A 71733-nucleotide genomic window follows, 5' to 3' on the forward strand; every position below is an offset into this window, starting at 1 on the left:
CCCAAATTGTAACTCTCCTTTGACATCTGCAAGGTTGCAACTTCTCCCTCCTTTTCTTCGGCATCATATGTCTCTTTCTCCACAATCTCAAGGCTCTCAAATTTCCCTAACTGTTCAGTTAGAACTTCTTGCTTCAAATCTTTATCAGCTTCCACAATGTTATTTAATGTCAAGGCCAAAGTGTTCACACTTGTAGTCAAAACATTGGTTTGGTCTTGTAACTTTCCCAAGAGAACAAGTATTCTGTTAAGTTCAGTATGAGTTTTACTTCCTTCAGCCATTCTTGTAATGTCTCTACCCCCCACCAGGGGGATTTTTAGTTCTTTAATGCCTTTCCATTTAAATCAAGTAAACAAATTAGTTTGTATCAAGAAATTGCAACCAATGTGTCCAACAGAAGCGGCAGAAACAAAGTTCCCCTTTCCTTTCTTTTTGACAGCTAATTTGACAGCTGTCAAGTTCTTCTATACTTCCTCCACAGGCTGTCTCACGGGACACCCCCGGGTTCGGGGGGGTAAAACTTTAGCTCCCAAAGTTACTTTTATCCTCCGGTAAGATTCTTTTAACGTCAAACCATGAAGGTTAAACACTTTTAGAAAAAAGAAGAGATTTTCTCGACATTAAATAGCAAGCTCTTTGCTTTAAAATATTTACAAAGGGGGGGGGACTTCCTTTTTGACCCTTCCCCGCTTGTGCCTAATTCAGCAAAATTTCTTTAAATTTCAAATTCCCTATTAACTCACGGGTTCTTACTTTAAGTCCGAATGTTCCAAGGAAAAAGTCAGCGCTTCTCCGACAATGGCTTGCGGCTTCGCTCCGCAGAAGGAGCAGTCTACTCACAGCACCACGCCGTACCCCGTCCCCTTTCCGGAGCCTTTAAAAAGGCTCTTTCGCAGTTTGGGGGGGCGCAAATGGTGCCCGCCAAGTCACCACGCTCACAGGCATCTGCGCCTGTGATTTTTAAAGGTCCCCGCGTTGCTGCCGCGGACAAGACCCCATCCTGCGGAGCCGATTCCCTCCGGAGCTCGGAGGGAATCCGCCATTAGTCGATGGCGCCAACCCGGAAGTCTAACCTGATCTCGTTTTTTGACAGAATTACAAGCCTGGTAGATGAAGGGAACGCAGTGGATGTAGCCTACCTTGATTTCAGCAAGGCATTTGACAAGGTGCCCCATGATATTCTTGTAAAGAAGCTGGTAAAATGCGGACTTGACTATGCTACCACTCAGTGGATTTGTAATGGATTTGTAACTGGCTGACTGACCCAAAGGGTGCTCATCAATGGTTCTTCTTCATCCTGGAGAAGAGTGACTAGTGGGGTGCCACAGGGTTCTGTCTTGGGCCCAGTCTTATTCAACATCTTTATCAACGACTTGGATGATGGACTCAAGGGCATCCTGATCAAATTTGCAGATGACACCAAACTGGGAGGGGTGGCTAACACCCCAGAGGACAGGATCACACTTCAAAATGACCTTGACAGATTAGAGAACTGGGCCCAAACAAACAAGATGAATTTTAACAGGGAGAAATGTAAAGTATTGCACTTTGGCAAAAAGAGAGAGAGAGAGAGAGAGAGAGAGAGAGAGAGAGAGAGAGAGGCACAAATACAAGATGGGTGACACCTGGCTTGAGAGCAGTACATGTGAAAAGGATCTAGGAGTCTTGGTTGACCACAAACTTGACATGAGCCAACAGTGTGACGCGGCAGCTAAAAAAGCCAATGCAATTCTGGGCTGCATCAATAGGAGTATAGCATCTAGATCAAGGGAAGTAATAGTGCCACTGCATTCTGCTCTGGTCAGACCTCACCTGGAGTACTGTGTCCAGTTCTGGGCACCACAGTTCAAGAAGGACACTGACAAACTGGAACGTGTCCAGAGGAGGGCAACCAAAATGGTCAAAGGCCTGGAAACAATGCCTTATGAGGAACGGCTAAGGGAGCTGGGCATGTTTAGCCTGCAGAAGAGGAGGTTAAGGGGTGATATGATAGCCATGTTCAAATATATAAAAGGATGTCACATAGAGGAGGGAGAAAGGTTGTTTTCTGCTGCTCCAGAGAAGCGGACACGGAGCAATGGATCCAAACTACAAGAAAGAAGATTCCACCTAAACATTAGGAAGAACTTCCTGACAGTAAGAGCTGTTCGACAGTGGAATTTCCTGCCAAGGAGTGTGGTGGAGTCTCCCTCTTTGGAGGTCTTTAAGCAGAGGCTTGACAACCATATGTCAGCTCTGATGGTGTTTCCTGCTTGGCAGGGGGTTGGACTCGATGGCCCTTGTGGTCTCTTCCAACTCTATGATTCTATGATTCTATGATTCTACTAGGTGGGTGTGAATAGCTGAAGCCCCAGGTGTCAAGCCCCCAAATCAAACTAGAGAACTTCCTTCCTAAGATAACAATTTACACATTTGGAGACTGTCGGTCTGCAGGGTTAAAGCAACAGACCTCTTTCCCATAACTCTTGTGGCTTTTTGATTACCCACCATACTCTGCTCCTTTCTTGACCAAAGTTTGAAATCCTTAACTTCATTACAAATGTGCAACAATAGACTATCCCAGGGAGTTGACTCAGAGACGGGGCTTTTCATGCCGGACTATTTTGAGTTGGGCGATGGTCTGCGCCTACAGATCTGTACACAGAATCTGGCGACCATTCAGGTCATCTTCTGCTCTTTGCCTAACAGCAAAAGGTCAAATTTTTGCTTTTGTGGGAGGTCGGTGAGCCTCACCAGTAGGGGATCCATGATCTTACTACGTGCCTCTTCATAAAAGGGACATCTAAAGAACAAGTGTTCTGGGCTTCCTATCTCTCCCAATGGACAGGTGCAAAGTCTCTGAGCATACGGGACCCTTCTAAAGGCTCCATCCAGGACCGGCGAGGGAAGAGCCACGCTTCTGGCGAGTGTAAAGGCCCTTCTTGCATCCCTAGATACAAGAAAGAAGAGATATGCTGCCGGTGCGGCTATCTCTCTCTCGATTTCTCCAATTCTATAGTTGGGGCACCTTGCACAGCCCTGCTGTCTCTCGGTGTCTAATATTCTTTGCCTGACCGTAGTGTTGTAAATAAAAATATGCCCTTTTCCCTTATGGGGTATCCGAGAGCCCATATAGAGTCCTTACATAGGTTCCCTATTGGTAGGAGAAAATAACAGAGGCCAACCAGAGAATATTGAGAAGCAAAGCAGCTAGTAAGCTTGATCTTTATTGATCTGTTGCAACAGGGTGCTCCCCTCACACACAGGAAAGGAGGAGGACCCCCCAAAATGTTGTGCAAGGGCTTATAAAGACTTTTGAAATTCCCATCCTCTAGATCAAGACCACCCCCAGAAACATTATGCATACATCACGGAAGGGGTGTAACCTAAGACCACCCCTCAGATACATCCCACCTACATCACAGAAATTTAAATGTTGTTTTTCTCTTGTCCTTGTTTATCTCCTGTCTGGCAGGTTACTTGATTGGATTTCCTGGGGAGCCTGGCCATTCTTTTGTAGTGGTAAAATACTTATTTCCTGGGCCAGGTCACAGGCTCACACCTTTATTCAAACACAGATTAAGACAGGATTTGTGAAGGAAGAGACAATGGGGAGGCTTTTCCATTTTGACCATGCAGAGAAACATTTGCTCAGTTTAGGAATCAAAATGGTTCCAGGTTGGCTTTCCTGTGCTGATCTATGTACGTGTGGTTATGAACGTTGCCATATATCTAAGACCATACAATTCCTATCACAGTAGCATTTGCCTGGCCCAAGCCCAGACTTAGAAGGGCTTGAGGGGCAAAACCCAGTTTCCGGAGGGTGTTCAGGACTGCAGTCTGTGAGCCCGACTGGAATTGGTCAGAGAGGATCAAAGGGGCTATCCCTCGGGGGAGCAGATTCAATGTCAGCCATTTGTAGATTGATGTTAGGCAGATGCTAGCCTCCACTCTCATCATCCCCGTTTCCAATCTAATCCATGCATTTGAGACAAAATCTGGGAACTTGGGGGAGAGCTCTAAGAAGAGGGAATCAAACTGATTCTAAGCCAAAGGTCAGGTGGAACAACTCTGTCTTTTTGGCCCTGCGGAAAGAAATCAGATCCTGCAGGGCCCTGGTCTCATGAGGCAGAGTGTTCCACCAGGCCGGAGCCAGTGTTGAAAAGGCCCTGGCTCTGGCTGAGGCTAATCTAACTTCCTTAGGGCCTGAGACCTCTAGGGTGTTGCTATATATGGACCTTAAGGTCCTCCGTGGGGCATACCGGGAGAGGCGGTCCCATAGGAACGAGGGTCCTAGGCCATGAAGGGCTTTAAAGGTCAAAACCAGCACCTTAAATCTGACCCTGTACTCCACCGGGAGCCAGTGCAGCTTGAAAAGCACTGGGTGAATATGCTCCCATGGCAGAGACCCCGTGAGGAGCCTCGCTGCAGCATTCTGCCCCCGCTGGAGTTTCTGGGACAGCTTCAAGGGCAGCCCCACGTAGAGCAAATTACAGTAGTCAAGCCTGGAGGTGATCATCGCATGGATCACTGTGGCCAGGTTGGGTCGGGAAAGGTAAGGGACCAACTGCTTGATGCGGCGAAGGTGGAAAAATGTCGCCTTGGCTGTTGTAACCTGCGCCTCCATGGAAAGGGAGGTGTCAAGGATTACACCCAAACTCTTAACCGAAGGCTTAAATGAATAGAAGGATGAATAAGGTCTCTAAGGAAATGGAGGCCAGAGATTTTTAGTTTGTTTCCCAACCTACCTCGTCTGTGCTTTCCTGCTCAATACAAAATCATGAATGGGTCTGATCCATTCTTCACATTCTGACGTTCCTGTTTCTCTTTTCTCATGGACAGGGAATTGATTTTGATGAAGATCAAATATCGGAAATCAGCCTGGAAGATGGGGAGGATCTTCCTCCAAGGTAATCCTGTGCTAATCCCCTCCCCCATAATCAATTCCTTTTAAAAAACAACCCGGTCCATTTCTATGGTGTGGTGCTTGGGGTCTTTGAAGGACGGGAGGCAATAAACCCTTTTGACAAAAGTGCTACTCCTCTCTCCCCTCAGCATCCCAACCACAGCTTCTCCGGATGCGGCTGATCTTCCTCCTGAAAGCGTCAGCAAGGACTGGCTGAAGAACAGATTTACGGATGTCGTCGCAACGATGAAGAATGGGAAGATCCGAAGGAAGGCGCTCCAAGATCTTTCCGCCCTCCTGAAGAAGATCCAGGAATATGTGAGTTGCGTGGCGAGTTCCCGCCTCCCCCACGGAAATAAAGACACAGGACACCAGTATTTTAGGTTAATGGGCAAAATTAGGCCACAACTTTATTGATTACAGGAACTGAGCGGTATTGGCTTAGGCATTGGTCCTATCGACTAACCGGCTTCAGCCCGATTGCTAGAAGACCGGCAAGGGTTAACCACCAGGAGGGGGAGTCCTGCTGATGTACATCAACTAGGAGCTCTCCCGGGGTCACCCCTCGAGGGCGTGCCTTAGGCCCTCACCTCCATAGGCTTCGGACAGGGCAATGCCCCACGGAATCCTTTACCGGACTACGCCCCCCACTCATTTGCATAACAATACCCTTACCAATGCCTAACCACCAATGCTGAGGAAGTTGTGATGATTTGCTACGAGGTAGGCAAAAAACCAAATGGCTGGTGCCAATTTGCCAAGCGGGAAAAATTCCTACCAGGCCCCTTGACGGCGACCAACCGAAGTCCATAGCAATGTCAAAGAGCCAAACCTAAAGGGTGGGAAAACCGGAGCTGCTGGGGCACTGGGAGAAAAAGGGAAATCCTCAGGCGCGCCGGCCCTAAATAGCGCTGGCCACACCTCCCAGGCCAGCCGATTGGCTGGCAAGGGAGGTGACGCGCCCGAGGATTCCCTGCTCTTGCGGGGGCTGCAAGCCAGCCCCCGAGTACGTAGGGGGAGGGCATGAAGCCCACAACCCCACCTCCTCTCCAGCTCAGAAGTGGCGTTACTGAAGGGAAGCATTGCAACCATGCAGGGCTGTCAAGGCCTTCAGGCTGCTGCTTCTGGGCCCACCCTGCAAGGTGCCCAAGGGACCATCAGGCATCCCAGCACATACTCAATTTGGAGAACAGAGCTGGGCCATAGTGAGTAAAATGGCTGAGAAAAGAAGAAAAAAGCAAACATTAGGAAAAGAGGGGTGGGAAGTCAAAAAGAACTGGATTTTTTTCTGTAGAGGATGCTAAATGTTTTGGAATGTTTGGAAGATTTAATAAAAATGTTATAGGAAAAACGGTGATGGGTTGCTTATCAGTCCCTTCTCTGGGTTTCTTCTCAGCCATCGGTAGCGGTTCATGCATCCTCCTGTGGCCAACTGGTGGCGATTTCCTGCCTTTGTGCATTGGATCCGGACCCGGAGAGCAGGCAGCGGGCAGCAGAGGCTCTCTGCCATCTTCTGCCCATCCTGCGGCACAACGAAGGTAAGTCTAGAAGAATGTATCCCAGCATGGGGTGGGGGTGAGCAAGACCCAAACTAACCCTTTGGCTTTCCTTTGCAGAGATGCTGCCACGAACATCATGGAACCGAACACTTATCACCAGAGCTGAGAAGGTCCTCAGATCCACCGGAGGACCGGTTCCTGAACTGTTCGTGAATAATTGTTACTCTCTTGCCAGGGTAAGTCGCTGTCTCTCAAGCCACGTGTTCTAGGTTCCGCAGAGGCAGCACCTGGGCTTTCTGCTCCCCAGCCCTGCCCTGTGGGCATCTCTGACCTCCCTCTCTTGCTTCAGGTCTTTGGCGCTTTTCTCCCCGCGGAGCAGCTCTTGGAGGCCATGTGCTTCCTGGCCAGAGACCTGGTTGTCGAGAGCAGCTTCAACCCACTGGATATCTCCCACTTACTGCAAGAATTCATCAAGCAGTTTGGCGGCACAAAAGTGGAGGTAAGGCATCTGCAAAGGTAGGAGAGAAGAAGATTCTCTGCTTTGGTGTAGGGGAGGCCACCTCATGCCATTGGGTGGCCAGGACACATGTTAGTTGAGAGGGGCCTGGCAATGTCAGGACAAGAACCGCAGCCAAGGGTCCTGAGAAACATGGATTCAGGGATGGGGAATCCTCCTCCTTCTGGGAGTAGACTGGCAAGCTTCTTCTCTTGGCCCACAATGGATAGGGGAACTGGTGCCCTGGAGCTGCCTGGGTTCAATACTTCCAAGGACCCTGAGTGGTACCTTGGAAGGAAGATGGCTGTGGTGGCACAGGTCAAGGGTCCCTCTTTCAATGAGCGATGGAGGGATCCACCTGCAGACAGCCCCACTTCCTTGTACTCTCCAAGCAACTCTCTCCTTTTCTCTGACAGGTGAAGGTGCTGCTGGAGGCCTTCTATAAGATCAGCCAGGGGCCTACAGTGCAAGGCAGAAGCATGGCCGTCTTCGCTTTGTCCATCTTGTCGCACCACCACCTGGCGACAGTGGTTGAATATCTCCTCCAGTTTCCTTTCGGGTATGGAGCCCTCCAGGTTCTACTGGGCTAAGGGGGAGGTTGGCAAGCTGCAGGGCTTGCTCAGAAAGCCCTTGCTGCCATTTCCTCTCTCTGGAGCATGGCAGCAAGCAGAAGACTTGAAGCTGACCATTGCTCTTGTTTTTGCATTCACAGAGACTGCGAGAGAGTGTGGAAGGAGGTGTTAGCATCGGCCGACCCAGAACAACTGATCCATCTTACGGCCAAGCAGCTTTACGAAAGCCCCTTGGCGGAATCTGCCACCCAAGTGGTAAGGACCACCTGCTTTCTGGCTTCCTTCCTCCCAGGGTAATATCTAGGGATTCCTGTATTCTGCAGGAAAGCAGATAAAGTGACTTGCACCCCTCTCTCTTCCAGCAACATCTCACCAGCCTGTTGCACGCCATCCTCAGGATGGAGGACTACAAGGCAGCTGTGCGCCAGAACTTCCCACAGCTGCTCATCGCTCTCCTGGGGATGGTTGTCAACTTCCATTACGACCTGGAATTCCTCGGGTGAGTAGTGTGTTGCAAAGGGACCAATGGAGTCCTTTCCCCTTCAGCCTCGGGGGGGGGGGGTTTTCCTGTCCAGCTTGGTTTTGCAAGGGAGGCTCTCCTTCAGGCGGCTGCTAGGGAGGAGGGATGGGGAAGGAATTTGAGCGTGTGGCAATGACCCTCCTGGTAAAACTGGCCTTGCTTTTGTTGCAGAGGGGCTAAGGAAGTTCTGCACCTCCTTCTTGGCACCACTGGAGAGCAAGTGGAGGCGGCCATCGTTGACCAACTTTTCTGCCGGGAGACTTTCAGCCAGGGGTTGTCTGCCATGGTGAGGTAAGAGGAAGAACGCGGTGACCTTCCCCAGTGGTCTGGCAAACGGAGCTGAAGGCACGGGATCGGACTGTGCCCGTTTGCTTCCTGCGGTGTCTTTGCCTTCCTTACCAAGATCTGTTTCTCCATTTCAGAGCTGTCGGAAAGCGACGCTGGTGGATCCCTCCCATGGTGGAAAGCATCATCGCTGCTCTCGAGGACCAGGATTTTGCCGGAATGCCACAAGTCGCGGCAGCTATCTACATCGAGGTGAGGGGGACGGACGCGGGAGGAAATGGGTGCAGCAAGGAGGCCCTGGCTTGGTTTCTGCTGAGTGTTGGGCTACTTTGAGCCTAAGGACTGTTTCCTGTTTTAGTGCTCCTCAGAGTAGACCCATTGGATTTGATGTACATGACAAACTTTGGTACATTCACTTCAGTGGGTTTGCTCTGTGCAGAATTGCAAATGGTGGGTAAAAGGAGAACCTGCCTCAGCCTCTCATCCCTGAAGAGTTTCTTTCTCTTTGGGCCTCTTTAGCTGCTCAGCTGCCGTCTGGAGGTCTATCCCTGTGAAGATACACTGGAGCAGCTCCTCAACTGGCTGGAACACGACCACCTGCAAGTCCGGAAGCTCAGCGTCAGAGGGATATCCCTGCTTCTGGACTCTGACATGGCAAGTGATGCTCAGAGGGAGGGAGGGGGGTACAGATCTCGATTCTAATCATGGTCCAGCACTCTTTTGCTGGCACAATACTGAAGGGCCTGTGCTAAAAGGCGTGAGGCCTTTCAGACCTTTGAAAAGATTCTCTCTTTTGTGTAGGACCCTTCGCTTCTGCGGCTGTTGCTGCTGGATTCCCTCCCTTCTGCAGAAGCCGATGTCCTCCCAGAGTTGATAGAGCTAGTAGACCAAGCCTACCATTCCAGGGAGCTGGGAGAGGAAGACCTGAAGATGCTGGCGGCAACTTACTGCGGTCTGGCTGCCCATGTGAGTGTTAGGGAAAACATGACATCACACCCGGTGGAGGAGGAATGCTTTGGAAGAGGAAGGGTGGGGTTTAGACTGGCATGCAGCGGAGATGTTCTGGCTTCAGGAGGGTGTTCCTCTGGAGCACCTTCTCTTGGAAGCCTGCCTGGAAAACGCAGGGGGAGAGCCACCCCTGCCCCCAGTCTCCCCCAGGAGGAGGATAGGGGGCTGAGCAGCCTCAAAACACCCAGTGGGCAGGAGAAAGGAAGGTGATCTGCTGAGAAACATAACCTCTGATATTTTCTGCCTACAGGAGGAAGCCTCCGTCCGGGCATCAGCCATCGAACATCTGGGGCTGCTTCGGGGCTGGGTGAGAGACCAAAGGCTTCCCATAACAACAACAGAAGAGGAAGCCATTCACGAACTGGTTGTGGTCCTCATTCACCTCGAAGACGAGGACGTGGTGGCCAAGGTGAGGGCCAAAGAGGTGGACTTACACAGTAGGAGGGAGGGATTGTTCTCAGGAGCTTACAAGACTATGTACCGCAATTTGTAACCCTCTTCTCTTCTTGTGTTGCAGGCCGCAAGGAGGGCTCTTTGCCATCTAGCCCCACAAGTGAAGTGGTGGGCTCGTTCCAACAAATTTAGCCTCCACTTTGCTCTCCACCAGGCTGCCAAGCATCTGGTAAGGTCCCTCTGCTTTGTTGGCAGCTTTGCCCAGGCATGTCTCTGGGACTGCAAGGCTCTTCTGCCACACTCTCAAGCCTCTCTGATGCCAATTCTCCTTTGTCTTTGCCCACAGAGCAAGACCTTCAGCAAGGACATCCTTCGGAGTGCTGCCTTGACATGTACGAAGCCGTCCGCCAACAGGCTGCCATCAGTCTCCAGGGTGGCAGCTCTGCTTCTGGGTAAGTCAAGCAATGTTCTTCCCTGGTAGGGATGGACAGAAACATCTTGGTAACGATGGCTGGGAGGATGGACATGTCCCCAGGCCACCTGCTAGGTAGGCCTCCATCTGCGCCCAGATCTTGCTCTGAGTGAGCGTGGAGACCTCTAGAGCATACCTGTCCTCCTGCCGAGCTGCCTCTGTCTCCACTTGCTTTGCACTGAGATGACGTCCCTTTTCTTGCCTCTTTCTCTCTCTAGGTCATCTGGCTTTCCGGGATGCCAGTTTCATCCACCATCACGACATGGCATCCTATGGAACATGTGAGTGAGACGTACGGAGGGCAGGGAGGGATGCTTCTGCTGAGAAAGGTCTTCAGGGGAAGGCAAATTCTCAGATGTATGTTCAGACAGAGGTTCCACAAGATGAACATGCAAAGAGAATTGGCATGTGACTTCACTGCTCTCTCTCACACCCAAACACACCTGACGGCTGTTTTCATATTGTTGATGGATGGCTCTTTTCCTGTGTATCTCCGCCTTGCTCAACCTTTCTCCCTTGCCCCTCAGGGCTGGAAGAGATGCAGCAGCACGAGGAAGAAGGGCTCAGGCAGACAGGGAGGAGCTGCCTGAACATCATGCAGCGGGCCTATAAACATCGGAAGAAAGGCAGGGTCCAGCGCTTTTTGAGGAGGCTGCTCCACTGCGTTCACAGGGAGCCTTACCCGCAGGACTTCCTGAGCTGCATGCCAGGTGAGTGAGGCATCTGGTGGGCTATTGGGACACCTGGTGGAATGTCTGGAGGGGACGTTTCTCAAGGAGCCTCTTTCTCCTCCTGACAGAACATCCGGAGTAGCGCCAGGCCAAGGCAACGTGACATCAGAGTTGTGCTGCAGTGATACCATCTTCTGCTCTCCGCGGGATCCAGTCTGGACCAGCGCCAGGAACATCAGCGCCATCAGGATGGCCCAAGAGGAGTGGTGCTGCCCTCACGACCTTCCGTACACAGCGGTAGGAAACCTTTTTGTTGTTGTTGTGTTTCTGGTTGATGTTGTTTTGGATTGTTGATTTTTTTGATTTTGAATCTCAGGGTGGTTCACAACACCAAGTATACGAAGCACAAAATACATAATAAGAATAATCACTGCACAAAATTCATAATAAAAATATCAGAACATAATATAAATTAAAATAATAAAAACATACTAAAAAGAGCCACAAGACTAATGTATGCACACTAATAAACAATACAAGAGTCCTGAAACAACACTCCAGCCCACCAATACAAAATCTAAATCAACATAACACATTTAACAACCAACCCCACCTTCTTGAAGAAGGCTGATATATTAGATTTAGAAGGTTGGAATACGAGGTTTACATGGCACGCCTACCTATCATACAACAAAGTGGCAGTGCATAAGGACTTTTAAAATCATATAGTCAGAATTTCATTATACAAGGTCTGGGATAAGTACCACAGACTATTAGAGCCCCAAATACCCTGGTGGGTATCCCCAGTGGAGATGATAACGGTAAAAAAGACAAACATGGACACAAATTGGGCAACTTACCAACAATTAATAAAGGTGGAACTGGGCCAATTAAAAATCGTATGAAGAAATTAAACAGTATTGTAACGGCTGGATTCAGTATCACCAAATAGTGCATATATTTAATCAGGATAAGAAAATTGGTTTTAGAGAAAAGAAGTCATTATTACAAAATGACTTGTATTATTAGTACAAACTAATAAAAAGACCCTATCTAGGATGTATGATCTACTTCTGGAATGGGAACTCAAGGATGAGATGCTAAAGGACGTTATGATAAAGTGGGCACAGGATTTTGGCCACAACATAATGTTAGCTGTGGAAATTTGACATCAAGTTCACAGCATGCTATACAATAAGGGAGAATCTAATGAAAATGATCTACCGATGATACCTAACCCCTGCCCCAAGGAATCGGCAAAAAACTATAAGCAAAAAAACAATGTGTGCTGGAGATGTAACACCGAGATAGGAACAATGTACTATATATGGTGGGCTGTAAGGAGATAAAAAGCTTTTGGAACAAAGTTCATGAAGAAATCATTAAGATTTTTTTAAAAACCATTCAATAAGAAACCAGAAGCGTATGTTGCAAACCTATAAGGAATACCTGTTACCCATTTAAAATATGCTCAAGAATCGACAGACGCAGCAATGGTTATCATTTATAAGGGCCTGTAATTTTGGCAACTCATCCTCAGTAGTGTTGTTGAGGTCATGAAACTTCACTCTGCATTTGCCTTCCGGGACTATTTTACAAAAACCTCTTGATTTGGCGAGGAGATAGTCAGGAGCAAGTCTATTAGCTGCTGCTATCTGGTTCAAATCCTCAATCTCAGACTGCAACTGTCGGAGGATATGTGTAGTGGCATTGATGGTTTTCTCCAACCTGCATGTTAGGGCAAATAGTGCTTCACGGTTTTGTTCAGCCACAACTCCCGGATGTATGCCGATGGTGAGGATGCTAACGAAGCCTCCACCAACAGCACCCACAGACCAGGCCAGGAAAATCTCATCACTGCACTGTTCCCCTTGGACCTCTCCTCTTTCTGTTTCTAAGAGAGGGTAGAGGAGGAAAAGCCTCCACAGTTACAGGGAAAGTAAAGGCACCTATTCCCACACACTGATAATTACCAGGGTGGTAATTAGTGGCTAGTCCACCATACAAGAACCAATGATTGGGGTCCTTGATCAGCCAGCCAGAACAGATGGATCCCTGTCCGGTGAAGTTGACTGCATATTGGGGAAAGTATGGATACAGATCTGAGGATGTGGTGTTGCTTTGGTAAAAGGCGTTGAAGGAACCCCACAACCAAAACTTAGCAGTGCACTGTGTGTAATTTCCCAGCCAACCTTTATGTTGGTGGTGCTGGACATGCGACCAATCTTTCCATTTGGCGTTCCATGATCCAGAGGCATAACAACAAAAGCACAAGCCCTGGGTGGTTCTGGAGAACCGGAAATATTGGTAGGAGGTATCATTCATTTCAGAAGGAGGTGTCACGAAAAGGCCACTTTGATTATACAGTAGGCCTGCCAAGACAATGTCAGGGTCCCTGATTAGTCCTGGGATATGTCAGCTACCTTTCTAGGGTGTTCATAATAAAGGGTGACATTTTCTCCATATATTTGAAGCATCTGCTTAGCATTCTTTACAAAAACATTTTCTTTTGTCATTGGTCTCCTCAAGGTCACATCAGGGTTAACATCAACTTCATCATGATCAAGGAACTCCATGGGTTCAAGGAGCCCAAGGATACCAACAATTCCTCCTGGGTAGTAAAAGAAGATAAGAAGGAGAACAGCTATTATTACTGTAAGAAGAACTGGAGGTAACCAAGATCAGAGCCATCCTGGAGAGTGAGCCAACCCTCTGTTCAGCCGCACCCCTCTTCATCAAACATATCTTTTAATTTATAAAATCCCTGATCTTCTAATTTCTTCCACCAACTAGGCTCCCTTTGACCCTCCTGCATATATTTTAACGGCATCCACCTTGAGTATGTTGGCATCCATTTTGTATTCCAGTTCTTCCGGATTCCTAACACAGTTTTCCTTGGTCCTATTGTCTTCTTAAAAGCTGTGTTAATATCTCTGTTAAATAGCCCTTCTCTTCCTATTCTTTCATTTATTTCATTCTCCAGTCTTATCCATTTAATCCCTTCCTTATATCCAATATCTATTCGATTTTTCAATTGGAACGTTTCATAGTAAAATTCTAAGTTCAGTATTCCCCATCCCATCTCTTCTTGAGATGAATAATTTACTATGTCTGGGGTTCTAACTCTTTTACTTCCAAAAATCCAATTTTAAAATACCTTATTCCATGTTTTGAACCATATTTTCCTAATGGGTAGTGTAATTACTTTATACCTTATTACTATATTTATTTCAATATAATAATTTCGGTACCAAAAACATTTTAACTGCTCTAACCCTACCTAGAATAAATAAATTCTTATTATTCCATGGTTTTATATCCTTCTTGATCTTTCTCCACGCTTCTTTGTAATTTACATCTGGAATCCTAGCACTATTTTTAATAACATTTACCCCAAGTATTCAATTTTTTTCCTATTGATATCCATCTTTGTCATTTTTGCAATTTCCTTCTTCTCCTCTTTCTTTACATCCCAAAATAAAATTTCAGACTTCTCCAAATTTACTCCCCGACTCCTCTTTAAAGTCCTTCAGGATTATCATAAGTTCTCTTACACCCTCTAAGGGGTTTGTAAATAATAATAGGATAGCAGCTGCATACATGTTTAACTTAATTTCTTCCTTTCCTTTCTTATATCCTTTTATCCTTACTGAGTTTCGAATTCTGTCTGCCAAGTACTCCATACCCAATGCAAATAGTAGTGGTGAGAGTGAACATCCTTGTTTAACTCCTCTTTGTATATTGAATTGATCTGGAACCCCCTCATTCACTCTGACCACAGCCTTCCGTTTTCTATACAATTCCCGGATTGCTTCGACAGAGTTCTCTTCTAATCCTACCTCCTGCATAATATTCCATAAGAATTTATGTCTAATTGTGTCGAAGGCCTTATACACATCCAATTTTAAGACCACCAATTTTCCTTTTACCCTGCTTGTTAATAAATTTATTTATTAAAACAATAAAACAAAAAAACAAAAAACAAAAAAACAAAAAAAACAAAAAATAAAAAATTTATATTTATTAAATGTATTTATTAAAACACATTTCTTATATGATGGCCTATGTATCTTCCCTTAACAAATCCATATTGATCTTCCTTAATTATTTTAGGTAGTACCTTTTCCAGTCGCCTTGCCAGGATCTTTGTAAATATCTTATAGTCTTGATTTAATAGGCTAATTGGTCTGTATGACCCCACCTCTGTAGGGTCCTTTTGTAGTTTTTCAATTACTACTATTTCCACTAGTTTCCAAGTATCTGGGGCTTTCCCCCCTTCTAAGATATTATGAAATACTTTTTTTCAGTTTTGAGCCCAGGATATCAATTGTTTCTTTATAAAGGTCTGCCGTAATTCCATCTAATCCTGGGGATTTCTTACTTTTAAATGATTTAACTACATTCTCTATTTCTTCCAGAGAAATTTCCTCCTTCAGTCTTCATCTATCAGTTTCTTCGATTTTAAACCCTAAACTTTCCCTACTTATATTTTTATTTTCTTCTTTATATAAAGATTGATAGAATTCTGCAAATTCTTTCTTTATTTCTCTAGAGCTTTGTGTAAGTATTTTCCTTCTGGTCTTAATGGCCTTCACCCTCTGTTTATCCCTCCTTTTCTTTAAATAGTTTGCCAGTCTCTTATATGATCCTATTGAGGTTCTCTGAAAATAATTTTGGATCATATTATCTCTCTTCCAGCTATATCCAGCTCATCCAATTCCTGTTTTAACTTTCTTAACTGCTCCTGTTGCTGTTGCAAGATTTAATTTTTTCTTGTCTCCCCAAGTACCAATCCTTCTTAATCGCAATCTCTTTCAGTATACAATGTCCTCTTATAACAGCTTTGAAAGCGTCCCATACTACCGGGATCTCGGCTGAAGCATTGTTTTCTTTAAAATACCAACCAATCTGTTTTCTAATATATTCCCTGTCAATCTCTTTTGCCATTATTAGGTTATTGTACCGCCATCTCCTACTTTTTCCATCCTCTTCCAGTCCCAGCTCCACAAATAGTGGAGTATGGTCTGAAATCCATATTCCCATAGTCTTTGCTGTTCTAACACTGATTTCATTCCCTTCTTTAATTAGCTCGTAGTCAATATAAGAGAAAGTCTTGTGTCTTTAATTTTTAAGAATATAAATCTACCATCGTTATCTTTTTTCTGGCTCAGAGCCTCCGGCTTAAGATTTGCATTACATAGTATAGCGACCCCTCTAGCCTTGTTCGTCGCTTTCGATTCTGCTATTAGGCCCCATTGCTGAGAGCATAACAAAGGTCGGTTGTTTGCTTCGGCTCTATGAGTCTCCAGAAGGCATAGTATATCCACTTTCATTTTCTTTGACAATGTCAGTACCCTGTAGCGTTTGGTGTTTGAGGCCAGCCCGTTAACATTTAAAGATAAAACCTTTAAAGATCTATCCATTATCCCAGCTACTGATTGTTTTTTGAATCCCTCTGTGTACATATATTATATTTTCAATTCTGGCCCATTCAACTCCCCACTGAGACTCAGTTAGGGATCTCCATGATCCCTGTCTCATGGTATCTTGGAGAACCACACTCCTCTCCCTTCGCTCTTGGAAAGTTTATATCAGAAAAAGCAACATATATATATTTACAAAAGACCATTTTAGATGTCGCTAGTATATATTATTTCTTGCTGTTTCCTTCCCCTCTTGACTTCTGTCTTCTTTTATTCTCTTGTCTCTGCACTGGAGATTCTTGAGATTCTTCACTCGACTCTCCCTGTTGGTCTACCTGTAATTCTTCCGAACATGAGAGTTCTTGCTCAGTCTGTCATTGTAATCCAACTCCTAAATCAGCTAGCATTTTTTTGCTTCACCAGGGTTCTTAGCAGAATATTTCCTGCTGTCTTTAAAAACCAACAGTGTAGCAGGGTAGGCCCAGGTAAAGAGGATTTTATGACTGTAGAGAGCTTTTCCAGGTCTGTATTCCCAATATCTTCAGAAATACCAGAGAATTTTAAATTCCTTCTGCGCTGTCTATCGTTCATTTGTGAAATCCTTTTTGTCAGAGATTCTATTTTGTTTACGTTTGCATCAGCTACCTCTTTTGCATACTCTGCTATTTTCAGAACTTTTTCTACTGTAGCAGTCATTCTTCTCATCTCTCCTTTCAAGTCTTGCATATCAGTGCGGACATTTGCTTCCGAACGCTGAATCATTTCACCCAGCTTTTTCAAAGACTTGGCCATCTTGTTAAGTTCTTCTCAAGTCTTTCCCAAATAAATAGATAAACCACCGCTTTAAACACTAAATCACCCCAATCCAGGACTTGGACCTAAGACCAGTTTTCAGTGAGTTAGTTCAGCTATCAGTTTGCAGAGTTATTTGTTTTTCAGGCTTCTAATTAGTAAAGTTCCAAGAGCGAGACCCACGCCGACGCATGCACAGTTCTGCTTGCACCTGGCTTTAGAGCTACTACAATTGGTGGTAATTTCAATTCTGCCCCTTTAGGCGTGAAGGCTATTTGAGCTTGATTTTTAGATAGAAAATCACGTCCCAAAAGGGGAATGGGACATTCTGGTACATAAAGAAACTGATGAGTGAGGGACCTCCCTCCAGTCTGGCACTCTTGAGGTTCCAGAAAGGGTTTTAGGGTTTTATTGCCAGCTCAGACTGGTTTGAACAGGTCTAGGCTGGTTTGAACCGGTCTGAGCCAGGTGGTACGGGTCCAAACCAGTTGGAACTGGTTCAGACTGGTTGGAACCGGTCCAAGCCAGTTTGAACCAGCTGAAACTAGTTGGGAAAAGTCCAGGTGGGTTCCAACTTGCCCAGACCAGTTTGAACTGGCCCAGACTGGTTGGAACTGGCTCAGAATGCTTGGAACAGGTCTAGGCCGGTTTGAGCTGGTCCAAGTCGGTTGAAACAGGTCCAAGCCGGTTCAAACCGGTCTAAGCCAGTTTGAACCAGTCTAGGTCGATTTATGCCGGTCCAAGTCAGTTTGAACAGGTCTAGGCTGGTTTGAAATGGCCCAAGCCAGTTTGAGCAGTTCCAAGTGGGTTAGAACTGGCCCAGACAGGTTGGAGCAGGTCCAGACCACTTGGAGCAGGTGCAGGTCATTTAAAACTGAATTTGACCGGTTCAAACCAGCCTAGACCAGTTCAAACCGGCTTCGACTGGCACAAATCAGCTTGGACTGGTTCAAACCAGTCTAGACCTGTTCCAACCAGTCTGGCCAGTTCCAAGTGGTCTGTGCAAGTTGGAACCTGCCTCGACCTTTTCCAACTGCTTTGGGCTGGCTCCAACCGGTGTGGACCGGACCCAACTGGTATCAACTGGTCCCAACTGGTCTGGGCTGGTTCCAAGTGACATAGTCCTGTTCCAACCGGCCTGGACCTGTTGTAACCAGCTTGGTCCAGTTTCAAATGACCTGCACCTGCTGCAACTCGTCCTGGACCTGCTCCAACCTGTCTGGGCCAGTTCCAACTCACTTGGAACTGCTCAAACTGGCTTGGGCCATTTCAAACTGGCCTAGACCTGTTCAAACGGGCCAAGACCGGTTCAAACTGGCCAAGACTGGTTCTAACCATCTTGGACCTGTTTCAACCGACTTGGACCAGTTCAAACCAGCCTAGAACTTTTCCAACCAGTCTGAGGTCTAGGCTGGTTTGAACTGGCCCAAGCCAGTTTGAACAGTTCCAGACAGCTTCAAGCAGGTCCCGGTTGGAACAGGACTAGGTCACTTGGAACCAGCCCAGATCAGTTGGAACCAGTTTATACCAGTTGGGTCCGGTTCACACCGGTTGGAACCAGCTCAAAGCAGTTGGAGAAGGTCGAGGCGGGTTCCAACTTGCACAGACCATTTGGAACTCGCCCAGACTGGTTGGAACCGGTCCAGGCCTGTTTGAACGGGTCTAGGCTGATTTGAACAGTTCCAAGTGGGTTGGAACTGGTCCAGACAGGTTGGAGCAGGTCCAGGCCAGTTGGAACAGGTGCAGGTCATTTGAAACTGGCCCAAGCTGGTTGGAACAGGTCCAGGCTGGTTGGAACAGGTCAATATCACTTGGAACCAGCCCAGACCAGTTGGAATCATTTAATACCAGTTGGATCCAGCCCAAACCAATTGGAAAAGGTCCAGGCGGGTTCCAACTTGCTCAGATGAGTTTGAACTGCCCAGACTGGTTGGAACTAGCTCAGACTGGTTGGAAGAGGTCTAGACTGGTTTGAACCAGTCCAAGCTGATTTGTGCCGGTCGAAGCTGGTTTGAACTGGTCTAGGCTGGTTTGAACCGGTCAAATTCAGTTTCAAAAGACCTGCACCTGCTCCAACTGGTCTGGACCTGCTCCTACCTGTCTGGGCCAGTTCCAACCCACTTGGAACTGTTCAAACTGGCTTAGGCCGTTTCAAACCTAGACCTGTTCAAACCGGCCAAGACCGGTTCAAACTGGCTTGTACCGGCATAAATCGACCTAGACCGGTTCAAACTGGCCTAGACTGGTTCGAACTGGCTTGGACCTGTTTCAACCAACCTGGACCGGTTCAAACCCGTCTAAACCTGTTCCAACCAGTCTGGGCCGGTCTGAACCACTTCTAACCGGTCTGAACCACTTCCAACCAGTTTTGGACCTGTACCACCCAGCTTGGACCGGTTCAAACCAACCTAGACCTGTTCAAACCAGTCTGAGCTGGCAATAAAACTCTAAAACCCTTTCTGCAACCCCAAGAGTGCCAGATTGGAGGGAGGTCCCTCACTCATCAGTTTCTTTATGTACTAGAATGTCCAATTTCCCTTTTGGGGTGTGATTTTCTATCTAAAATTCAAGCTCAAATAGCCTTCACGAATAAAGGGGCAGAATTGAAATTACCACCAATTGTAGTAGGAATAAAGACACATGACACCGTTATTTGAAGGTTAATGGGCTAAAATAGCCCGCAACTTTATTGGTTACAGGTGATGAGTGCTATTGGCTTAGGCATTGGTCCTATCCGACTATCCAGCTTCAGCCTGCTTGCTTGAAGACCCGGAAGGGTTGACACCAGCAGGGGGAGCCCTGCTGATGCACATCAACTAGGCACTCCCCCAGGGTCACCGCTCGGGGGCGTGCCTTGGGCCCTGGCCTCCATAGGCTTTGGACGGGGCCACCCCCCACCCCCGAATCCTTTACCGGACTAGCCTTCAATATCCGGGGGGAGGTGATAGCGCTCCCCCCCCATACATCTACATAACAATACCCATACCAGTGCCTAACCACCACTCGAGCAAAGCTTGCCGCCAATACCCTCAGACCTGCAACCAATCCCTAATCCCCGCAGATATGTCAGCCAACCAAACATCGTTTCTCGCATTGGAAAGATGCACGCCGCCCTCGCAGTAGAGGGTCACCTTGCTGAACTGGATGTTGGCTTTTACAGGCACAAACCGGCCTAGACCGGTTCAAACTGGCCTAGACTGGTTCCAACCAGCTTGGACCTGTTTCAACCAACTTGGACCGGTTCAAAACAGCCTAGACCAGTTCCAACCAGTCTGAGCCAGTTCCAATTGGTCTGGGCATGTTGGAACCTGCCTGGACTTTTCTCCAACTAGTTTGAGCTGGTTCAAACTGGCCTAGACCGGTTTTAACTGGCTTGGACCTGTTGCACTCAACTTTGACCGGTTCAAACCAGCCTAGACCTGTTTCAACCACTTCAAACGGTCTGGGGAAGTTGGAGTCTGCCTGGACTTCTTCAAACTGGTTTGGGCTGGTTCCTACCGGCTTGTACCGGATCCAACCAGTATGACCTGGTTCCAACAGGTCTGGGCTGGTTCCAAGTGACATAAACCTGTTCCAACCGGCTTGGCCCTGTTCCAACCAATCTGGGCCAGTTCATACCAGTCTGGGCAAGTTGCAACCCGCCTGGAATTTTTCAACTCGTTTGGTCTGGTTCCAAACGTCTTGGATCGGATCTAACTATTATCAACTGTTTCCAACAGGTCTGGGCTGGTTCCAAGAGACTCCTGTTCAAACTGACCTGGACCTGTTCCAAGCAGTCTGGGCCAGTTTAAACTTTGGACCGGCACAAACTGGCCTCGACCAGTTGTATCCATTCCTTAACCCAACAAAGAGCTGCAGCTTCAAAGTAAATCTTCAAATCTGGCAGGGAGAATCCCCCTCTTTCTTTTGAGTCCGTTAGTAGTTTATACTTAATTCTGGGTTTCCCCCCCTGCCAGATAAATCTAGATAAAATTTTCTGCCATTCTTTAAAACATTTCACATTCTCAATAACTGGGAGGACTTGAAACAACAACAGCATCTTTGGCAATACATCCATCTTAACCACAGAAATCCGACCTATTAATGACAATTTTACATTTGACCAAATCTCCAGATCTCTCTTGATTTCATTCCATAATTTCTCATAATTATCTTTGTAGAAGTTCAAATTTTTCACTGACAAATTAACCCCCAGATATTAAACTTTTTTCACAAAGACTAGGCCTGTCTTTTTTTGTAATAATTTTCTTTCCTCATTGTCCAGACTTTTCTCTAATACTTTGGTTTTGCTCTCATTTAACTTAAATCCTGCTACCTGTCTGAACTCCTGTATCATCTCCAGTGCTTTTACTGCACTGGAGTCTGGATACTGAAGCGTCAACACCAAGTCATCAGCAAAGGCTTTTAATTTATATTGTTAGGATCCTACCACTATACCTTTAATTTGTTCTTCTGTCCTTATCATACTTAACAAGACCTCAAGGACCGAGATAAAAAGCAGAGGGGAAAGTGGGCACCCTTGCCTGGTTCCCTTCTCAATTTTAATTTCCTCCTATACCACATTATTTATTTTAATTTTAACTTTTTGTTCATGATAAATTGCATTGATACCATTTAAGAATTCCCGACCCACCCCAATACTTTCTTAATTTTGTGTCATAAAATTCCAAGATACATTGTCAAAGGCCTTCTCCGCATCAATGAACATTAACATTGCTTTACAGATTTTTTTGCTTCCAATTTTCCCATAATATCTACTATATTCCTGATATTATCTTTGATATGTCTTCCAGGCAGAAAACCTGTCGGGTTCTCATGTATAAGACCTTCTTAAGCTTGTTATATTGGCAAAGATTTTGTAATCCACATTAAGTAGGGAAATTGGTCTATAATTTTTGACGTTCAATCTATCTTGATCTTGTTTTGCAATCAGAGTAATATAGGCTTCCTTCCAGGTTTCGGGTGCTTTGTCCCCTCCTATAATCTTATTGCAAACTTCTAACAATGGCTGGATAAGCCAGTCTTTCAATGTCTTATAGTATTTTGCTGATAAACCATCTGGTCCTGGGGCCTTGCCAAGTTGCATTAAATTTATTGCGCTTTCCACCTCCTGTCTTGTGATTAAACCATTTAGTAGGATCCTTTTACCTTTGGGAATCTTCTGCAAACCATTAGTTCTGATAAATTGCTCAATTTTAGCTTTATCTTCTTTACCCTTTTTATACAGTTCTGAAAGCATCTTCTTATGTCCACAGGGTTCTCTACAGACTTTCCTTCTGATACAATATTTGTAATAGTACTTGTAAAATTGCCTGCAACTTTATTGATTACAGGTGATGAGCAGTATTGGCTTAGGCATTGGTCCTATCTGAGTATCCAGCTTCAGCCTGCTTGCTTGAAGATCCGGAAGGGTTAACACCAGCAGGGGGAGCCCTGCTGATGCACATCAACTAGGGACTCCCCCGGGGTCACCGCTCGGGGGCGTGCCTTGGGCCCTGGCCTCCATAGGCTTTGGATGGGGCCACCCCCCCAAATCCTTTACCGGACTAGCCTTCAATATCCGGGGGAGGTGATGGCGCTCCCCCCATACATCTACATAATAATACACATACCAGTGCCTAACCACCACTCGAGCAAAGCTCACCGCCAATACCCTCAGACCTGCAACCAATCCCTAATCCCCGCAGATCTGTCAGCCAACCAAACATCGTTTCCCGCATTGGAAAGATGCACGCCATGGTAGAGGGTCACCTTGCTGAACTGGATGTTGGGCTGGTCAATGTCCCGCCCCCCCCCCAGTGCTGCCACTCTTCGAGCCACTGAGTGTTCCAGGATCTTTCTGGATTTGTTTATAGCAATAGGACATTGGCAGTCCCTCCAAGTGCGCCTTTCCAACAGCGGTGACCAAATTATGACTAAATTTGGGAAATAAATCCTCAGATCATCAAAATCATTGAAAATGTTCCACATTAAGTCCACGCCCTTCCGGTAGGCCAAATCTAACTAGCCTGGGCCAGTTTCAAATGGCATCCATCTGTTCCAACTGGCCTGGACCTGCTTGAAGCTGTCTGGAACTGTTCAAACTTGCTTGGGCCTGTTCAAACCAGCCTAGACCTCAGACTGGTTGAAACAAGTCTAGGCTAGTTTGAACCAGTGCCGGTTAAAACCGGTCTTGGCCCGTTTGAACCTATCTAAGCCAGTTTGTGCCGGTCCATGCTGGTTTGAACTGGTCTTGGCTGTTTTGTACCGTTCTAGGCCAGTTTGAACAGGCCAGTTCCAACCCACTTGGAACTGCTCAAACTGGCTTGGGCTGTTTCAAACTGGCCTAGACCTATTCAAACCAGCCAAGACTGGTTCAAACTGGCTTGTACCGGCTCAAACCGGCCTAGACCGGTTCCAACTGGCTTGGACCTGTTTCAACCGACCTGGACCGGATTGTGAGAACGGATTGTGAGCTGAATTGGCCAAGCCAGGTTGTTTGGCGAGTTTCCACCTCCCACTTATCCGACTATCCGGCTTCAGCCTGCTTGCTTGAAAATCCGAAAGGGTTAACACCAGCAGGGGGAGCCCTGCTGATGCACATCAACTAGGCACTCCCGCAGGGTCACTGCTCGGGGGCGTGCCTTAGGCACTAGCCTCCATAGGCTTCAGATAGGGCCATGCCCCTGGAATCCTTTATCAGACTACCCTTCAATATCCGGGGGAGCAAAGCTCGCCGCCAGTACCCTCAGACCTGCAACCAATCCCTAATCCCTGCAGATCTGTCAACCAACCAAACATCGTTTCCCGCATTGGAAGGATGCACGCCATCCTCGTGGTAGAGGGTCACCTTGCTGCCTAGTAACAGGTCTGGGCTGGTTTGAACCGGTCCAAGTCGGTTGAAACAGGTCCAAGCCGGTTAAAACCAGTCTTGGCCCGTTTGAACCTGTCTAAGCCAGTTTGTGCTGGTCCAAGCTGGTTTGAACCGGTCTTGGCTAGTTTGTACCAGTCTAGGCCCGTTTGAACAGGTCTAGGCCAGTTCCAACCCACTTAGAACTGCTCAAACTGGCTTGGGCCATTTCAAACTGGCCTAGACCTATTCAAACCAGCCAAGACCGGTTCAAACTGGCTTGTACCAGCACAAACCGGCTTAGACCTGTTCAAAGTGGCCTAAACCAACCGACTTGGACCTGTTTCAACCGATCTGGACCGGTTCAAACCAGCCTAGACCTATTCCAAGCAGTCTGAGCCAGTTCCAACGAGTCTGGGGTATTTCAAACTGGTGTGGGCAAGTTGGAACCTGCCTGGACTTTCCCCAATTGGTTTCAGCTGGTTCAAACCGGCTTGGATCTGTTCCACCCATTCAAACCAGTCTTGGGAACTTGGAATCCGCCTGGACTTTTTCAAACTGCTTTGGGCTGGTTCCCACTGGCTTGGACTGGAACCAACCAGTATGAATGGGTCCCAGTGTTACGATATGAGAGCAACGCAGCTGCAAACTTGCAGCTTGGTGAAAACATCACATGATGTGGCTAGCTGTGGGAAAGAATCTTCCCGGAAGTTCACAGGCTTCACAAAGATTTGTGCAGTGTGTAACATGAGACCTTCCTGTTGCGTATGTGAAGGACGTCTTTGTCACTTGCTTGCTGAACTCTGAACTCTAATTTTGTTTTTAACTCATTTTTATAATGTTTTATAATGTTGTATTGTTTTAGTGTTGTTAGCCGCCCTGAGCCCGGCTTCGGCTGGGGAGGGCGGGATATAAATAAAATTTATTATTATTATTATTATTATTCGGACATGTTTTCTGTAGTGCTGCAAAGTCAGAAATAAAGAGATGTAAATAGACTTTCTGACTATCTCCTTTCCCTGCTAGGGAAGCAAGGAGGGAGGGGGTGTCCTTTTTCCACGCTGGGAAATGTCGCCTATCAAGATCTTCCTTGACTGCGGGGATGCCAGCCAGGGCAGATCACCAGTAAACAAGTTCCGGGAACCGACGAGGGGGGCCAGCCTCTCTCAAGGGGGCTTGTTTTCCAACATGTGGTAGCAGAGGATGGTCGATGGATCGTAAACATCCTCTGCAAAGAATGTGGTAGCACGCGGATGGTGGCTACAAAGCAACGACTAAGGACGGCTGGTGGAAACGTGTTTTGATGATTTACAATGTTCCACGGACCCCTGACGGTTGCTGTTTGATGGCTGGATGGTGTACGCGGATTAAAAATTCTCCAGTTCACTCAAAAGGGATGCTGTTTTTGGATTAAAACGGAGCCAGAGAAAGCCACATACCAAGCATTCCAGGGGAGAGCTGATAACTGCCGTTGCCTAGCGACGACGTGAGTACTTTCTGGGGCTGATTTATGAGCTCGTTAGCTTCAAAGGCAAAGGGAAACAAGCCGGAGCAGTAAAATTAGCTCAGAGGCTGCAAAGAACTGTTGGAAGAGACTTTCCAAGCTGAGCTAGCTGCCAGATGCTTGCAGTTTGAAAACAGCTTATAGACTTTTGGATTTTCCAGCTCGTAGCTGAAAGCTGAAGCTTGGAATTAAGATGGCTCTGTTCTCTCAGAAACTGAGTGGGCAAAACTGGGAAGAATGGTGTTTTGCAATGGAATACCTGCTGGTGGGAGAGCAGCTTTGGCACTTAGTGCAACCCCCACAGCCTGTTGCTGTGCAAGCACAGGGGAAGAAGGCTGCAGTTCAAAGTGAGCTGGAGGAGCGTATGATCAGAATTCTGACTGAAAGTGTGGAAGCTTATCTTGTGCCAGTCCTACAGGGTGCCAAAGAACCAAGGGTTGCTTGGGAATCCCTCCGGAAAGCTTGTGAACCTGGAGTGGGAAGCAAGGGCCGAGAGTTGGTTGCACCAGAGGGGGAGAGCCAAGATGGCGCTGGCCAGATTCTTGAGAGCTCATCAAAAGCTGGGAGGAGCTTTGAGCCCCCAAGAGGGAGTGAAGGGACTGTTGCTGCTGTTGCTGTTGCTGTTCCTGTTCTTGCTGCAATAGCTGTTGCTGATGGGGGGAGTGAAGCTCAGAAATCAAGCACCCCCACTACTTTTGCTACAGAGCAGCAAGCTGTAGCTCTGAACGCTGTTCATTGTTACAATTGTGACCAGACTGGGCATATTTGGAGGAACTGTAAGAAGCCATGTCAACAGAAAGGAGCTAGAGGGAGCTCTGCAAAGCCTGAGGCTTCAGGCAAAGGTCAAGCCGAGTCCCAGGCAGAACCAGCTAAGGCTTTGCTGTCGACAAAAGCCGCATTTTCGGTGGAAAACGCATTTGTTTTGGACACGGGAGCGACCCAGCACATGGCATTGCGCCGGGAATTGTTTTCTACGTTTGAGAAGCAATGCTTCACTGTGAAACAGGCCAATGGCCAGGAGATGGAAGCGACAGGGATCGGGACTGTATATTTGGAAAGCCTAAACTTGACTATAAACAATGTGTATTTTGTTCCTGATTTAAAGTTCAATATGTTGAGTGTATCTCAGATGACAAAGAAAGGACTGTTGTCCTATGATAAGCAGAGTTGCAAAATCTTTAAAGATGGAGAACTGTATCTTTCTGCCAGAGAGAAAGACGGACTGTATCTCTTAACTTTTGATAAGAATGATTACAAAAGTTGTACTGCATGTGAGTCTAAAATGCTTTCTCTTGTAGGTATATCGGACGGAGCCATGGATAAAAAGGCACCTAAGATTACCAGTGTTTTTCAGTGAGTGTATGCTGATGTAATTGGTCCTCTAGCACCATCTAGAGGCAATGCAAAATACTACCTTGTATTGGTTGATCACTATTCTCAATATGTATGGCTATATATATTGGAATCACCCAGAGAAACCTTAGCAAGGTTTAAGGATTTTTGTGATAAGGTTAAGAATGTTCATGATGCTAATATTGATTATCTTTTCACAGATGAGAAGCCAATTTTTCTTTCACAGGATTTTCAGGATTTCCTCAAAAGACAAGGGATAGAGCATAAGATTGCTGTCTCAGGAGCTGCATGGAACAAAAGTGTGTGTGTAAAGGTGAACAAAGAGTTGAAAAATGGCACGGATGCACAATTGCTGAGTTCACATTTGCCACGTGAGTATTGGGCTGAATCTTTATTGGCATTTTGTTATACTTGGGTGAGAAAGGTTTCAAAAGGTATGGAAAGTTCTCCTTTTGAGAGGCTATTCCACAGGAAACCTTCTGTAACGCATTTTAAGGTTTTTGGATCTCACATCCAGACAGAAACTCCAGATGGGATAAAGAATGCTAGAGGCATTTTTTGTGGGTTATGAAAAGGGTCTCTACAGAGTAATTTTGTCTGAATCTGGTCAGGTGATTCTCACAAAGTTTCTAGAGAGCACTCCAAGACAGGAGACAGAGGTTTTTCACACATTTCCCACTGATGACAATTCAGATGATGATTATGATGATTATGATTATTCTGGTACTGAGAGTGACACAGAAAGCTCAGGAAGTTCTGTTGACACAGTCATTGAGAGAGGTTCACACACAACGGCTAGACCTTCACAGGTTAAGGTTGAACCACTGTTTACTGTTGGAACTGGTTCTCCAAAAGGTTCTGAAGATGAACCAGTCAGCAGAGAGGATCAGCACCTCATTCGCAGGTCTGAGAGAATCACAAAGGGCGTACCACCCAAGAGGTATTCTCAAGAGTTTGCTAATTCAGCTGTTGCATGTGTTACTATTGTTGACAACTCAAGCCTGGTAATAATAATAATAATAATAATAATAATAATAATAATAATAAAGTGTGTCTAAGTCAGAGACAAAGACACGACAGGGAGTTGCTAAGCGTAACACTACCTTCCCTAGCCAAGGTAATGCAGATGCACTCATTCCTTGGAAAACAGACAACCAGAGAGTTACATTGGTGAAAACAGTGGCGGGTAGTTCCAATGGTGGAACTGAAACAACAGGGGATTGTTACGTGTATAACAACTGTTTGTTTTCTTCTCTGGATCAAGCTTTGTTTGCAGCTAACGTTGATTCATATGGGAGAGGATGTTACGATATGAGAGCAATGCAGCTGCAAACTTGCAGCTTGGTGAAAACATCACATGATGTGGCTAGCTGTGGGAAAGAATCTTCCCGGAAGTTCACAGGCTTCACAAAGATTTGTGCAGTGTGTAATATGAGACCTTCCAGTTGCGTATGTGAAGGACGTCTTTGTCACTTGCTTGCTGAACACTGAACTCTTCGGACATGTTTTCTGTAGTGCTGCAAAGTCAGAAATAAAGAGATGTAAATAGACTTTCTGACTATCTCTTTTCCCTGCTAGGGAAGCAAGGAGGGAGGGTGTGTGCATTTTCCATGCTGGGAAATGTTGCCTATCAAGATCTTCCTTGACTTCGGGGATGCCAGCCAGGGCAGATCACCGGTAAACAAGTTCCGGGAACCAACGAGGGGGCCCAGCCTCTCTCGAGGGGGCTTGTTTTCCAACACCCAGCAGGTCTGGGCTGCTTCCAAGTGACACAGAGCTGTTCCAACCGGCCTAGACCTCTTCAAACTGGCTCGGACCAGCAGAAACCAGCCTGGACCGGTTCAAACTGGCCTAGACCAGTTCCAACCAGCTTGGACCGGTTCAAACCAGCCTAGACCGGTACAAACCTGCCTAGACCGGTTCAAATTGGCTTGGACCGGCAGAAACCTGCCTAGACCGGTTCATACTGGCCTAGACTGGTTCCAACCGGCTTGGACCTGTTCCAACTGACTTGGACCAGTTCAAACCAGCCTAGACCTGTTCCAAGCAATCTGAGCCAGTTCCAACCAGTCTGGGCCAGTTCAAACTGGTCTGGGCAAGTTAGAATCCGCATGGACTTTTCCCAACTGGTTTCAGGTGGTTCCAACTGGCTTGGACTGGTTCCAACCGATCTGAACTGGTTCCAACAGAATTGATGGTACCAGGGCGCCAGGGCACTGAATGTGGACCTTTCAGTACCGCATTTCCAAATCAGGTGACTGCATTTTGATCGGGAACAAAGGGAAGCGAATCTCTGAGAATCTGGTGAGAAGCACTTCACAAGGGACATAGCGATGTGGGAGGAGTGTTCAACAGCTTGTAATTCAAGCACTCCACCAGGCTGTATGATAGCAAATTTCAAAAGGGCTTTCTCAGGGGACTATGGTGTCAAACTGACCCCAGAGACTTTGAGAACGCATTGTGAGCTGAATTGGCCAAGCCAGGTTGCGTGGCGAGTTCCCGCCTCCCACCAGTAGGAATAAAGACACATGACACCGTTATTTTAAGGTTAATGGGCTAAAATTGGCCACAACTTTATTGGTTACAGGTGATGAGTGCTATTGGCTTAGGCATTAATCCTATCCCACCATCTGGCTTCAGCCTGCTTGTTTGAAAATCCAGAAAGGTTAACACCAGCAGGGGGAGCCCTGCTGATGCACATCAACTAGGCACTCCCCCAGGGTCACCGCTCGGGGGCGTGCCTTGGATCCTGGCCGCCATAGGCTTCGGACGGGGCCATGCCCCCCAGAATCCGGGACCAAGGAGAAGAGTCGGTGGAAGAAGATTGGAAAAAATTTAAAGTATATCTTCAAAAATATTGTAAAATTAAGGATTGTTAGAAGGATGCTGGAAAAAGAAAATGATATGGTTTTGGTAGAAATGATATAAAGGATTAAGTAAAAATGAATTGATGAAATTGATGAAAGAGAGAATGTAAAATAATAATATATTAAGATAAATTATTAAGTTAAAAACAAGGTTGGAAGGATTTGCTGAAATAACAATTTGAACTAGAATACAAAAATGGGAGGTGTGAGGAGGTCAAGGAAATAAGTAAAGGAAGAAAGTTAAGTTAAGGTTTAATCTGGTTTTCTTCCCTTTTTTTAATGATTATATTTTTTCTTTGTATTTATTTTTTGTTTTTTTGTATTTTTCTTCTTTCTTTTTGTAATTCTTAAATTCTGAATAAACATTATTGCTTCAATCAATCAATCAATCAATTTCCTTTATTTGACCGATAGTCAGAGATAAAACACAATACAGAATTATAGACTAAAACATCATAGGGGTACATAAATAAGATAGGGCCACAGTACTAAACCTCTCTCAGATAACCCACATCAAAGCATTCAGTTATACGTTTCCGACACTTGAGTGCCAGGAAAAGGAATTTAGCCACTGACAAAGTTGTTTCCCCAGAAGACTTATTTAGCAGATATGCTGTCTGCTTTCCTCTTTGTCGGGGACTGAGCTGGGGTAAGTATGGAGTTATAAGATACTGTCTTAAATCGTTGTAGAAGGGACAACTCAGTAAAATGTGCTCTGTGGATTCTACCTCACCCAACGCACAATGGCATAATCTCTGGTCATATGGGACTCCTCCATATCTTCCCTTCAGAACCGCCGAGTCAAGAACATTCAGCCTAGCCGCAGTAAATAGTCTGTGGTATTCCACGTAGTGGATATCCGCCAGGTAGCGAGCTGGAGCAGCCTGATACATCTGCTCCCCAAGAAACAACCCAGGTTTCACACAGGCTATGTCCTCCTGTCTGACAATATCCCTTAATCTTTGGGCGATCACTGCCTTTGCGTGGCTATATGTCATGGACTCTATATAAAGGGAGGACAACCCGCACTTCTGCACTTCCTCCACTATCTCCCCTTCCCATGGAGATTTAAGGTTATCCCTCAGAATCAAGGGGGCCAAACCCACCGGTCTGAAACAGAGCTTGAGCCATAGCCATAACTTCGCTTTCAGGGCCACATACCTAAAGGCTTGACCCAGGTATTTGAAGCAACTGACCTGCTCTAAAGGAATACCATTAATTGACCATAAATTAGGTTTCAGTTGAGCAGCAAAGACCATTATTTTGGTCTTGGCATAATTTAGTTGGAGCTCGTGTTGGGTCTCATATTCATGAAGAGCTCGAAGCATCCTCCTTAATCTGATGGGGGAGGTAGCTAATAGGGCGGCATCGTCCACATACAGTAGGACATTCAAGGCTCGATAAACATTATTAAAAAAAACACCAGAATCCTTTGTCGGACTACCCTTCAATATCCGGGGGAGCAAGCTCGCCGCCAGTACCCTCAGACCTGCAATCAATCCCTAATCCCCGCAGATATGTCAGCCAACCAAACATTGTTTCCCGCATTGGAAAGATGCATGCCATCCTTGTGGTAGAGGGTGGAATATGCCCAGGCAGGTTCCAACTTGCCCAGACCAGTTGGAACTGGCCCAGACTGGTTGGAACAGGTCTAGGCTGGTTTAAACCAGGCCAAGTTGTTTGAAACAGGTTCAAGCTGGTTGGAATTGGTCTAGGCCTGTGTGAACCAGTCTAGGCAGGTTTGTACTGGTCTAGGCCTGTTACCATGCAATATGTGCCATTCACTACTCCTGACCTGCTAAACTGGCAAACCCATACCCTGCCTTTTTCTGAAAAGCCTCAAGCTATGCAGGACCTAATGGCCTCAATCGTGGTAACCCATCTGCCCACGTGGCAAGATTGCAGGCATCTTTTAATGATCCTCTTCACCACTGGGGAAAGTAGGAGAATAGATGCCACCTCAGAGCGAAACGGGAGGTGCCACCAGCAGAGCCAAACCCCGATGGAAGGGTCTGTATTTGGTACACCCTTGCAGATTCAAACCTCCTTGGACCCGCACCAACCGGCCTGGACCGGTTCAAACCAGTTTGGACCGGTTCCAACCGTTCTCAACAGGTTCCAACCAGCTTGGACCAACACAAACCGGCCTCGACCGGTTCAAACCGGCCTCGATTGCTTCCAACCTGGGTTGGGCTGGTTCCAACTGGCTTGGACGAGACCCAACTTGTATGAACTGGTTGTGACTGGTCTGGGCTGGTTCGGAGTGACATAGTCCTGTTCCAACCGGCCTGGACCTGTTCTAACCAGCTTGGGCTAGTTTCAAATGACCTGCACCTGCTCCAACTGGCCTGGACCTGCTCCAACCTGTATGGGCCAGTTCCAAACCACTTAGAACTGCTCAAACTGCCTTGGGCTATTTCAAACCGGCCTTGACCGGTTCAAACCAGCTTGGACTGGTTCAAACTGGACTCAACAGGCTCCAACTGGCTTGGACTGGTTCAAACGGGCCTAGACCGGTTTCAACCAACTTGGACTGGTTCAAACCAGCCTCGACCGGTTCCAACCAGTCTGGCCCAGTTTAAACTAGTCTGGGTATGTTGGAACATGCCTGGACTTTTCTCCAACTAGTTTGAGATGGTTTAAACCGGCTTGGACCGGTTCCAACCGGCTGGGACCTGTTGTACTCGGCTTCGACTGGTTAAAACCAGCCTAGACCTGTTCCAACCACTTCAAACTGGTCTGGGGAAGTTGGACCAGTTCAAATTGGTCTGGAGAGCTTGGAATCTGCCTGGACTTTTTCAATCTGGTTTGGGCTTGTTCCTACCGGCTTGTACCAGATCCAACCAGTATGAACTGGTTCCAACAGGTCTGGGCTGGTTCCAAGTGACATAAACCTGTTCCAACCAGCTTGGCTCTGTTCCAACCAGTCTGGGCCAGTTCAAACCGGTCTGGGCAAGTTGGAACCCGCCTGGACTTTTTCAACTCGTTTGGTCTGGTTCCAGCCATCTTGGATCGGATCCAACTGTTATCAACTGTTTCCAACAGATCAGGGCTGGTTTCAAGAGACATACTCCTGTTCCACCTACCTGGACCTGTTCCAACCAGTCTGAGCTAGTTCCAACCGGTCTGGGCCAGTTCAAATTTTGGACCAGCACATACTGGCCTCGACTGGCTCAAACCGGATTGGACCAGCACACGCCGGCCTAGTCCTGTTCAAACCGGCTTGAACTGGCAAAAACCGGCCTAGACCGGTTCATGCCAGCCTAGACCTTTTCAAACTGGCTTGCACCAGTTCCACCCGGTTTGAACAGGATCTAACTGCCTGGACCAGTTCCAACCTGCTTGGACTGGTTCAAAACTGTCTAGACCTGTTCCTGTGTAAGCTAGTTCCAACCAGTTTGGGCTAGTTCAAACTAGTCTGGCCAAGCTGGAACCCGCCTGGACCTTTTCTAACTGGTTTGGGCTGGTTCCTAATGGCTTGGGCCGGTTCAAACCATCCTAGCCCGGTTGAAACTGGCCAAAACCAGTTCAAACTGGCCTCGACCGGTCTGAACAGCTTCCAACCAGCTTGGACCAGTTCAAACCAACCTAGACAGGTTCCAACCAGTCTGGACAAGTTCAAACTGATCTAGGCAAGTTGGAACCCGCTGGGACCTTTTCCAACTGGTTTGTGCTGATTCCAACCGGCTTGGACTGCATCCAACTGGTATCAAATAATTCCAACTGGTCTGGGCTGGTTGCAAGCGACATAGATCTGTTCCATCCAGCCTGGACCTGTTCCAACCAGCTTGGGCCAGTTTCAAATGACCTGCACCTGCTCCAACTGGCCCAGACCTGCTCCAACCCGTCTGGGCCTGTTCCAATCCACTTGGACCTGTTCAAACAGGCTTGGACCAGCACAAACCGGCCTAGACTTGTTCAAACTGGCTTGGACCAGTTCCAACTGGTCTCAACAGGTTCAAACTGGCTTGGACCGGTTCCAAACGGCCACGACCTGTTCCAACCAGCTTGGGCCAGTTTCAAATGACCTGTACCTGCTCCAACTGGCTTGGACCGACTCCAAACTGTCTGGGCCAGTTCCAACCCACTTGGAACTGTTCAAACTGGCTTGGGCTGGTTCAAGCCATCCTAGACTGGTTCCAACCAGTTTGGACCGGTTCCAACCAATCTAGACCAGTTCAAACTGGTCTGGGCAAGTTGGAACCCACCTGAACCTTTTCCAAGTGGTTTGTGCTGGTTCCAACCGGCTTGGACCAGATCCAACTGGTATGAATAGATTCCAACTGGTCTGGGCTGGTTCCAAGCGACATAGACCTGTTCCAACTGGCTTGGACCTTGCCTAATCAGCTTGTGCAGGATTCAAATGACCTGCACCTGCTCCAACTGGCCTGGACCTGCTCAAAGCTGTCTAGAGCTCTTCAAACTGGTTTGGGCCAGCTCAAACTGACCTGGACCAGCACAAACTGGCCTGAACTTGTTCAAACCGGCTTGGATCAGTTCAAACAGGTCTCAACAGGTTTGAGCTGGCTTAGACTGGTTCGAACAGGTTTCAACAGGTTCGAACCGGCTTGGACCGGTTCCAACCAGCCTAGACCTGTTCGAAACAGCGTGGGCCAGTGTCAAATGACCTGACCTACTCCAACTGTCCTGGTCCTGCTTGAAGCAGTCTGGAACTGTTCAAACTGACTTTGGCCATCTCAAACCAGTCTAGACCTGTTCAAACCGGCTTGGACCAGCACAAACCGGCATGGACCAGCACAAACTGGCCTAAACCGGTTCAAACCAGGCTTGACATGTTCAAACCGGCTTGAACCGCTTCCAGCCAGTCTCAAAAGGATCCAAACTGCTTGAACCAGGTCAAAACAGCCTCGACCAGTTCAAACCTGCTTGGACCACCACAAACCAGCTGAGACCAGCACAAACCAGCCTAGATCTGTTCCAAGCAGTCTGAGTTAGTTCAAACCAGTCTGGGCCAGTTCAAACTGGTCTGAGCAAGTTAGAACCAGACTGGACTTTTTCCAATTGGTTTGAGCGGGTTGAAACCGGCTTGGACGGGCTCAAACAGGCCTAGACCTATTCAAACCGGCATGGAAAGGTTCAAACCGGTCTGAACATTTTCCAACCGGCTTGGACTGGTTCAAACCAACCTAGACCAGTTCCAACCAGTCTGGATGAGTTCAAATTGGTCTGGGCAAGTTGGAACCTGCCAGGACATTTTCCAACTGGTTTGTGCTGGTTCCAACCGGCTTGGACCATATCCAACTGGTATGAACTTGTTCCAACTGGGATGGGCTGGTTGCAAGTGACATGGACCTGTTCCATCCGGCCTGGACCTTTTCTAACCAGCTTGGGCCAGTTTCAAATGACCTGCACCTGCTCCAACTGGCCCGGACCTGCTCCAACCCGTCTGGGCCGGTTCCAACCCACTTGGACCTGTTCAAACTGGCTAGGACCAGCACAAATGGGCCTAGACCGGTTCAAACCAACCTAGACCGGTTCAAACCAGCTTGGACAAGTTCAAACCAGCCTAGACTTGTTCAAACGGGCTTGGACCGGTTCCAACCGATCTCAACAGGTTCCAACTGGCTTGGACCAGTTCTGACCAGCCTGGACCTGTTCCATCCAACTTGGCCAGTTTCAAATGACCTGCACCTGCTCCAACTGGCTTGGATCTGCTCCAAACTGTCTGTGCCCTAACCCGCTGGGTCATAATTTCACAAAAAAATCTGACATTCTGCAATTCACTCTGGTGCCAAACTGTTGCAAATGCTCCCCTGCAAGGTTTTGCGGTGAAAGCAGAAGGGTTTTTATCCTAGGCCAAGAAATCAGCCCTCGATGACTTAACCTGTGAAAAAAAAAATCTAAGCCCCGGGGTCACAATTTCAGCAACAATCTACAATTCTTCAATTCACTCAAAAATGGTGCCAAACTGTTGCAAATTCCCCCGGAAAGGGTTTTTATTATAGGCCAAGAAATCAGCCCTCGACAACTTAACCTGCGGAAAAACATTTTTCTGAAACCATCTGTGATGGCCTGGGATTCCGATTCAGAGGCTGAACCAGAGGAATCCCAGCCTGCACAGGAGTCCTCGCCTCCAGGGCCGGCTAAACTGGGGCAGGGCCTTGATTCTGAAGTGCCTGCACCTGTGCCGGATCCTCAGCAGCAGGCACCAGGTGATTCCACTCTGGCTCCAGAGGTGGTTGAGGACTCAGTGCCTGCAGGTGAGTCTCCCCCTGGGCCCAGTAACCCTTTAGCCTCTCCTGAACTGCAGAGGCTCAGGGCAGAGAGGCGAAGGGAACTGGTTTCTCCCAGGAGGAGTGCTCACCTTAAGGCCAAGAGAGGTGGGTCTCTTGGGGGCCGGGACCGCCCCTGGCCTCAGAACAGATAAAGGCCAGTCGGCCCGGTCCCAGGTTGTGGGAGCAACGTCGTTGTTGAGTACCTGTTCCTGCCCGGACCCAGACCTGACTCTCCAGTGCCCCTGTCCCCGCCCGGCTTCCTGCTTCGGACCTCGCCCGGCTCCTTGTGGACTGTTTCCAGGCTATTGACCCAGGACCGGACTTTTGACTATTTTGACTGGCTATTGACCCAGCACCTTGTGGACTGTTTCCAGGCTATTGACCCAGGCCAACGGTAACCTTTCCCCCGGGACCAGCACACAATCCCTAAGCTGCAGGGGTGACAATTTCAGCAAAAATCTGACTTTCGGCAATTCACTCAAAAATGGTCCCAACGCTTGCAAATGCTCCCCTGAAAGCTTTGGCGGTCGAAACAGAAGACTGTTTCTCACAGGACAAGAAATCAGCCCTTGACAACTTAACCGGCGGAAAATGATTTTTTTGAAAAAATTTCAGCAAAAATCTGACGTTCTCCAATTCACTGACTATTGACTTTGTAGATTATATAAGGCAGTCTCCTAGGTAAGTCAACTCTATCCTAAGACAAGTAAATAATAATGTGTTTCGGTACAAGCAGCTTTTCCACATTCACTACTTCCAAAGTTTGAGTAAGAAAGCCACTAATTGGGTTAAATTGGTTCCTTCACATCTTTCCAGCTTTCTTAGTCGCATGAGCTTGAGCTCAAAGAATGTTAGGGGTTTCCTCCATAACTCTGACAAGCAAGTTATCAATGTTGTCTTCCAGCTCCTGCACCTGCTGATTTCGCTTTGCAATCACATCTTTCTGCTTCAAGACCAGCTGGATCAGCTCGCTGTGTGTCAGCTGACCATAAACGTAGGCGGGATCTGAAGGATCTTCGATGTTATGCTCTGGTTTTTTTGCAGATGATTTGCTTGTTGTAGTATGCATTGGTTTCACAGGATGAAGTCGGAGCTCAGCAGGATAAGTTGCGTCACCCTGCAGATTCTGACTGGGATGTGTTCCCGAGGGTGAAACCCATGCCTGGAGCAGCTTCTTCTTGCCAGAGGGATCCACTTTGGAAACCAAGCCCTCTGCTGTAGCTTTCTTCGTAGGTTTTGCTCTATTACAGCCAGAAGTATCAGATTGGAAACAACTAATAGAGTGAGAAGAACTGGACAGAGGGGAAAGATGAACAGGCTTAAGAGAGAAGTCAGGACTATCACCCTGTCTATATTCTTTTAAGCTGCAAGCATTCGTCTGCTCCAATCCCTATACATCATGGTTTGCATTTTCAAGGGCTAGTGCTGAAGGTGCAACCAATGGTTTGTTTAGTTCAAATCCATCATCAGGAGCACTTGTCTTCATGAGAAGCGATATTGTCTGCGGAAAAATATTTTTTTGAAAAAATCCCGAAGCCCTAAGTCAGAAAAAAATCTGACGTTCTCCAATTCACTCAAAAATGGCGCCAAACGGTTGCAAATGCTCCCCTGAACGGTTTGGCAGTCGAAACAGTAGGCATTTTATCACAGGACAAGAAATCAGCCCTCGACAACCTAAACGGCGGAAAATGATTTTTTCCCAAAAAAATCCCTAAGCCCAGGGTCACAATTTCAGAAAAAATCTGACGCGCTCCAAAATGTTGCCAAACGGTTGCAAATGCTCCCCTGAAAGGTTTGGCGATCGAGACAGAAGGCTTTTTATCACAGGACAGGAAATCTACCCTCGACAACTTTACCTGCAAAAAAAGACTTTTCTGAAAAACACCCCAAACCCCAGGGTCACAATTTCAGCAAAAATCTCACGTTCTCCAATTCACTCAAAAATGGTACCCAACTGTTGCAAATGTTCCCCTGAAACGTTTGGCGGACGAAACCAAAGGCTTTTTATCAGAGGACAAGAAATCAAACCTTGACAACTTAACCGGCGGAAGAAGACTTTTTTGAAAAAATCCCTAGGCCCCGCCCGGGGTCACAATTTCAGAAAAAATATGACTTTCGGCAATTCACTCAAAAATGGTTCCAAACGATTGCAAATGCTCCCCTGAAAGGTTTGGCAGTCGAAACAGAAGGCTTTTTATCACAGGACAAGAAATCAGACCTCGACAAGTTAACCGGCAGAAAAATATTTTTTTGAAAAAATCCCTAAGCCCCGGGGTCACAATTTCAGAAAAAAACTGACTTTCGGCCATTCACTCAAAAATGGTACCCAATGGTTGCAAATGCTCCCCTGAAAGGTTTGGCGGTCAAAACAGAAGACTTTTTAACACAGGACAAGAAATCAGACCTCGACAACTTAACCGGCAGAAGAATATTTTTTTGAAAAAATCGCTAAGCCCCGGGGTCACAATTTTAGAAAAAATGTGACTTTCGGCAATTCACTCAAAGGTGGAACCCAACGGTTGCAAATGCTCCCCTGAATGGTTTGGCGGTCGAAACAGAAAGATTTTTATCACGGGACAAGAAATCAGACCTTGACAACTTAACGGGCAGAAGAATATTTTTTTAAAAAAATCCCTAAGCCCCGGGGTCACAATTTCAGAAAAAATCTGACTTTCGGCAACTCAATCGAAAATGGTGCCCAACGGTTGCAAATGCTCCCCTGAAAGGTTTGGCGGTCGAAACAGAAAGCTTTTTATCACGGGACAAGAAATCAGACCTTGACAACTTAACCAGCAGAAGAATATTTTTTTGAAAAAATCCCTAAGCCCCGGGGTCACAATTTCAGAAAAAATCTGACATTCGGCAATTCAATCAAAAATGGTGCCCAACGGTTGCAAAAGCTTCCCTGAAAGGTTTGGTGGTCGAAACAGAAAGTTTTTTATCACGGGATAAGAAATCAGACCTCGACAACTTAACCGGCAGAAAAATATTTTTGTGAAAAAATCCCTAAGCCCCGGGGTTGCAATTTCAGAAAAAATGTGACTTTCGGCAATTCACTCAAAAATGGTACCCAACGGTTGCAGATGCTCCCCTGAAAGGTTTGGCGTTCAAAAGAGAAGGCTTTTATCACAGGACAAGAAATCAGACCTCGACAACTTAACCGGCGGAAGAAGTTTGTTTGAAAATATCCCTAAGCCCTGGGGTCACAATTTCAGAAAAAATGTGACTTTCGGCAAGTCACTCAAAAGTGGAACCCAACGGTTGCAAATGCTCCCCTGAAAGGTTTGGCGGTTGAAACAGAAGGCTTTTTATCACAGGACAAGAAATCAGACCTCGAGAACTTAACCGGCAGAAAAATATTTTTTTGAAAAAATCCCTAAGCCCTGGGGTCACAATTTCAGAAAAAATCGGACTTTCGGCAATTCACTCAGAAATGGTGCCCAAGGGTTGTAAATGCTCCCCTGAAAGGTTTCGCGTTCATAAGAGAAGGCTTTTTATCACAGGACAAGAAACCAGCCTTCGACAACTTAACAGGGGGAAAAATATTTTTTTGAAAATATCCCTAAGGCCCAGGGTTGCAAACAATCCCCTCAAAGGTTTTTCGGTGGAAACAGATGGGTTTTTATTATCGGAAAGAGAATTAGCCGAAGACGTCTGAACAACTTTTTTTTTTGCAAAAATCCCTAAGCCGCGCGGGCACAATTTCAGCAAAAATCTGACGTTCTGCAATTCATTCAAAAATGGTGCCAATCTGTTGCAAACGATCCCCTGAAAGATTTTTCGGTGGAAACAGATGGGTTTTTATCATTGAAACAGAATTAGCCCTCAACATCCGAACAACTTTTTTTGACAAAATCCCTAAGCCGCGCGGTCACAATTTCAGCAAAAATCTGACTTTCTGCAATTCATTCAAAAATGGTGCCAATCTGTTGCAAACGATCCCCTCAAAGGTTTTTCGGTGGAAACAAATGGGTTTTTATTATCGGAAAGAGAATTAGCCGACGACGTCTGAACCACTTTTTTTAAAAAAAATCGCTAAGCCGCGCGGTCACAATTTCAGCAAAAATCTGACGTTCTGCAATTCATTCAGAAATGGTGCCAATCTGTTGCAAACGATCTCCAGAAAGGTTTTTCGGTGAAAACAGATGGGTTTTTATCATTGAAACAGAATTAGCCGAAGACGTCAAAACAACTTTTTTTTCAAAAAAACCCCCTAACTCGCGATGGCACAATTTCAGCAAAAATCTGACGTTCTGCAATTCATTCAAAAATGGTGCCAATCTGTTGCAAATGATCTCCTGAAAAGTTTTTCGGTGGAAACAGATGGGTTTTTATCATTGAAACAGAATTAGGCCTCAACGTCCGAACAACTTTTTTTGAAAAAATTCCTAAGCCGCGCGGTCACAATTTCTGCAAAAATCTGACTTTCTGCAATTCATTCAAAAATGGTGCCAATCTGTTGCAAACGATCCCCTCAAAGGTTTTTTGGTGGAAACAAATGGGTTTTTATTATCGGAAAAAGAATTAACCAAAGACGTCTGAACCACTTTTTTTAAAAAAAAACCCTAAGCCACGCGGTCACAATTTCAGCAAAAATCTGACGTTCTGCAATTCATTCAAAAATGGTGCCAATCTGTTGCAAACGATCCCCTCAAAGGTTTTTCGGTGGAAACAAATGGGTTTTTATCATTGAAATAGAATTAGCCCTCAATGTCCGAACAACATTTTTTTGAAAAAATCCCTAAGCCGCGCGGTCACAATTTCAGCAAAAATCTGACATTCTGCAACTCATTCAAAAATGGTGCCAATCTGTTGCAAACGATCCCCTCAAAGGTTTTTCGGGGGAAACAGATGGTTTTTTATCATTGAAACAGAATTAACCCTCAACATCTGAAAAACTTTTTTTTGCAAAAATCCCTAAGCCGCGAGGGCACAATTTCAGCAAAAATCTGACATTGTGCAATTCATTCAAAAATGGTGCCAATCTGTTGCAAACGATCCCCTCAAAGGTTTTTCGGTGGAAACAAATGGGTTTTTATTATCGGAAAAAGAATTAACCGAAGACGTCTGAACAACTTTTTTTTTGAAAAAATCCCTAAGCCGCGGAGTCACAATTTCAGCAAAAATCTGACGTTCTGCAATTCATTCAAAAATTGTGCCAATCTGTTGCAAACGATCCCCTCAAAGGTTTTTCGGTGGAAACAGATGGGTTTTTATGATTGAAACAGAATTAGCTCCCAACGTCCGAACAACTTTTTTTGAAAAAATCCCTAAGCTGCGCGGTCACAATTTCAGCAAAAATCTGACGTTCTGCAATTCATTCAAAAATGGTGCCAATCTGTTGCAAACGATCCCCTCAAAGGTTTTTCGGTGGAAACAGATGGGTTGTTATCACTGAAACAGAATTAGCCTTCAATGTCCGAACAACTTTTTTTGAAAAAATCGCTAAGCCGCGCGGTCACAATTTCAGCAAAAATCTCACATTCTGCAATCTGTTGCAAACGATCCCCTCAAAGGTTTTTCGGTGGAAACAAATGGGTTTTTATTATCGGAAAGAGAATTAGCCGACGACGTCTGAACCACTTTTTTTTTATAAAATCCCTAAAACACTTAAAAAATCACTTAAAAAATCACTATAAAATCACTAAATCACTCAATCCCCTAACCACTTTTTTTTATAAAATCCCTTTTTTTTTTTGAAAAAATCCCTAAGACGCGCGGTCACAATTTCAGCAAAAATCTGACGTTCTGCAATTCATTCAAAAATGGTGCCAAACTGTTGCAAATGCTCCCCTGAAAGGTTTTTCGGTGGAAACAGATGGGTTTTTATTATCGGAAAGAGAATTAGACGCCGACGTCTGAACAAGTTTTTTTGAAAAAATCCCTAACCCGCGCGGTCACAATTTCAGCAAAAATATGAAGTTCTGCAATTCATTCAAAAATGGTGCCAAACTGTTGCAAATGCTCCCCTGAAAGGTTTTTCGGTGGAAACAGAATTAGCCGAAGAATTATCGGAAATAGAATTAGCCGAAGACGTCTGAACAAGTTTTTTTGAAAAAATCCCTAAGCTGCGCGGTCACAATTTCAGCAAAAATCTGATATTCAGCAATTCACTCAAAAATGATGCCAATCTGGTGCAAATCCTCCCCTGAAAGGTTTTGCGGTGGAAAGAGACGGGTTTTTATTATTGGTAAGAGTATTAGCTCTCAACGTCCGAACAACTTTTTTTGAAAAAATCCCTAAGCCGCGCGGTCACAATTTCAGCAAAAATCTGACGTTCTGCAATTCAGTCAAAAATGGTGCCAATCTGTTGCAAACAATCCCCTGAAAGGTTTTTCGGTGGAAACAGTTTGGTTTTTATGATTGAAACAGAATTAGCTCTCAACGTCCGAACAACTTTTTTTGAAAAAATCCCTAAGCCGCGCGGTCACAATTTCAGCAAAAATCTGACGTTCTGCAATTCATTCAAAAATGGTGCCAATCTGTTTCAAACGATCCCCACAAAGGTTTTTCGGTGGAAACAGATTGGTTTTTATCATTGAAACAGAATTATCCCTCAACGTCCGAACAACTTTTTTTTGAAAAAATCCCTAAGACGCGCGGTCACAATTTCAGCAAAAATCTGACGTTCTGCAATTCATTCAAAAATGGTGCCAAACTGTTGCAAATGCTCCCCTGAAAGGTTTTTCGGTGGAAACAGAATTAGCCGAAGAATTATCGGAAATAGAATTAGCCGAAGACGTCTGAACAACTTTTTTAAAAAAAATCCCTAAGCCGCGCGGTCACAATTTCAGCAAAAATCTGAAGTTCTGCAATTCATTCAAAAATGTTGCCAAACTGTTGCAAATGCTCCCCTGAAAGGTTTTTCGGTGGAAACAGATGGGTTTTTATCATTGAAACAGAATTATCCCTCAACGTCCGAACAACTTTTTTTTGAAAAAATCCCTTAGCTGCGCGGTCAGAATTTCAGCAAAAATCTGACGTTCTGCAATTCATTCAAAAATGGTGCCAATCTGTTGCAAACGATCCCCACAAAGGTTTTTCGGTGGAAACAGATTGGTTTTTATGATTGAAACAGAATTAGCTCTCAACATCCGAACAACTTTTTTTGAAAAAATCCCTAAGCCGCGCGGTCACAATTTCAGCAAAAATCTGACGTTCTGCAATTCATTCAAAAATGGTGCCAAACTGTTGCAAATGCTCCCCTGAAAGGTTTTTCGGTGGAAACAGATTGGTTTTTATGATTGAAACAGAATTAGCTCTCAACGTCCGAACAACTTTTTTTGAAAAAATCCCGAAGCCGTGCGGGTCACAATTTCAGCAAAAATCTGACGTTCTGCAATTCAGTCAAAAATGATGCCAATCTGTTGCAAACAATCCCCTGAAAGTTTTTCGGTGGAAACTGATGGGTTTTTATCATTGAAACAGAATTAGCCGTCAACGTCCGAACAACTTTTTTTTGAAAAAATCCCTAAGCCGCGCGGTCACAATTTCAGCAAAAATCTGACGTTCTGCAATTCAGTCAAAAATGATGCCAATCTGTTGCAAACAATCCCCTGAAAGGTTTTTCGGTGGAAACAGATGGGTTTTTATCATTGAAACAGAATTTGCCGACAACGTCCGAACAACTTTTTTTTAAAAAAATCCCTAAGCCGCGCGGTCACAATTTCAGCAAAAATCTGACGTTCTGCAATTCATTCAAAAATGGTGCCAATCTGTTGCAAACGATCCCCACAAAGGTTTTTCGGTGGAAACAGATGAGTTTTTATTATCGGAAAAAGAATTAACCGAAGACGTCTGAACAACTTTTTTTTTGAAAAAATCCCTAAGCCGCGGAGTCACAATTTCAGCAAAAATCTGACGTTCTGCAATTCATTCAAAAATGGTGCCAATCTGTTGCAAACGATCCCCTCAAAGGTTTTTCGGTGGAAACAGATGGGTTTTTATGATTGAAACAGAATTAGCTCTCAACGTCCGAACAACTTTTTTTGAAAAAATCCCTAAGCTGCGCGGTCACAATTTCAGCAAAAATCTGACGTTCTGCAATTCATTCAAAAATGGTGCCAATCTGTTGCAAACGATCCCCTCAAAGGTTTTTCGGTGGAAACAGATGGGTTGTTATCCCTGAAACAGAATTAGCCTTCAATGTCCGAACAACTTTTTTTGAAAAAATCGCTAAGCCGCGCGGTCACAATTTCAGCAAAAATCTCACATTCTGCAATCTGTTGCAAACGATCCCCTCAAAGGTTTTTCGGTGGAAACAAATGGGTTTTTATTATCGGAAAGAGAATTAGCCGACGACGTCTGAACCACTTTTTTTTTATAAAATCCCTAAAACACTTAAAAAATCACTTAAAAAATCACTATAAAATCACTAAATCACTCAATCCCCTAACCACTTTTTTTTATAAAATCCCTTTTTTTTTTGAAAAAATCCCTAAGACGCGCGGTCACAATTTCAGCAAAAATCTGACGTTCTGCAATTCATTCAAAAATGGTGCCAAACTGTTGCAAATGCTCCCCTGAAAGGTTTTTCGGTGGAAACAGATGGGTTTTTATTATCGGAAAGAGAATTAGACGCCGACGTCTGAACAAGTTTTTTTGAAAAAATCCCTAACCCGCGCGGTCACAATTTCAGCAAAAATATGAAGTTCTGCAATTCATTCAAAAATGGTGCCAAACTGTTGCAAATGCTCCCCTGAAAGGTTTTTCGGTGGAAACAGAATTAGCCGAAGAATTATCGGAAATAGAATTAGCCGAAGATGTCTGAACAAGTTTTTTTGAAAAAATCCCTAAGCTGCGCGGTCACAATTTCAGCAAAAATCTGATATTCAGCAATTCACTCAAAAATGATGCCAATCTGGTGCAAATCCTCCCCTGAAAGGTTTTGCGGTGGAAAGAGACGGGTTTTTATTATTGGTAGGAGTATTAGCTCTCAACGTCCGAACAACTTTTTTTGAAAAAATCCCTAAGCCGCGCGGTCACAATTTCAGCAAAAATCTGACGTTCTGCAATTCAGTCAAAAATGGTGCCAATCTGTTGCAAACAATCCCCTGAAAGGTTTTTCGGTGGAAACAGTTTGGTTTTTATGATTGAAACAGAATTAGCTCTCAACGTCCGAACAACTTTTTTTGAAAAAATCCCTAAGCCGCGCGGTCACAATTTCAGCAAAAATCTGACGTTCTGCAATTCATTCAAAAATGGTGCCAATCTGTTTCAAACGATCCCCACAAAGGTTTTTCGGTGGAAACAGATTGGTTTTTATCATTGAAACAGAATTATCCCTCAACGTCCGAACAACTTTTTTTTGAAAAAATCCCTAAGACGCGCGGTCACAATTTCAGCAAAAATCTGACGTTCTGCAATTCATTCAAAAATGGTGCCAAACTGTTGCAAATGCTCCCCTGAAAGGTTTTTCGGTGGAAACAGAATTAGCCGAAGAATTATCGGAAATAGAATTAGCCGAAGACGTCTGAACAACTTTTTTAAAAAAAATTCCATAATCCGCGCGGTCACAATTTCAGCAAAAATCTGAAGTTCTGCAATTCATTCAAAAATGTTGCCAAACTGTTGCAAATGCTCCCCTGAAAGGTTTTTCGGTGGAAACAGATGGGTTTTTATCATTGAAACAGAATTATCCCTCAACGTCCGAACAACTTTTTTTTGAAAAAATCCCTTAGCTGCGCGGTCAGAATTTCAGCAAAAATCTGACGTTCTGCAATTCATTCAAAAATGGTGCCAATCTGTTGCAAACGATCCCCACAAAGGTTTTTCGGTGGAAACAGATTGGTTTTTATGATTGAAACAGAATTAGCTCTCAACATCCGAACAACTTTTTTTGAAAAAATCCCTAAGCCGCGCGGTCACAATTTCAGCAAAAATCTGACGTTCTGCAATTCATTCAAAAATGGTGCCAAACTGTTGCAAATGCTCCCCTGAAAGGTTTTTCGGTGGAAACAGATTGGTTTTTATGATTGAAACAGAATTAGCTCTCAACGTCCGAACAACTTTTTTTGAAAAAATCCCGAAGCCGTGCGGGTCACAATTTCAGCAAAAATCTGACGTTCTGCAATTCAGTCAAAAATGATGCCAATCTGTTGCAAACAATCCCCTGAAAGGTTTTTCGGTGGAAACAGATGGGTTTTTATCATTGAAACAGAATTTGCCGACAACGTCCGAACAACTTTTTTTTAAAAAAATCCCTAAGCCGCGCGGTCACAATTTCAGCAAAAATCTGACGTTCTGCAATTCATTCAAAAATGGTGCCAATCTGTTGCAAACGATCCCCACAAAGGTTTTTCGGTGGAAACAGATGAGTTTTTATTATCGGAAAAAGAATTAACCGAAGACGTCTGAACAACTTTTTTTTTGAAAAAATCCCTAAGCCGCGGAGTCACAATTTCAGCAAAAATCTGACGTTCTGCAATTCATTCAAAAATGGTGCCAATCTGTTGCAAACGATCCCCTCAAAGGTTTTTCGGTGGAAACAGATGGGTTTTTATGATTGAAGCAGAATTAGCTCTCAACGTCCGAACAACTTTTTTTGAAAAAATCCCTAAGCTGCGCGGTCACAATTTCAGCAAAAATCTGACGTTCTGCAATTCATTCAAAAATGGTGCCAATCTGTTGCAAACGATCCCCTCAAAGGTTTTTCGGTGGAAACAGATGGGTTGTTATCACTGAAACAGAATTAGCCTTCAAAGTCCGAACAACTTTTTTTGAAAAAATCGCTAAGCCGCGCGGTCACAATTTCAGCAAAAATCTCACATTCTGCAATCTGTTGCAAACGATCCCCTCAAAGGTTTTTCGGTGGAAACAAATGGGTTTTTATTATCGGAAAGAGAATTAGCCGACGACGTCTGAACCACTTTTTTTTTATAAAATCCCTAAAACACTTAAAAAATCACTTAAAAAATCACTATAAAATCACTAAATCACTCAATCCCCTAACCACTTTTTTTTATAAAATCCCTTTTTTTTAAAAAAAAATCCCTAAGACGCGCGGTCACAATTTCAGCAAAAATCTGACGTTCTGCAATTCATTCAAAAATGGTGCCAAACTGTTGCAAATGCTCCCCTGAAAGGTTTTTCGGTGGAAACAGATGGGTTTTTATTATCGGAAAGAGAATTAGACGCCGACGTCTGAACAAGTTTTTTTGAAAAAATCCCTAACCCGCGCGGTCACAATTTCAGCAAAAATATGAAGTTCTGCAATTCATTCAAAAATGGTGCCAAACTGTTGCAAATGCTCCCCTGAAAGGTTTTTCGGTGGAAACAGAATTAGCCGAAGAATTATCGGAAATAGAATTAGCCGAAGACGTCTGAACAAGTTTTTTTGAAAAAATCCCTAAGCTGCGCGGTCACAATTTCAGCAAAAATCTGATATTCTGCAATTCACTCAAAAATGATGCCAATCTGGTGCAAATCCTCCCCTGAAAGGTTTTGCGGTGGAAAGAGACGGGTTTTTATTATTGGTAAGAGTATTAGCTCTCAACGTCCGAACAACTTTTTTTGAAAAAATCCCTAAGCCGCGCGGTCACAATTTCAGCAAAAATCTGACGTTCTGCAATTCAGTCAAAAATGGTGCCAATCTGTTGCAAACAATCCCCTGAAAGGTTTTTCGGTGGAAACAGTTTGGTTTTTATGATTGAAACAGAATTAGCTCTCAACGTCCGAACAACTTTTTTTGAAAAAATCCCTAAGCCGCGCGGTCACAATTTCAGCAAAAATCTGACGTTCTGCAATTCATTCAAAAATGGTGCCAATCTGTTTCAAACGATCCCCACAAAGGTTTTTCGGTGGAAACAGATTGGTTTTTATCATTGAAACAGAATTATCCCTCAACGTCCGAACAACTTTTTTTTGAAAAAATCCCTAAGACGCGCGGTCACAATTTCAGCAAAAATCTGACGTTCTGCAATTCATTCAAAAATGGTGCCAAACTGTTGCAAATGCTCCCCTGAAAGGTTTTTCGGTGGAAACAGAATTAGCCGAAGAATTATCGGAAATAGAATTAGCCGAAGACGTCTGAACAACTTTTTAAAAAAAAATCCCTAAGCCGCGCGGTCACAATTTCAGCAAAAATCTGAAGTTCTGCAATTCATTCAAAAATGTTGCCAAACTGTTGCAAATGCTCCCCTGAAAGGTTTTTCGGTGGAAACAGATGGGTTTTTATCATTGAAACAGAATTATCCCTCAACGTCCGAACAACTTTTTTTTGAAAAAATCCCTTAGCTGCGCGGTCAGAATTTCAGCAAAAATCTGACGTTCTGCAATTCATTCAAAAATGGTGCCAATCTGTTGCAAACGATCCCCACAAAGGTTTTTCGGTGGAAACAGATTGGTTTTTATGATTGAAACAGAATTAGCTCTCAACATCCGAACAACTTTTTTTGAAAAAATCCCTAAGCCGCGCGGTCACAATTTCAGCAAAAATCTGACGTTCTGCAATTCATTCAAAAATGGTGCCAAACTGTTGCAAATGCTCCCCTGAAAGGTTTTTCGGTGGAAACAGATTGGTTTTTATGATTGAAACAGAATTAGCTCTCAACGTCCGAACAACTTTTTTTGAAAAAATCCCGAAGCCGTGCGGGTCACAATTTCAGCAAAAATCTGACGTTCTGCAATTCAGTCAAAAATGATGCCAATCTGTTGCAAACAATCCCCTGAAAGTTTTTCGGTGGAAACTGATGGGTTTTTATCATTGAAACAGAATTAGCCGTCAACGTCCGAACAACTTTTTTTTGAAAAAATCGCTAAGCCGCGCGGTCACAATTTCAGCAAAAATCTCACATTCTGCAATCTGTTGCAAACGATCCCCTCAAAGGTTTTTCGGTGGAAACAAATGGGTTTTTATTATCGGAAAGAGAATTAGCCGACGACGTCTGAACCACTTTTTTTTTATAAAATCCCTAAAACACTTAAAAAATCACTTAAAAAATCACTATAAAATCACTAAATCACTCAATCCCCTAACCACTTTTTTTTATAAAATCCCTTTTTTTTAAAAAAAAATCCCTAAGACGCGCGGTCACAATTTCAGCAAAAATCTGACGTTCTGCAATTCATTCAAAAATGGTGCCAAACTGTTGCAAATGCTCCCCTGAAAGGTTTTTCGGTGGAAACAGATGGGTTTTTATTATCGGAAAGAGAATTAGACGCCGACGTCTGAACAAGTTTTTTTGAAAAAATCCCTAACCCGCGCGGTCACAATTTCAGCAAAAATATGAAGTTCTGCAATTCATTCAAAAATGGTGCCAAACTGTTGCAAATGCTCCCCTGAAAGGTTTTTCGGTGGAAACAGAATTAGCCGAAGAATTATCGGAAATAGAATTAGCCGAAGACGTCTGAACAAGTTTTTTTGAAAAAATCCCTAAGCTGCGCGGTCACAATTTCAGCAAAAATCTGATATTCTGCAATTCACTCAAAAATGATGCCAATCTGGTGCAAATCCTCCCCTGAAAGGTTTTGCGGTGGAAAGAGACGGGTTTTTATTATTGGTAAGAGTATTAGCTCTCAACGTCCGAACAACTTTTTTTGAAAAAATCCCTAAGCCGCGCGGTCACAATTTCAGCAAAAATCTGACGTTCTGCAATTCAGTCAAAAATGGTGCCAATCTGTTGCAAACAATCCCCTGAAAGGTTTTTCGGTGGAAACAGTTTGGTTTTTATGATTGAAACAGAATTAGCTCTCAACGTCCGAACAACTTTTTTTGAAAAAATCCCTAAGCCGCGCGGTCACAATTTCAGCAAAAATCTGACGTTCTGCAATTCAGTCAAAAATGGTGCCAATCTGTTGCAAACAATCCCCTGAAAGGTTTTTCGGTGGAAACAGTTTGGTTTTTATGATTGAAACAGAATTAGCTCTCAACGTCCGAACAACTTTTTTTGAAAAAATCCCTAAGCCGCGCGGTCACAATTTCAGCAAAAATCTGACGTTCTGCAATTCATTCAAAAATGGTGCCAATCTGTTTCAAACGATCCCCACAAAGGTTTTTCGGTGGAAACAGATTGGTTTTTATCATTGAAACAGAATTATCCCTCAACGTCCGAACAACTTTTTTTTGAAAAAATCCCTAAGACGCGCGGTCACAATTTCAGCAAAAATCTGACGTTCTGCAATTCATTCAAAAATGGTGCCAAACTGTTGCAAATGCTCCCCTGAAAGGTTTTTCGGTGGAAACAGAATTAGCCGAAGAATTATCGGAAATAGAATTAGCCGAAGACGTCTGAACAACTTTTTTAAAAAAAATTCCATAATCCGCGCGGTCACAATTTCAGCAAAAATCTGAAGTTCTGCAATTCATTCAAAAATGTTGCCAAACTGTTGCAAATGCTCCCCTGAAAGGTTTTTCGGTGGAAACAGATGGGTTTTTATCATTGAAACAGAATTATCCCTCAACGTCCGAACAACTTTTTTTTGAAAAAATCCCTTAGCTGCGCGGTCAGAATTTCAGCAAAAATCTGACGTTCTGCAATTCATTCAAAAATGGTGCCAATCTGTTGCAAACGATCCCCACAAAGGTTTTTCGGTGGAAACAGATTGGTTTTTATGATTGAAACAGAATTAGCTCTCAACATCCGAACAACTTTTTTTGAAAAAATCCCTAAGCCGCGCGGTCACAATTTCAGCAAAAATCTGACGTTCTGCAATTCATTCAAAAATGGTGCCAAACTGTTGCAAATGCTCCCCTGAAAGGTTTTTCGGTGGAAACAGATTGGTTTTTATGATTGAAACAGAATTAGCTCTCAACGTCCGAACAACTTTTTTTGAAAAAATCCCGAAGCCGTGCGGGTCACAATTTCAGCAAAAATCTGACGTTCTGCAATTCAGTCAAAAATGATGCCAATCTGTTGCAAACAATCCCCTGAAAGGTTTTTCGGTGGAAACAGATGGGTTTTTATCATTGAAACAGAATTTGCCGACAACGTCCGAACAACTTTTTTTTAAAAAAATCCCTAAGCCGCGCGGTCACAATTTCAGCAAAAATCTGACGTTCTGCAATTCATTCAAAAATGGTGCCAATCTGTTGCAAACGATCCCCACAAAGGTTTTTCGGTGGAAACAGATGAGTTTTTATTATCGGAAAAAGAATTAACCGAAGACGTCTGAACAACTTTTTTTTTGAAAAAATCCCTAAGCCGCGGAGTCACAATTTCAGCAAAAATCTGACGTTCTGCAATTCATTCAAAAATGGTGCCAATCTGTTGCAAACGATCCCCTCAAAGGTTTTTCGGTGGAAACAGATGGGTTTTTATGATTGAAACAGAATTAGCTCTCAACGTCCGAACAACTTTTTTTGAAAAAATCCCTAAGCTGCGCGGTCACAATTTCAGCAAAAATCTGACGTTCTGCAATTCATTCAAAAATGGTGCCAATCTGTTGCAAACGATCCCCTCAAAGGTTTTTCGGTGGAAACAGATGGGTTGTTATCACTGAAACAGAATTAGCCTTCAATGTCCGAACAACTTTTTTTGAAAAAATCGCTAAGCCGCGCGGTCACAATTTCAGCAAAAATCTCACATTCTGCAATCTGTTGCAAACGATCCCCTCAAAGGTTTTTCGGTGGAAACAAATGGGTTTTTATTATCGGAAAGAGAATTAGCCGACGACGTCTGAACCACTTTTTTTTTATAAAATCCCTAAAACACTTAAAAAATCACTTAAAAAATCACTATAAAATCACTAAATCACTCAATCCCCTAACCACTTTTTTTTATAAAATCCCTTTTTTTAAAAAAAAAATCCCTAAGACGCGCGGTCACAATTTCAGCAAAAATCTGACGTTCTGCAATTCATTCAAAAATGGTGCCAAACTGTTGCAAATGCTCCCCTGAAAGGTTTTTCGGTGGAAACAGATGGGTTTTTATTATCGGAAAGAGAATTAGACGCCGACGTCTGAACAAGTTTTTTTGAAAAAATCCCTAACCCGCGCGGTCACAATTTCAGCAAAAATATGAAGTTCTGCAATTCATTCAAAAATGGTGCCAAACTGTTGCAAATGCTCCCCTGAAAGGTTTTTCGGTGGAAACAGAATTAGCCGAAGAATTATCGGAAATAGAATTAGCCGAAGACGTCTGAACAAGTTTTTTTGAAAAAATCCCTAAGCTGCGCGGTCACAATTTCAGCAAAAATCTGATATTCTGCAATTCACTCAAAAATGATGCCAATCTGGTGCAAATCCTCCCCTGAAAGGTTTTGCGGTGGAAAGAGACGGGTTTTTATTATTGGTAAGAGTATTAGCTCTCAACGTCCGAACAACTTTTTTTGAAAAAATCCCTAAGCCGCGCGGTCACAATTTCAGCAAAAATCTGACGTTCTGCAATTCAGTCAAAAATGGTGCCAATCTGTTGCAAACAATCCCCTGAAAGGTTTTTCGGTGGAAACAGTTTGGTTTTTATGATTGAAACAGAATTAGCTCTCAACGTCCGAACAACTTTTTTTGAAAAAATCCCTAAGCCGCGCGGTCACAATTTCAGCAAAAATCTGACGTTCTGCAATTCATTCAAAAATGGTGCCAATCTGTTTCAAACGATCCCCACAAAGGTTTTTCGGTGGAAACAGATTGGTTTTTATCATTGAAACAGAATTATCCCTCAACGTCCGAACAATTTTTTTTTGAAAAAATCCCTAAGACGCGCGGTCACAATTTCAGCAAAAATCTGACGTTCTGCAATTCATTCAAAAATGGTGCCAAACTGTTGCAAATGCTCCCCTGAAAGGTTTTTCGGTGGAAACAGAATTAGCCGAAGAATTATCGGAAATAGAATTAGCCGAAGACGTCTGAACAACTTTTTTAAAAAAAATCCCTAAGCCGCGCGGTCACAATTTCAGCAAAAATCTGAAGTTCTGCAATTCATTCAAAAATGTTGCCAAACTGTTGCAAATGCTCCCCTGAAAGGTTTTTCGGTGGAAACAGATGGGTTTTTATCATTGAAACAGAATTATCCCTCAACGTCCGAACAACTTTTTTTTGAAAAAATCCCTTAGCTGCGCGGTCAGAATTTCAGCAAAAATCTGACGTTCTGCAATTCATTCAAAAATGGTGCCAATCTGTTGCAAACGATCCCCACAAAGGTTTTTCGGTGGAAACAGATTGGTTTTTATGATTGAAACAGAATTAGCTCTCAACATCCGAACAACTTTTTTTGAAAAAATCCCTAAGCCGCGCGGTCACAATTTCAGCAAAAATCTGACGTTCTGCAATTCATTCAAAAATGGTGCCAAACTGTTGCAAATGCTCCCCTGAAAGGTTTTTCGGTGGAAACAGATTGGTTTTTATGATTGAAACAGAATTAGCTCTCAACGTCCGAACAACTTTTTTTGAAAAAATCCCGAAGCCGTGCGGGTCACAATTTCAGCAAAAATCTGACGTTCTGCAATTCAGTCAAAAATGATGCCAATCTGTTGCAAACAATCCCCTGAAAGTTTTTCGGTGGAAACTGATGGGTTTTTATCATTGAAACAGAATTAGCCGTCAACGTCCGAACAACTTTTTTTTGAAAAAATCCCTAAGCCGCGCGGTCACAATTTCAGCAAAAATCTGACGTTCTGCAATTCAGTCAAAAATGATGCCAATCTGTTGCAAACAATCCCCTGAAAGGTTTTTCGGTGGAAACAGATGGGTTTTTATCATTGAAACAGAATTTGCCGACAACGTCCGAACAACTTTTTTTTTAAAAAATCCCTAAGCCGCGCGGTCACAATTTCAGCAAAAATCTGACGTTCTGCAATTCATTCAAAAATGGTGCCAATCTGTTGCAAACGATCCCCACAAAGGTTTTTCGGTGGAAACAGATGAGTTTTTATTTTCAGAAAGAGAATTAGACGCCGACGTCTGAACAAGTTTTTGTGAAAAAATCCCTAACCCGCGCGGTCACAATTTCAGCAAAAATCTGACGTTCAGGAATTTACTCAAAAATGATGCCAAACTGTTGCAAATGCTCCCCTGAAAGGCTTTTCGGTGGAAAAAGACGGGTTTTTATTATCAGAAAGAGAATTAGCCGCCGACGTATGAACAACTTTTTTTAAAAAAATCCCTAAGCCGCGCGGTCACAATTTCAGCAAAAATCTGAAGTTCTGTAATTCAGTCAAAAATGATGCCAATCTTTTTCAAACAATCCCCTGAAAGGTTTTTCGGTGGAAACAGATTGGTTTTTATGATTGAAACAGAATTAGTTCTCAACGTCCGAACAACTTTTTTTGAAAAAATCCCTAAGGCGTGCGGTCACAATTTCAGCAAAAATCTGACGTTCTGCAATTCAGTCAAAAATGGTGCCAATCTGTTGCAAACAATCCCCTGAAAGGTTTTTCGGTGGAAACAGTTTGGTTTTTTTGATTGAAACAGAATTAGCTCTCAACGTCCGAACAACTTTTTTTTTAAAAAATCCCTAAACCGCGCGGTCACAATTTCAGCAAAAATCTGACATTCTGCAATTCATTCAAAAATGGTGCCAATCTGTTGCAAACGATCCCCACAAAGGTTTTTCGGTGGAAACAGATGGGTTTTTATGATTGAAACAGAATTAGCTCTCAACGTCCGAACAACTTTTTTTGAAAAAATCCCTAAGCCGCGCGGTCACAATTTCAGCAAAAATCTGACGTTCTGCAATTCATTCAAAAATGGTGCCAATCTGTTGCAAACGATCCCCTCAAAGGTTTTTCGGTGGAAACAGATGGGTTGTTATCACTGAAACAGAATTAGCCTTCAATGTCCGAACAACTTTTTTTGAAAAAATCGCTAAGCCGCGCGGTCACAATTTCAGCAAAAATCTCACATTCTGCAATCTGTTGCAAACGATCCTGTCAGAGCCACCCTGGGTCCCAGCTCACAAGAGACCAAAGTCCAGTCCAAGCTATATACAAAAGGTTTTATTGAAGATCATTGTCGTCATTACATCCAAACTCCGTGGCTCCGCATCTGTTACCCTTAGATGTTAGAAGTCCCCTCTGAGTCCGTCCCTCCCCTGCACCAATTTAAGAGGCTTGTGCTGCTCCACCTTTTCCTCTCTTTCCTTTTCCGCAGGGTCTTCCTGCCCCCCTGTGTTCCCTCCTTCCGGGACTCCCCAGAGGCTGAGTCTTCTCCTGCCTGCTCCCCCCTCCTTCGTGCTTTGGCACCAGGCTCCTCCCCAGAGCTCTCCCCACTTCCGCGCGCCTCCACATTTGAACTTGGCGCGCGTACGTTGCTCCTGACCTTCCTTTCAACAGCCACACTGCTCCCGGTACTGCTTTCCGCCCCTTCCGGCAGGACGTCTTGCCCCGATCTCCTTCCCCCCTCTGCTCCTTGTTCTGTTCCTCCCGACACACTGGTAACTCCACCCTCTTCACTCCGTTCCGGTGGAGAAGCCGGTCCCGATCTCCAACTCCCACTGGCGGTTCCCCCTACGTTCCCCTGCTCCTGACTGCTTCCCCCTTGGGCTCCCCTTGGCTTGACCAGGGGGGCTCCCTTTTGGGAATCCTCCGATTCACTGGACGGACTCATGGACCATCTCGGGTCATTGTCGTCCTCTTCCTCGTCAGCCTGGAATCCTTCTCCCTCACTCTCGGTCTCCTCCCTCCTCTGCGCCTCTCTCCCTGAACCCCTGACATCCATCCCCCCCTCGAAGCCCCCCCTTCCCCCCTCCCCCCCATCGGGTGCGGGTTGTGGGAACTGCAGCTCCTCGGAGGTAGATGCAGGATACAGTTCGGCTACGTCCATGTCCTCTGCTGGCAGCTCGGTGTACGTGTGTTCGAATTCGGGTTCTTCACCCAAAATGTTCGCAGTTCCCTCTTCCATTGCTACTTCGTCTGGTGCTGCCGGCCAAGGCCCCTTCAGCCATTTCTTGCGCCAGGCTTCCTCTGGTTGCTCATCCCACCAATAAGAGGGCTCTGTGTCCACCCCTGAACACGATCCCCTGGGCGAGTTTGAGTCCGGCACCCACCCACTGGCACTGACTGGTGCACCCTCTCTGACTAGAAAGTATTCTATTCCCTCTTCCCCCCATCTCGAGTCCAGGATCTCTGTGACCTCGTTGAGTGGTTCGACCCTAGGCGATCCCTCCCTCCTAGGTGACTCTGTGCGTGGCTGCGGTACTGTTTCAGACTCCTGAAACCTGTGCGGGGCCTTGTAGGGAGTGAGCACCGACCTATGAAAAACCGGGTGGACTCTGGAACCTTCGGGGAGGGCCAGTCGAAAAGCCACGGGGTTGATCTTAGCCTCCACCTGGTATGGTCCTAGCTGCCTGTGCCCTAGCTTCTTCTTGGCCAACGACTTGGCTGGCATCGCCTGGGCCGCTAACCACACCCAGTCCCCCACCTGGATGTCCTCTCCCACTCTTCTGCCTTTGTCTGCCTGCACCTTATATGCTTGTTTGGCTAGCTCCAAATGTCTCCGCAGCTCCTCGTGCACCTCTTGTAGTTCTGCAGCGAACTGGTCAGCCTCTTGCGGCTCCCCCTCTCTTGGTGCTACGAACCCCGGGAAGGTCCTGGGATGACGTCCATTGTTCGCGAAGAACGGCGTCACCCCCGTCGACGCATGCTTCGTGTTGTTGTAGGCAAACTCCGCCATCGGTAGGTAGTCCACCCAAGCTGCGGGTCGCTGATTTGCGTAACATCTCAGGTACTGCTGCATGATCGCGTTGACCCTCTCGGCTTGGCCGTTGGTTTGTGGATGTCTTGCCGACGCTAGGTTGATCTTGACGTGCAGGATACCTAGGAGCTTCTGCCAAAAATTGGAAATAAACTGGCGCCCCCTGTCGGACAGGATGGCCCGCGGCAGCCCATGCGCCCGGAACACGTGGTCGATGAAGAGCTTGGCGGTCTGTTCCGCCGTCACCACCTTCGCGCAGGGAATGAAGTGCGCCATCTTGGTGAACAAGTCCACCACCACCAGTACCGCCGTCTTGCCTCTGGAACTGGGCAGGTCAGTGACGAAGTCCAGCGCCACCCTCTCCCACGGTTGCTGTGGTGTTTCCAGTGGTTCCAGTAAGCCCGCCGGCTTCTGGTGTACTGGCTTGGACCTCTGACAAGTGTCACATCTGGCGACGTACTCCGCTACTTCTCCTCGCATCTGGGGCCACCAAAAGTCCCTGGCCACCAGTTCCATTGTCTTCTCCCTGCCGAAATGGCCCGCACTGGGAGCGTCGTGCAACTGCTGCAGAACCTTTGCTCGGAGCTCGTCGCTCGGCACATAGAGGGCACCCTTGTGAGTTAACAGTCTGTCGCGTAACTGGAACTCATCGTCTCTCAGCGAACCCCTACGCAGCTCCTCTATTTTGGATTGTGCAAACTGATCTACCTGCAACGCGCGTCGTACCGCGTCCAGGTCGACAGCGATGGCAGCGCACGCCCACGCCTGCGGTGCAAAAATGTGCCTGGCTGCTATTGGCGCCGCTTCCTCAAGATATTGCGGTTTCCTGGAGAGCGCATCGGCTATAACGTTGGAGTCCCCTGGGACGTACTCTATCCTGAAGTCAAAATCCGCGAAGAACTCTGCCCAGCGCATGTGTCTTTGGCTCTGGAGTTTCGCCGTGCGCCAATACTCTAAGTTCTTGTGATCCGTGCGGACCTGCACTGTGTGCTTGGCTCCAATGAGGAAATGTCGCCACGCTTTGAACGCTGCGTGAATGGCTAACAGCTCCCTGTCCCATATGGTGTAGTTTTGCTCCGCTTTGCTGAGCTTTCTGGAGTAAAAGGCACCGGGTCTCCAGTTTCCATGTGGATCTTCTTGCAGGAGTACGGCTCCAACCGCTCTGTCTGACGCGTCGGTCTCTACTCGTATGGGCTTGCCTGGATTCACGTGCAGCAGCTGCTCCTCGGAGGCGAAAAGGCTTTTAAGCTTCTGAAAAGAGCGCTCCGCCTGTTCCGTCCACATGAACCTCTTTTTCTTGGAACTGAGAGTGTCCGTGATCGCTGCCGTCTCCTTTGCAAAACCTCTGATGAATTTGCGGTAGAAGTTGGCGAAGCCGATGAATCTTTGGACTTCCTTCCGATTGCGAGGGCTCTTCCAGTCCAACACCGCGCGGACCTTGGCGCTGTCCATGGCCAGCCCCTTGTCGGACAGCTTGTAGCCTAGGAAATCCACGTCCGTCACATCAAACTGGCACTTCTCTAACTTGGCATAGAGCTTGTTCTCCCGTAGTCTCTGCAGGACTTCCTTTACGTCCTTCTCATGGGCCTCCTCCGTTTCCGAAAAGATCAGGATGTCGTCGAGGAAACACACGCATTTCTTGTAGAGAAGTCCCGCTAGCACGTGATGCATAAATGCTTGGAAGATGTGAGATCCATTTTGGAGACCAAATGGCATAACTCTGTATTCGTACGTGCCCAGAGGCGTGAACATGGCCGTCTTCCACTCATCGCCCTCCCGGATGCGTATGAGGTTATACGCTCCACGCAGATCCAATTTGGTGAAGATCTTCCCCTTCCTTACGGTTGCCAGGAGATCATCTATCTTGGGCATGGGGAAGGCCTTGGGTTTGGTCTTACTGTTTATGAATCGATAGTCCACAATGAGTCTTTTTTGGGGCGTGTCCTTTTTCTTTACAAAGAAAACAGGACTGCCCCCCACCGCTTTCGATTCTCGGATGAATCCGCGCTTCAAATTGTGCTCTATGAACTCCCTGAGTTCTTGCATCTCGTCCTCAGACATGGAATACAGCTTTGCAGTCGGCAACTGCGCCCCTGGCACCAGGTCGATGGCACAATCATAAGGCCTGTGGGGCGGCAACTGGTCAGCTTCCTTCTCGCAGAAAACCTCCAGGAACCCCTCGTACTTGCGGGGTACTGCCTGCACCATGCCAAGTTGCAACTGCTGCTCAGCTCCCTCCTCCTGGCTGGACTGGATGCAATGTTGAGCACAGTACGATGAGCAAAAGGTGATCTGCCGTTGGTACCACGCTACAGCAGGACTGTGTCTCTCCAGCCAACTCATGCCTAATACTATAGGCGTGTCTGAAAGGTGGGTGACATTGAAGCTGATGACTTCTCGATGATTTCCAATCCTCATCACCATGGGAGGCGTCTGTTGCACAACTTGTCCTCCTAGCAATTTCCTGCCATCCACCGTGACTACGTTCAGAGGTGTTGTCGCTGGCAGAAGCGCTATGCGATGCTGCTTGACAAAGTGCGTCCCCACAAAATCTGCGTTGCTCCCAGAATCAATCGTGATGGGGACTTCCAGGGTGGTTCCATTCGGCAACTGAAGTGTTGCAGTGAGCTGCACCGCTGGCTTGGGTGGTAAAGGGTCTGTGCGTTGCAAAAGCGCTGGGGACTGCTCTACAGATTCGCCTGGCTGAGCCCCAGCAGCTCTGCTTCCAGCCAGGCACTGTCGTTTCCCTGAGGTTGCTCTGCTTGCATCATTTCTGCTGCAACAGTTGCTAAAGCTGCAGTGTGTTTCTGCAGCCTCTGGGGACACTCTTTCGCCATGTGCTGTGCACTGTCGCAAATGTAACACTTCCTGGTCCCTCTAGGAGGCTTTGCCTTTACTGCACCGGAAGCTGGGGCTCTGGCTGTTGCTTGAGCCTTAGCACCACCAAGTTCCATGGGCTCCTCCCCCTGCCTTCCCAGTGGCGAAGGATGTGACTGACTGAACTCCCTGGGGATGAAAGAAGACGTCCTCGCTGGTGGACACACCTGACGTTCTTCCTCAGTGTGCCAAGGACGTCCCTCGTGCCGTATCCCAATCGCCAAAGCCCTCTGCACAAGCTCCTCCAGGGTCTGGGGTCTGTCTCCCCTGGCAAGTTCATCCTTAATGGGACCGCTGAGCCCCTCCCAGAACAAATCCCTCACAGGTGCACAATCCTTCTCCCAGCTTAGCGCAGTCAGTAAAGCAAAAAATCTGGAATGGTACTGACGCACAGTGGCTTTGCCTTGCCGCAATCCAAAAATTTCCCTGCGTGCAAGATCCACATCTACAGTTGACTGGAAGCAGGCATCCATCGCTTTAATGAATTCATCTGCATCGCGGCGGGCAGGGCCATCTTCACGCCACAAATTGCGCAACCAGTCTCTGGCCGGCCCATGCAAGTGAGAAACAATAAACCCCACTTTCTCCTCCTCATCTTTAAAGTCATGACGAAGCAAGTGCAATGCATACAAAACGTCTGCTCTGAAACTGGGGTAGTGCTTCAGGTTCCCATCGAAGTGGGTGACTAGGCTGCCCCCCCTCCGTCCAAGTCCAATCCCCTCTGATCTGGACCCTGGGAACCCTTCCCTGCTTGCACGTTCCCACCTTGTTTGCAGGTCCTGGCAGCGCTTCTCCATTTCGTCATGCTTCTTCTGAGACGCAAGGACTGCAGCAGTGAGTTCGGAAACTGTAGTTCGCAGCGCTGTCAACTGCTCCTCCGCACTCATGGCTGTCACCGTTCGTGAGCTTTGCAAAAAAAAAAAAATTTTGCGTTCTTTGGAGGGGACTTACTGTCAGAGCCACCCTGGGTCCCAGCTCACAAGAGACCAAAGTCCAGTCCAAGCTATATACAAAAGGTTTTATTGAAGATCATTGTCGTCATTACATCCAAACTCCGTGGCTCCGCATCTGTTACCCTTAGATGTTAGAAGTCCCCTCTGAGTCCGTCCCTCCCCTGCACCAATTTAAGAGGCTTGTGCTGCTCCACCTTTTCCTCTCTTTCCTTTTCCGCAGGGTCTTCCTGCCCCCCTGTGTTCCCTCCTTCCGGGACTCCCCAGAGGCTGAGTCTTCTCCTGCCTGCTCCCCCCTCCTTCGTGCTTTGGCACCAGGCTCCTCCCCAGAGCTCTCCCCACTTCCGCGCGCCTCCACATTTGAACTTGGCGCGCGTACGTTGCTCCTGACCTTCCTTTCAACAGCCACACTGCTCCCGGTACTGCTTTCCGCCCCTTCCGGCAGGACGTCTTGCCCCGATCTCCTTCCCCCCTCTGCTCCTTGTTCTGTTCCTCCCGACACACTGGTAACTCCACCCTCTTCACTCCGTTCCAGTGGAGAAGCCGGTCCCGATCTCCAACTCCCACTGGCGGTTCCCCCTACGTTCCCCTGCTCCTGACTGCTTCCCCCTTGGGCTCCCCTTGGCTTGACCAGGGGGGCTCCCTTTTGGGAATCCTCCGATTCACTGGACGGACTCATGGACCATCTCGGGTCATTGTCGTCCTCTTCCTCGTCAGCCTGGAATCCTTCTCCCTCACTCTCGGTCTCCTCCCTCCTCTGCGCCTCTCTCCCTGAACCCCTGACAGATCCCCTCAAAGGTTTTTCGGTGGAAACAAATGGGTTTTTATTATCGGAAAGAGAATTAGCCGACGACGTCTGAACCACTTTTTTTTTATAAAATCCCTAAATCACTTAAAAAATCACTTTAAAAATCACTATAAAATCACTAAATCACTCAATCCCCTAACCACTTTTTTTTTATAAAATCCCTTTTTTAAAAAAAAAAATCCCTAAGACGCGCGGTCACAATTTCAGCAAAAATCTGACGTTCTGCAATTCATTCAAAAATGGTGCCAAACTGTTGCAAATGCTCCCCTGAAAGGTTTTTCGGTGGAAACAGATGGGTTTTTATTATCGGAAAGAGAATTAGACGCCGACGTCTGAACAAGTTTTTTTGAAAAAATCCCTAACCCGCGCGGTCACAATTTCAGCAAAAATATGAAGTTCTGCAATTCATTCAAAAATGGTGCCAAACTGTTGCAAATGCTCCCCTGAAAGGTTTTTCGGTGGAAACAGAATTAGCCGAAGAATTATCGGAAATAGAATTAGCCGAAGACGTCTGAACAAGTTTTTTTGAAAAAATCCCTAAGCTGCGCGGTCACAATTTCAGCAAAAATCTGATATTCAGCAATTCACTCAAAAATGATGCCAATCTGGTGCAAATCCTCCCCTGAAAGGTTTTGCGGTGGAAAGAGACGGGTTTTTATTATTGGTAAGAGTATTAGCTCTCAACGTTCGAACAACTTTTTTTGAAAAAATCCCTAAGCCGCGCGGTCATAATTTCAGCAAAAATCTGACGTTCTGCAATTCAGTCAAAAATGGTGCCAATCTGTTGCAAACAATCCCCTGAAAGGTTTTTCAGTGGAAACAGTTTGGTTTTTATGATTGAAACAGAATTAGCTCTCAACGTCCGAACAACTTTTTTTGAAAAAATCCCTAAGCCGCGCGGTCACAATTTCAGCAAAAATCTGACGTTCTGCAATTCATTCAAAAATGGTGCCAATCTGTTTCAAACGATCCCCACAAAGGTTTTTCGGTGGAAACAGATTGGTTTTTATCATTGAAACAGAATTATCCCTCAACGTCCGAACAACATTTTTTTGAAAAAATCCCTAAGACGCGCGGTCACAATTTCAGCAAAAATCTGACGTTCTGCAATTCATTCAAAAATGGTGCCAAACTGTTGCAAATGCTCCCCTGAAAGGTTTTTCGGTGGAAACAGAATTAGCCGAAGAATTATCGGAAATAGAATTAGCTGAAGACGTCTGAACAACTTTTTTTGAAAAAATCCCTAAGCCGCGCAGTCACAATTTCAGCAAAAATCTGAAGTTCTGCAATTCATTCAAAAATGTTGCCAAACTGTTGCAAATGCTCCCCTGAAAGGTTTTTCGGTGGAAACAGATGGGTTTTTATCATTGAAACAGAATTATCCCTCAACGTCCGAACAACTTTTTTTTTAAAAAATCCCTAAGCCGCGCGGTCAGAATTTCAGCAAAAATCTGACGTTCTGCAATTCATTCAAAAATGGTGCCAATCTGTTGCAAACGATCCCCACAAAGGTTTTTCGGTGGAAACAGATTGGTTTTATGATTGAAACAGAATTAGCTCTCAACGTCCGAACAACTTTTTTTGAAAAAATCCCTAAGCCGCGCGGTCACAATTTCAGCAAAAATCTGACATTCAGCAATTCACTCAAAAATGATGCCAATCTGGTGCAAATCCTCCCCTCAAAGGTTTTGTGGTGGAAACAGACGGGTTTTTATCATTTAAATAGAATTAGCCCTCAACGTCCGAACAACTTTTTTTTGAAAAAATCCCTAAGCCGCGCGTTCACAATTTCGGCAAAAATCTGAAGTTCTGCAATTCATTTAAAAAATGGTGAAAATCTGTTGCAAACGATCCCCACAAAGGTTTTTCGGTGGAAACAGTTTGGTTTTTATGATTGAAACAGAATTAGCTCTCAACGTCCGAACAACTTTTTTTGAAAAAATCCCTAAGCCGCGCGGTCACAATTTCAGCAAAAATCTGACGTTCTGCAATTCATTCAAAAATGGTGCCAAACTGTTGCAAATGCTCCCCTGAAAGTTTTTTTGATGGAAACAGATGGGTTTTTATTATCGGAAAGAGAATTAGACGCCGACGTCTGAACAACTTTTATTGAAAAAATGCCTAAGCCGCGCGGTCACAATTTCAGCAAAAATCTGACATTCAGCAATTCACTCAAAAATGATGCCAATCTGGTGCAAACGATCCCCACAAAGGTTTTTCGGTGGAAACAGATGGGTTTTATGATTGAAACAGAATTAGCTCTCAACGTCCGAACAACTTTTTTTGAAAAAATCCCTAAGCCGCGCGGTCACAATTTCAGCAAAAATCTGATATTCAGCAATTCACTCAAAAATGATGCCAATCTGGTGCAAATCCTCCCCTGAAAGGTTTTGCGGTGGAAACAGACGGGTTTTTATCATTTAAACAGAATTAGCCCTCAACGTCCGAACAACATTTTTTTGAAAAAATCCCTAAGCCGCGCTGTCAGGTCTGCCTCTAGATCCCAGCTCACAGAGGACCAACGCCCGGTGGATATAATATACAAAGTCTTTATTGAAGTTTAGTTTCCATTTCAAGGCTCTGGGCGCGCAGACCCACGTCTCGATGCTACACCGGCTAAGTCCCCTCTGACTCACTGCTCCTCCCACACCAGTTTAAGATCCTCGCCCGGCTCCACCTCCTACGCTGTTCTTTCCTTCGCTGTGTCTTTCTGCCCTCTGGGGTCTCCTCCTTCCTGGACTCTTCTGACGCTGACCCCCCTTGGTCTTCCCCTTCCTTCCGGCGGGCTTTAGGACCTGGCTCCCTACCCGGGCTCCCTGCTGTGCCGCTCGCCTGTACATTTGAACTTGGCGTGCGCGCCCAGCCGGTAACCTTCCTCCTGACCGTTTCCCCGCTCCCTGATGTGGGCGTCACCAAACCTGACTCCTCTCCTCCCGCTGGTGGTGAGAGCACTGGTCCCGATTCCTGGGACTCCCCCTCCCCACTGCGCTCTGGTGGGGAAGCTGGTCCTGATTTCCAACTGCTGCTCAGGGACTCCCCGCTGGCCCCTTCCTCCTGGGGCTTCCCCCCTGGAACCCCCCTCGCCCTGGCCACCGGCGCTCCCTTCTGTGAGTCCTCCGATTCGCTGGAGAGGCTTGTGGAATAACTCTTTCCACGGTCACTGCCTGCTCCCCCCTCGTACTCCTCCTCCTCACTCTCCATTTGCTCCCCCTCCTGTGTCTCTCCTTCTGAACCCCTGACACGCGCGGTCACAATTTGAGCAAAAATCTGACGTTCTGCAATTCACTCAAAAATAGTGCCAAACTGTTGCAAATGATCCCCTGAAAGTTTTTTTGGTGGAAACAGATGGGTTTTTAGTATCGGAAATAGAATTAGCCGACGACGTCTCAACAACTTTTTTTGAAAAAATCCCTAACCCGCGCGGTCACAATTTCAGCAAAAATCTGACGTTCTGCAATTCATTCAAAAATGGTGCCAAACTGTTGCAAATGCTCCCCTGAAAGGTTTTTCGGTGGAAACAGATGGGTTTTTATGATCGGAAATAGAATTAGCCGAAGACGTCTGAACAACTTTTTTTGAAAAAATCCCTAAACCGCGCGGTCACAATTTCAGCAAAAATCTGACGTTCTGCGATTCATTCAAAAATGGTGCCAATCTGTTGCAAACGATCCCCACAAAGGTTTTTCGGTGGAAACAGATTGGTTTTTATCATTGAAACACAATTATCCCTCAACGTCCGAACAACTTTTTTTTGAAAAAATCCCTAAGCCGCGCGGTCACAATTTCAGCAAAAATCTGACGTTCTGCAATTCATTCAAAAATGATGCCAATCTGGTGCAAATCCTCCCCTGAAAGGTTTTTCGGTGGAAACAGATGGGTTTTTATTATCGGAAATAGAATTAGCCGAAGACGTCTGAACAACTTTTTTTGAAAAAATCCCTAAGCCGCGCGGTCACAATTTCAGCAAAAATCTGACGTTCTGCAATTCAGTCAAAAATGATGCCAATCTGTTGCAAACAATCCCCTGAAAGGTTTTTCGGTGGAAACAGATGGGTTTTTATCATTGAAACAGAATTTGCCGACAACGTCCGAACAACTTTTTTTTGAAAAAATCCCTAAGCCGCGCGGTCACAATTTCAGCAAAAATCTGACGTTCTGCAATTCATTCAAAAATGGTGCCAATCTGTTGCAAACGATCCCCACAAAGGTTTTTCGGTGGAAACAGATGAGTTTTTATTTTCGGAAAGAGAATTAAACGCCGACGTCTGAACAAGTTTTTGTGAAAAAATCCATAACCCGCGCGGTCACAATTTCAGCAAAAATCTGACGTTCAGGAATTCATTCAAAAATGATGCCAAACTGTTGCAAATGCTCCCCTGAAAGGTTTTTCGGTGGAAAAAGACGGGTTTTTATTATCAGAAAGAGAATTAGCCGCCGACGTATGAACAACTTTTTTTAAAAAAATCCCTAAGCTGCGCGGTCACAATTTCAGCAAAAATCTGAAGTTCTGTAATTCAGTCAAAAATGATGCCAATCTGTTGCAAACAATCCCCTGAAAGGTTTTTCGGTGGAAACACATTGGTTTTTATGATTGAAACAGAATTAGTTCTCAACGTCCGAACAACTTTTTTTGAAAAAATCCCTAAGGCGTGCGGTCACAATTTCAGGAAAAATCTGACGTTCTGCAATTCAGTCAAAAATGGTGCCAATCTGTTGCAAACAATCCCCTGAAAGGTTTTTCGGTGGAAACAGTTTGGTTTTTATGATTGAAACAGAATTAGCTCTCAACGTCCGAACAACTTTTTTTGAAAAAATCCCTAAGCCGTGCGGTCACAATTTCAGCAAAAATCTGACGTTCTGCAATTCAGTCAAAAATGATGCCAATCTGTTGCAAACAATCCCCTGAAAGGTTTTTCAGTGGAAACAGATGGGTTTTTATCATTGAAAAGGAATTAGCCATCAACGTCCGAACAACTTTTTTTTGAAAAAATCCCTAAGCCGCGCGATCACAATTTCGGCAAAAATCTGACGTTCTGCAATTCATTCAAAAATGGTGCCAATCTGTTTCAAACGATCCCCACAAATTTTTTCGGTGGAAACAGATTGGTTTTTATCATTGAAACAGAATTATCCCTCAACGTCCGAACAACATTTTTTTGAAAAAATCCCTAAGACGCGCGGTCACAATTTCAGCAAAAATCTGACGTTCTGCAATTCATTCAAAAATGGTGCCAAACTGTTGCAAATGCTCCCCTGAAAGGTTTTTTGGTGGAAACAGATGGGTTTTTATTATCGGAAAGAGAATTAGACGCCGACGTCTGAACAAGTTTTTTTGAAAAAATCCCTAACCCGCGCGGTCACAATTTCAGCAAAAATATGAAGTTCTGCAATTCATTCAAAAATGGTGCCAAACTGTTGCAAATGCTCCCCAGAAAGGTTTTTCGGTGGAAACAGAATTAGCCGAAGAATTATCGGAAATAGAATTAGCCGAAGACGTCTGAACAAGTTTTTTGAAAAAATCCCTAAGCTGCGCGGTCACAATTTCAGCAAAAATCTGATATTCAGCAATTCACTCAAAAATGATGCCAATCTGGTGCAAATCCTCCCCTGAATGGTTTTGCGGTGGAAAGAGACGGGTTTTTATTATTGGTAAGAGTATTAGCTCTCAACGTCCGAACAACTTTTTTTGAAAAAATCCCTAAGCCGCGCGGTCACAATTTCAGCAAAAATCTGACGTTCTGCAATTCAGTCAAAAATGGTGCCAATCTGTTGCAAACAATCACCTGAAAGGTTTTTCGGTGGAAACAGTTTGGTTTTTATGATTGAAACAGAATTAGCTCTCAACGTCCGAACAATTTTTTTGAAAAAATCCCTAAGCCGCGCGGTCACAATTTCAGCAAAAATCTGACGTTCTGCAATTCATTCAAAAATGGTGCCAAACTGTTGCAAATGCTCCCCTGAAAGTCTTTTTTGTGGAAACAGATGGGTTTTTATTATCGGAAATAGAATTAGCCGAAGACGTCTGAACAACTTTTTTTGAAAAAATCCCTAAGCCGCGCGGTCACAATTTCAGCAAAAATCTGACGTTCTGCAATTCATTCAAAAATGGTGCCAAACTGTTGCAAATGCTCCCCTGAAAGGTTTTTTGGTGGAAACAGATGGGTTTTTATTATCGGAAAGAGAATTAGACGCCGACGTCTGAACAAGTTTTTTTGAAAAAATCCCTAACCCGCGCGGTCACAATTTCAGCAAAAATATGAAGTTCTGCAATTCATTCAAAAATGGTGCCAAACTGTTGCAAATGCTCCCCAGAAAGGTTTTTCGGTGGAAACAGAATTAGCCGAAGAATTATCGGAAATAGAATTAGCCGAAGACGTCTGAACAAGTTTTTTTGAAAAAATCCCTAAGCTGCGCGGTCACAATTTCAGCAAAAATCTGATATTCAGCAATTCACTCAAAAATGATGCCAATCTGGTGCAAATCCTCCCCTGAATGGTTTTGCGGTGGAAAGAGACGGGTTTTTATTATTGGTAAGAGTATTAGCTCTCAACGTCCGAACAACTTTTTTTGAAAAAATCCCTAAGCCGCGCGGTCACAATTTCAGCAAAAATCTGACGTTCTGCAATTCAGTCAAAAATGGTGCCAATCTGTTGCAAACAATCACCTGAAAGGTTTTTCGGTGGAAACAGTTTGGTTTTTATGATTGAAACAGAATTAGCTCTCAACGTCCGAACAATTTTTTTGAAAAAATCCCTAAGCCGCGCGGTCACAATTTCAGCAAAAATCTGACGTTCTGCAATTCATTCAAAAATGGTGCCAAACTGTTGCAAATGCTCCCCTGAAAGTCTTTTTTGTGGAAACAGATGGGTTTTTATTATCGGAAATAGAATTAGCCGAAGACGTCTGAACAACTTTTTTTGAAAAAATCCCTAAGCCGCGCGGTCACAATTTCAACAAAAATCTGACATTCAGCAATTCACTCAAAAATGATGCCAATCTGGTGCAAATCCTCCCCTGAAAGGTTTTGTGGTGGAAACAGACGGGTTTTTATCATTTAAATAGAATTAGCCCTCAACGTCCGAACAACTTTTTTTTAAAAAAATCCCTAAGCCGCGCGTTCACAATTTCGGCAAAAATCTGAAGTTCTGCAATTCATTTAAAAAATGGTGAAAATCTGTTGCAAACGATCCCCACAAAGGTTTTTCGGTGGAAACAGATTGGTTTTTATGATTGAAACAGAATTAGCTCTCATCGTCCGAACAACTTTTTTTGAAAAAATCCCTAAGCCGCGCGGTCACAATTTCAGCAAAAATCTCACGTTCTGCAATTCACTCAAAATTAGTGCCAAACTGTGGCAAATGGTCCCCTGAACGTTTTTTGGGTGGAAACAGATGGGTTTTTATTATCGGAAATAGAATTAGCCGACGATGTCTGAACAACTTTTTTTAAAAAAATCCCTAAGCCGCGCGGTCACAATTTCAGCAAAAATCTGAAGTTCTGCAATTCATTCAAAAATGTTGCCAAACTGTTGCAAATGCTCCCCTGAAAGGTTTTTCGGTGGAAACAGATGGGTTTTTATCATTGAAACAGAATTATCCCTCAACGTCCGAACAACTTTTTTTTTAAAAAATCCCTAAGCCGTGCGGTCACCATTTCAGCAAAAATCTGACGTTCTGCAATTCATTCAAAAATGGTGCCAAACTGTTGCATATCCTCCCCTGAAAGGTTTTGGGGTGGAAACAGATGGGTTGTTATTATCGGAAATAAAATTAGCCAACGACGTCTGAACAACTTTTTTTGAAAAAATCCCTAAGCCGCGCGGTCACAATTTCAGCAAAAATCTGACGATCCGCTATTCATTCAAAAATGGTGCCAAACTGTTGCAAATGCTCCCCTGAAAGGTTTTTCGGTGGAAACAGATTGGTTTTTATGATTGAAACAGAATTAGTTCTCAACGTCCGAACAACTTTTTTTGAAAAAATCCCTAAGGCGTGCGGTCACAATTTCAGCAAAAATCTGACGTTCTGCAATTCAGTCAAAAATGGTGCCAATCTGTTGCAAACAATCCCCTGAAAGGTTTTTCGGTGGAAACAGTTTGGTTTTTTTGATTGAAACAGAATTAGCTCTCAACGTCCGAACAACTTTTTTTTAAAAAAATCCCTAAACCGCGCGGTCACAATTTCAGCAAAAATCTGACGTTCTGCAATTCATTCAAAAATGTTGCCAAACTGTTGCAAATGCTACCCTGAAAGGTTTTTTCGGTGGAAACAGATGGGTTTTTATCATTGAAACAGAATTATCCCTCAACGTCCGAACAACTTTTTTTTGAAAAAATCCCTAAGCCGTGCGGTCACAATTTCAGCAAAAATCTGAAGTTCTGCAATTCAGTCAAAAATGATGCCAATCTGTTGCAAACAATACCCTGAAAGGTTTTTCGGTGGAAACAGATTGGTTTTTATGATTGAAAAAATCCCTAAGCCGCGCGGTCACAATTTCAGCAGAAATCTGACATTCAGCAATTCATTCAAAAATGTTGACAAACTGTTGCAAATGCTCCCCTGAAAGGTTTTTCGGTGGAAACAGATGGGTTTTTATCATTGAAACAGAATTATCCCTCAACGTCCGAACAACTTTTTTTTGAAAAAATCCCTAAGCCGTGCGGTCACCATTTCAGCAAAAATCTGACGTTCTGCAATTCATTCAAAAATGGTGCCAAACTGTTGCATATCCTCCCCTGAAAGGTTTTGGGGTGGAAACAGATGGGTTGTTATTATCGGAAATAGAATTAGCCAACGACGTCTGAACAACTTTTTTTGAAAAAATCCCTAAGCCGCGCGGTCACAATTTCAGCAAAAATCTGACGATCCGCTATTCATTCAAAAATGGTGCCAAACTGTTGCAAATGCTCCCCTGAAAGGTTTTTCGGTGGAAACAGATTGGTTTTTATGATTGAAACAGAATTAGTTCTCAACGTCCGAACAACTTTTTTTGAAAAAATCCCTAAGGCGTGCGGTCACAATTTCAGCAAAAATCTGACGTTCTGCAATTCAGTCAAAAATGGTGCCAATCTGTTGCAAACAATCCCCTGAAAGGTTTTTCGGTGGAAACAGTTTGGTTTTTTTGATTGAAACAGAATTAGCTCTCAACGTCCGAACAACTTTTTTTTGAAAAAATCCCTAAACCGCACGGTCACAATTTCAGCAAAAATCTGACGTTCTGCAATTCATTCAAAAATGTTGCCAAACTGTTGCAAATGCTACCCTGAAAGGTTTTTTCGGTGGAAACAGATGGGTTTTTATGATTGAAACAGAATTATCCCCAAACGTCCAAACAACTTTTTTTTGAAAAAATCCCTAAGCCGTTTGGTCACAATTTCAGCAAAAATCTGAAGTTCTGCAATTCAGTCAAAAATGATGCCAATCTGTTGCAAACAATCCCCTGAAAGGTTTTTCGGTGGAAACAGATTGGTTTTTATGATTGAAAAAATCCCTAAGCCGTGCGGTCACAATTTCAGCAAAAATCTGACATTCAGCAATTCATTCAAAAATGTTGACAAACTGTTGCAAATGCTCCCCTGAAAGGTTTTTCGGTGGAAACAGATGGGTTTTTATTATCGGAAAGAGAATTATCCCTCAACGTCCGAACAACTTTTTTTTGAAAAAATCCCTAAGCCGCGCGGTCACAATTTCAGCAAAAATCTGACGTTCTGCAATTCACTCAAAATTAGTGCCAAACTGTTGCAAATGCTCCCCTGAAAGTTTTTTGGGTGGAAACAGATGGGTTTTTATTATCGGAAATAGAATTAGCCGACGATGTCTGAACAACTTTTTTTTAAAAAATCCCTAAGCCGCGCGGTCACAATTTCAGCAAAAATCTGACGTTCTGCAATTCATTCAAAAATGGTGCCTATCTATTGCAAACGATCCCCACAAAGGTTTTTCGGTGGAAACAGATGGGTTTTTATGATTGAAACAGAATTAGCTCTCAACGTCCGAACAACTTTTTTTGAAAAAATCCCTAAGCCGCGCGGTCAGAATTTCAGCAAAAATCTGACGTTCTGCAATTCATTCAAAAATGGTGCCTTTCCATTGCAAACGATCCCCACAAAGGTTTTTCGGTGGAAACAGATGGGTTTTTATGATTGAAACAGAATTAGCTCTCAACATCCGAACAACTTTTTTTGAAAAAATCCCTAAGGCGTGCGGTCACAATTTCAGCAAAAATCTGACGTTCTGCAATTCATTCAAAAATGGTGCCAATCTGTTTCAAACGATCCCCACAAAGGTTTTTCGGTGGAAACAGATTGGTTTTTATCATTGAAACAGAATTATCCCTCAACGTCCGAACAACATTTTTTTGAAAAAATCCCTAAGACGCGCGGTCACAATTTCAGCAAAAATCTGACGTTCTGCAATTCATTCAAAAATGGTGCCAAACTGTTGCAAATGCTCCCCTGAAAGGTTTTTCGGTGGAAACAGAATTAGCCGAAGAATTATCGGAAATAGAATTAGCTGAAGACGTCTGAACAACTTTTTTTGAAAAAATCCCTAAGCCGCGCAGTCACAATTTCAGCAAAAATCTGAAGTTCTGCAATTCATTCAAAAATGTTGCCAAACTGTTGCAAATGCTCCCCTGAAAGGTTTTTCGGTGGAAACAGATGGGTTTTTATCATTGAAACAGAATTATCCCTCAACGTCCGAACAACTTTTTTTTGAAAAAATCCCTAA

General features: G+C 45.0%; 1 protein-coding gene and 1 long non-coding RNA gene across 2 annotated transcripts; both read left to right on the forward strand.

The window, feature by feature from the left end:
- Nucleotides 1–4764: 4764 nt before the first annotated feature.
- On the forward strand, nucleotides 4765–6486 carry LOC309347571. The gene is made up of 3 exons (XR_014158984.1): nucleotides 4765–4889; nucleotides 5035–5203; nucleotides 6282–6486. It is a non-coding gene; the product is annotated as an uncharacterized lncRNA (long non-coding RNA).
- A 17-nt stretch (nucleotides 6487–6503) lies between these two features.
- On the forward strand, nucleotides 6504–11259 carry LOC309347186 (maestro heat-like repeat family member 5; the record flags this gene model as incomplete). The annotated part of the gene is made up of 15 exons (XM_081871527.1): nucleotides 6504–6620; nucleotides 6734–6883; nucleotides 7297–7439; nucleotides 7593–7707; nucleotides 7815–7951; nucleotides 8144–8263; nucleotides 8395–8509; nucleotides 8777–8911; nucleotides 9059–9223; nucleotides 9516–9674; nucleotides 9783–9887; nucleotides 10005–10110; nucleotides 10349–10411; nucleotides 10658–10840; nucleotides 10930–11259. 15 exons carry the CDS (start codon nucleotides 6504–6506, stop codon nucleotides 10941–10943), a joined length of 1827 nt encoding a protein of 608 aa, XP_081727653.1. The 3' UTR covers nucleotides 10944–11259.
- Nucleotides 11260–71733: the final 60474 nt, after the last annotated feature.

Source organism: Podarcis erhardii (assembly GCF_964252035.2).
Source record: "Podarcis erhardii genome assembly, chromosome: 7".
Taxonomy (NCBI): Eukaryota; Metazoa; Chordata; class Lepidosauria; order Squamata; family Lacertidae; genus Podarcis; species Podarcis erhardii.